General features: G+C 46.8%; 1 protein-coding gene across 2 annotated transcripts; it reads right to left on the reverse strand.

The window, feature by feature from the left end:
• Positions 1-21,615: 21,615 nt before the first annotated feature.
• IMPACT (impact RWD domain protein) lies at positions 21,616-46,239 on the reverse strand. Of its 2 annotated transcripts, XM_073676714.1 has the most exons (11): positions 46,158-46,239; positions 42,529-42,657; positions 42,377-42,429; positions 38,809-38,871; positions 31,532-31,617; positions 28,854-28,979; positions 28,423-28,520; positions 27,384-27,457; positions 26,321-26,411; positions 25,988-26,122; positions 21,618-21,909 (listed from the first exon to the last, which is right to left on the reverse strand). In XM_073676714.1, exons 1-11 carry the CDS (start codon positions 46,191-46,193, stop codon positions 21,838-21,840), a joined length of 963 nt encoding a protein of 320 aa, XP_073532815.1. In that variant the 5' UTR covers positions 46,194-46,239; the 3' UTR covers positions 21,618-21,837. The 2 variants fall into 2 exon arrangements, with proteins under 2 accessions (XP_073532816.1, XP_073532815.1); XM_073676715.1 differs by lacking the exon at positions 38,809-38,871 and having other exon boundaries at positions 21,616-21,909.
• Positions 46,240-72,089: the final 25,850 nt, after the last annotated feature.

The following is a 72,089-nucleotide window of genomic DNA, read 5'->3' on the forward strand; positions in this document are numbered from 1 at the left end:
TTCTACTGTGGCAGTAAAGAGCATCTGATTCAATCCTGCCCGGTGAGGCCGGGAAACTCCAGTGTCTAGGACCGCTCGGAGAGGTCGTCCTAGGCAAGAGTAAATCCTCTCCGTCCTTGACTCTATCTGTTTCTATTTCCAGTGGTGAGACCCGCTTCTTTGAGACTGCCCACCTGGATTCCGGAGCCGCTGGGAATCTCATTTCACAGTCTGTTGTGGAGCTGTATCAGATTCCTACCATAAGTCTGGCTGAACCGTTGGCGGTCGCTTCCGTGGATGGAAGACCATCCTGCTCATCACAGAGCCTGTTACCCTTCAGATGGGAATGCTGCACTCGGAGAGGATCTCCTTTCATGTGTTGTCCGGTCTCTCTCACTCCCTCTTGCTTGGTCTACCCTGATTACCCGTCCTGAATTGGAGATCTGGTCAAGTGCTCCGTTGGGGGCAGGAATGCCATGAGCCCTGCCTGGTTCTGGTTCGTCCAGCTCGACCTCCATCTACTCCGGCTAATCTACCTGGTCTGCCGGCACCCTACTGGTCCTATGCGGACGTCTTCGACAAAAAGGAGGCAGAGACACTTCCACCTCATAGGCCATATGATTGCCCAATCGACCTGGTACCTGGTGCTTCTCCTCCCCGCGGGTGTATCTACCCCTTGTCGCTGGCTGAGACCCGGGCCATGTCTGAGTACATAGAGGAGTATCTCACCAGGGGATTCATCCAGAAATCTACCTCCCCGGCTGGAGCAGGATTTTTCTTCGTTAAGAAGAAAGATGGCTCACTACATCCCTGTATCGATTACAGGGGTTTTAACCAGATTACCATTATGAATAAGTACCCCCTGCCTCTCATCTCGGAGCTGTTCGACCGCCTTAAAGGCGCGAAGATCTTCACCAAGCTCGATCTTCGTGAGGCGTACAATTTGGTCCGGATCCGCCAGGGAGACGAGTGGAAGATGGCATTCAACACCCGGGACGGTCACTATGAATATCGCGTGATGCCCTTTGGTCTCTGTAATTCTCCAGCCGTCTTCCAGGAGCTGGTTAACGACATCTTCCGTGATCTCCTGTATTCTTGCGTGGTGGTGTACCTGGACGATATCTTGGTCTTCTCTCCGGATCTACCCTTACACCGGAGGGATGTTCGTCAGGGTCTGCTAAGGCTCCGACAGAATCGCCTATACACAAAATTCGAGAAATGCCTCTTCGAGCAGACCTCCCTTCCGTTCCTGGGCTATATTATCTCCGAGACTGGTCTGCGGATGGATCCCGAGAAGGTTTCTGCCGTCTTAAAGTGGCCCCGACCAGAGGGGTTGAAGGCGATTCAGCGATTCCTGGGCTTCGCAAATTATTACCGCCTCTTCATTCCTCATTTCTCCTCCCGGACCGCTCCTATCTCCGCACTCACCCATAAGGGAGAAAATCCCTGGGAATGGACTTCCGAAGCAGAGGAGGCCTTCATCTCCCTAAAACAAGCTTTCTCCTCCGCCCCTGTGCTGCACTATCTGGATTGCAACAAGCAGTTCTTCCTGGAGGTTGATGCATCCTCCTTCAGAGCCCGAGCGGTGCTCACCCAGAAATCCCCATCCGGGAGAATGGTAACCTGGGGCTTCTTCTCCAAGCTCTTATCCTCGCTCGAGCGCAACTACTCCATAGGAGATCGTGAGCTGCTAGCCATCAAATTGGCGCTGGAGGAGTGGCGTTACCTGCTGGAGGGGGCTCTGCATCCGGTGGTCATCTACACTGACCACAAAAACCTCGCCTATTTACAAAACGCCCAAAGACTTAATCCGCGTCAGGCCAGGTGGTCTCTATTCTTTGCTCGATTCTGCTTCACTCTGCATTACCGCCCGGCGGACAAGAACATTAAGGCTGATGCTTTATCCCGCTCGTTTCTGTCCACTGACCAAGAGGAGGAGCCTCTACATATCATCGACCCCTCCAAAGTAATGACTGTGGCTCCGTTTGACCTGTCTCTTCTTCCACCCGTAAGACCTTTGTGGCGGTCCCAGATACGAGGGTCAGTCAATAAGTAATGCCTCCTATTTTTTTTCTCCTTAAATAAGGTAGTTATGTTAAATATTCAAATTTGGCACAATTCCTCAAACCTTCTTCTCCAATCCACAGCAATTGCAACTTCCTGCACCAACAGGTGGCAGGACTGTATCCGTTTGCAAAATGGCTGACATCGATGTTCGTATTAGACAACGTTCTGTGATTGAATTCTTGCATGCAGAAGGTGAAACGCCCATTCGAATTCATGAGAGACTGAAAAATGTGTACGGTGATGCAACAGTGGATGTCAGTACTGTTAGACGATGGGTTCGTCGCTGTAACACAGCTGAAGGACCATCACCGTTGGCTGACAAAATGCGGAGTGGCAGGCCAGTAACCGCAGTGACTCCAACCAACATTCAGCGAGTCGATGACATCATTCGTGGTGACCGCCAGGTGACTGCAGATGAATTGTGTGGCATTATCCGCCTCAGTAAAGGCAGTGTAATGAAAATTATTGGACAACTGGGATACAGAAAAGTTTGTGCACGGTGGGTCCCAAGAATGCTTTTTACCATGCTGGAATACATGCCCTTGTTAAACGGTGGACCAAGACTGTGGAAATGGATGGAGATTATATTGTAAAGTGACAAATTAATTGTTAATGTTGTGGTTTTCAACCTATGTAATTGCATTTGAATTTCTTGCCAATTAAAAGGAGAAAAAAAATAGGAGGCATTACTTATTCACTGACCCTCGTAGTAAGAAGGTTCTACTCTGGGCCATTCATCCAAACTAGCCGGTAATGCTGGTCAGAGGAAGACCTTTCTGCTCATCGCTCGACATTACTGGTGGCCTTCTCTGCGCAAGGATGTTGCGGACTTCGTCACGTCTTGTTCCTCCTGTGCCCGTAACAAAGTTCCTCGGCACCTTCCATCCAGCCGTCTCCTTCCTCTTCCCGTGCCTTCCGCTCCGTGGCAACACATAGCTATGGACTTCATCACGGATCTTTCTTGTGGATTGGAACCGGTTTGGCCCGGAGGAGAGGTCTTGGGAACCCAGGGAAAACATTCATGCCCCTCATCTTCTTAAAAAATTTCTCTCGGGCTTAAAGAAGAGGGGGCGTAAAGGGGGGGGGGGGTACTGTAGCATCAGCGTCTCTGCCTCCTGTTGGGCAGAGATGCCGTTCACCTCACCACCACGGCCCTGGTCCGGCGTCTTCCCGGCTCCCGTCCTGTAGCTACTGTGGCGCGCACTGCGCGCAGCTTCCCGGGCACTGTGCTTAGGGCGCGTGTGTGCGCTCTCCCTCCCTCTTAAAGGGGCCGCGCGCGCCGTCCTAAAAAGTCCCCGGCCAATGGCTGGAGGACTTCCCCAATTTAAAGCACCTCCTCCAATATGGAGGTGCCTGTGCAAGCTTGTTGTTCTGTGTGCTAACACTTGCTTCAGCCCTCAGGTCCCACTGCCTGTCAGTCCTGCCTGCCAGTCTGTCTACAGTCCTGCCCACCAGTCTGTCTGCAGTCCTACCCGTCAGTCTGTTTGCAGTCCAGCCCATCAGTCTGTCTATAGTTGTGCCCACCAGCCTGCTTACCTGGAAGCACCTGCCAGTTACCTGCCGTGTCCACCAGCCTGCTTACCTGGAAGCACCTGTCTGTTACCTGCTGTGCCCGCCAGCCTGCCTACCCAGAGCACCCGTCTGGCTATCTGCCGAACCAGTCTGCTTAACTACCCGGACCATCCGTCAGCCTTCCTGCCGTGCTCATCCGCTGTACCGGTCAGTTCCTGCCATCTGACCCGTGGGAGTCACCTGCTCTCACAAGGTTGGTCCCAGAGTGGCACCTGGTCCCCCTGCTCGGTCCCTCCCTGGTTCACGGTGTCGATTGAGCTGCCGTGCGACCTTGGTCAGGCCGAGTAGGCACTTAGTCGCCCCTCTGGTCCCTCCTGGCACCGAAGCACAGAGGTTCCACCACCCGGAGTCGTAACAACTGCGATGAAGATTTGGAGGCGGATGAGGTCCCTAGCTTCCGAAGGGTCATGGGAGCACTGGTCACGGTGCAGGGACAGATCGGAGAGACGTCGGAAGAACAAGTGCTAGGGCAGCCAAGAGATGACTGGGTCCGACTTCAACAGACTGACAAAGAAGTTGCCCAATTACGTCAATGGGTGGCTTTGAGACAGGTCCCCAGTTGAGAAGAGAGGAGTACCCTGTCCCCGGGGACGCTGAAAATTCTGGGACACTGGGAGAGACTTTTTTTGCGAGACGGGCTGCTGTACTGACAGATACAGCTACTGCGAGAGTTCGGGATCACCTGGCAAGTGGTGATCCCAGGGAAGTTGGTGGGAGTAGTGGCTAAGGAGGCTCATGAACGAGGGGCTTACTTCAGACAAGAGAAGATATTTCAGTGGTTACAGAGGCTGGTGTATCACCCCCGACTGCGAGCAACAATAGAAGACACTTGTCGAAGATGTCGGAGCTGTGAGCTGGTTAAGCCCCCGGAGCAGCGGGTCCCCATACAAACCATTGTGACTTCTGCCCCCTTGGAGGTGCTGATGATCGACTATTTGACTGTTGGACCGGCGCATCTCGGGTATGAACATTGCCTGGTGATGACAGACCACTTCACAAAGTTTGCGGTGGTGACCCTGACCAGAGACCAGACCGCCGAATTAGCTGCGCAGGCCATCTGCCGAGACTTCATTCGGGTGTACGGCTGCCCAAAGAGTATCCATTCCGATCAAAGCACCTGCTTCCAGGGCCGGGTGATGGAAGAGCTGCACCGGTTGTACAGGATTGAGAAGTCATGGACTACTTCTTACCACCCTCAAGGAAATGGGGCCTGTGAACGCTTTAATCGGACACTGATCAAAATGCTACGCACGTTGGAGGAAGATCGGAAGGTACGATGGACTGAGTTTGTGGCCGGGCTGGTGTGGGTCTACAACAACCGAGTGAATAGTACGACGGGGTTCACTCCTTATACTTTACTGTTCGGGCGAAAGGGGTGAGAGATTACCGAGTTAGAGCTGGACCCCGAGGAGGACTACCCACGGACGGGGATGTCTCCCTGGGTCCAGGAACACCGGCATCGACTGCAGACCTAACGACGGTTGGTACAACAAAAGTTTCGGGAGCTCAAACATCATGAGGCATTGCCCCTTCGAGGGACAGCTCTGAAGCCCGGGGAGCGGGTCTTGGTTCGAGACAGGCGGCCCCAGGGCAAATTGAGTAGGCGGTTGGAACGGACCCCGCACCGAGTGAAGTCCAGGGTTGGCGCTGAAGGACCTGTGTATGAAGTTCAACCCGAGGGGGCTGAAGGAGCCCCTACCAGAGTGGCTCATCGTAGTATGCTGTGGCCCTGTCTGTCTAAAGATGACAAAGATGAAGAAGGATCACCTGCTTCTAGAGAGGGTCTTGTCACAGTTGCCCCAAGCCACGATGTGGATGAAGAAGAATTGTTGATTCTACCTCCGAGCCCCAGCACTTGATTACCTGCAGTACCCAGTGCAGGCGGCGAGGGAACACCATCCGCTGAAGCCACCGGGCAGGCGGAGATTGGGAATCCAAGTGACCCTGCACCCCCCATCGGTCAAACTGAGTTACGCCGGTCAGAACGGACAACAGCAGGAGTGCCTCCTCACCGTTCCGAACAAGATCAGTTTATATGGCAACGTAGCGTCCAGGAATTCCAAGAATGTGAACGTTTGGTGAAGGAACTCTCGCCCGTGGAATGGTGAGTTAAAGGAGAGCGGGAGTGTAAGGGGGAAGACCGGGGTGTAAGTACTTTCAGAACAAGGGATCCGGAACTGCAGGGGCCGTGCCTCTGGTTGCAGGGGGAAGACAGGCTGCGAGCTCAGGGGTCAGGTGATCGGGGTGCTGGGGGCATGTCTAGGAAGAGGGAGAAAAAAGAGTTTTGCGCGGGAAAGCAGGCAGTTGACAGTTGGAGTCAAGTCCGACTAGAGGGAGAAGAGAAGCAAGGTCCGTGGAGCCGAGCAAGTGAGGTGCAGTGTTATGGACTAGGGGCTCAGCGGGTCAAACCAGAGACCGCCCGCTGCCGACAGAAGACGAAGCATTGTTAAGGAGGGGAAGTCAGAAGAAAACAACACCGGCATCAGCCGGCAACGGCCTTGTGGGGAACAAGAGTCAGCTAAGTATAAAACTGCCGATTACAACCGTTTCGACTCTGCTACATCTAGCCAAACTGTGGATTGTCGGTTATAGCCTGTTACCTGCTACTCCCCTTGTTGTCCCCATGTTTCTCCTGTTAGTCCCTGCGTGGAGATTGACCCAGTTACAATAACTCCCCCCCCCCAACACCTGTTTATTAACCCTGTACTGGCTGCTCTGTGTTTCTGTGTCACTGCATCTAAAGTACCTGTGTCACAGTTACATAGGTCGAAAAAAGACCTAGGCTCATCATGTTCAGCCTTTCTCCATCAATTCATCAATTAAACATTTTTGTCACTAAATTATCTATAACACACAATGTTATGTGTATTGAGGAAATCATGCAACCATTTTTTTAAAGCTGTTATAGTGTCTGCTATTTCTACCACTTATAGTAGGGCATTCCACAGTCTGACTGCTCTAACTGTAAAGAACCCTTTACTATTAAGCTGCTGGAATTGCCTTTCTTCCACCCTTAATGAGTGCCCCCTGGTTCTTAGTATGGTCTTTGGAAAGAATAGTACATATAAATGAGATCTCCTCTGAGACATCTTTTTTCTAAGCTAAACAAGCCCAACTTTTCCAACCTCTCATCGTATGAGAGACCTTTCATCCCTTGTAATATTCTAGTTGCCGGTCTTTGAACTACACACGTGGTCAAAATTGTTGGTACCCTTCGTTTAATGAAAGAAAAACCCACGATGGTCACAGAAATAACTTGAATCTGACAAAAGTAATAATAAATAAAAAATCTTTGAACATGAACAAATAAAAGTCAGACATTGCTTTTCAGCCCTGCTTCCACAGAATTAAAAAAAAAATTAAACTCAGGAAGTAGGCCTGGACAGAAATGATGGTACCCTTAACTTAATATTTTGTTGAACAACCTTTGTTCATCTTTATACTCCTGAAATGGTATTTCTGTATTCTCAACCTTCAAGATTTTGAATGCCCTTTGTTTTTGTCTTGTCTTATTTATCCATAATGGTTTGTTTTCTACATGATCTCACTAGTATACAGTGGTGTGAAAAAGTGTTTGCCCCCTTCCTGATTTCTTATTCTTTTGCATTTATCACGGGTGTGTCAAATTTAACAGACAGTCGATCTGCATCTGGCTGCAGAAGGTCACTGTGTCACAGACGCCTTCTTAATCCTTCTCACTTTTGGACCCAACCTCCCTCCTGCTCTGATTGACACACCCTGGTCTGGGTGTTTATAAACTCTCAGTCTGCTTCAGGGAGTCGCTGGTGATATTCACATTTTCCCTTGTGAAGGCTTGGAGCTATAGCTGCTGGCTAGCTTCCTCTCTGGTGCCCTTGGAGGACGTTTGGTGTTATCTCTCTGGTGTCTGCTCAAGCTAAGTTTCCCCCTTTGCTTGTCTCCCTTGTTGTCTTTAGTTTATAGTGGGGACTAACCAGTGCTCACCCCCTCTTCCTATCAAGGGCCTAGCTCTACGGATATACAAGGCCTAGGTTTCCTGCTCGGTGATTGGTGTGGAACCAATATAGGGATGGTAGGGTAGGCAGGGTATTATTAGATCTGCCTAGGGGTCTCCACTCCCCCTTTCCCTAGTGTCTGGGCTTCCTTCCCCTCATCCTTTCCTGTTGCACTTAGTATTTCTCACACTGTGCGTGACATTATCACCTGCCGTGCATATATAAATATATATATATATATATATATATATATACAGTACAGACCAAAAGTTTGGACACACCTTCTCATTTAAAGATTTTTCTGTATTTTCATGACTATGAAAATTGTACATTCACACTGAAGGCATCAAAACTATGAATTAACACATGTGGAATTATATACTTAACAAAAAAGTGTGAAACAACTGAAAATATGTCTTATATTCTAGGTTCTTCAAAGTAGCCACCTTTTGCTTTGATGACTGCTTTGCACACTCTTGGCATTCTCTTGATGAGCTTCAAGAGGTAGTCACCGGAAATGGTCTTCCAACAATCTTGAAGGAGTTCCCAGAGATGCTTAGCACTTGTTGGTTCTTTTGCCTTCACTCTGCGGTCCAGCTCAACCCAAACCATCTCGATTGGGTTCAGGTCTGGTGACTGTGGAGGCCAGGTCATCTGGCGTAGCACTCCATCACTCTCCTTCTTGGTCAAATAGCCCTTACACAGCCTGGAGGTGTGTTTGGGGTCATTCTCCTGTTGAAAAATAAATGATGGTCCAACTAAGCGCAAACCGGATGGAATAGCATGCCGCTGCAAGATGCTGTGGTGGCCATGCTGGTTCAGTATGGCTTCAATTTTGAATAAATCCCCAACAGTGTCACCAGCAAAGCACCCCCACACCATCACACCTCCTCCTCCATGCTTCACGGTGGGAACCAGGCATGTAGAGTCCATCCGTTCACCTTTTCTGAGTCACACAAAGACACGGTGGTTGGAACCAAAGATCTCAAATTTGGACTCATCAGACCAAAGCACAGATTTCCACTGGTCTAATGTCCATTCCTTGTGTTCTTTAGCCCAAACAAATCTCTTCTGCTTGTTGCCTGTCCTTAGCAGTGGTTTCCTAGCAGCTATTTTACCATGAAGGCCTGCTGCACAAAGTCTCCTCTTAACAGTTGTTGTAGAGATGTGTCTGCTGCTAGAACTCTGTGTGGCATTGACCTGGTCTCTAATCTGAGCTGCTGTTAACCTGCGATTTCTGAGGCTGGTGACTCGGATAAACTTATCCTCAGAAGCAGAGGTGACTCTTGGTCTTCCTTTCCTGGGGCAGTCCTCATGTGAGCCAGTTTCTTTGCAGAGCTTGATAGTTTTTGCAACTGCACTTGGGGACACTTTCAAAGTTTGCCCAATTTTTCGGACTGACTGACCTTCATTTCTTAAAGTAATGATGGCCACTCATTTTTCTTTACTTAGCTGCTTTTTTCTTGCCATAATACAAATTCTAACAGTCTATTCAGTAGGACTATCAGCTGTGTATCCACCTGACTTCTGCACAACACAACTGATGGTCCCAACCCCATTTATAAGGCAAGAAATCACACTTATTAAACCTGACAGGGCACACCTGTGAAGTGAAAACCATTTCCGGTGACTACCTCTTGAAGCTCATCAAGAGAATGCCAAGAGTGTGCAAAGCAGTCATCAAAGCAAAAGGTGGCTACTTTGATGAACCTAGAATATAAGACATATTTTCAGTTGTTTCACACTTTTTTGTTAAGTATATAATTCCACATGTGATAATTCATAGTTTTGATGCCTTCAGTGTGAATTTACAATTTTCAAAGTCATGAAAATACAGAAAAATATTTAAATAAGAAGGTGTGTCCAAACTTTTGGTCTGTACTGTACATATATATATATATATATATATATATATATATATATATATATAAAAACCTGTGCTTTTTTTTGTGTAGTTTTTTTTTTTCGTGTGTGGTTGGTTTTTTTTGGTTCATGGATTTCATTCCAGAGCTTGCAGAGCAGCTGCACAGGCTGTCTCTGGGGGTGACTGACCTCTGCAATGAGGTTCAGTTGCTCTGCAGGTAAGCCAGTCCAGCTTGAACCAAAGGTTGCCCTCCTGGACAGATTTTCAAGAGGTAGGGACAAGTTTTTTGTGTTCAAGGAAGCTTGCAAACTGTATTTTAAACTTCGTCCTTACACCTCCGAAGATGAGGAGCAACAAGTGGGAATTGTTATCTCACTACTGCAAGGAGATCCTCAACCCTGGGCTTTCTCTTTGCCGCAGGGTTCGGTTTGTCTTCAGTCTGTGGAGGGGTTTTTCGGGGTTCTAGCCCTTATTTCAGATGACCCTGACCGAATCTCCTTAGCTGAGTCCAGGTTGTGTCACCTTCATCAGAGGAATCAGTCAGTGGAGACGTACAGCACCGAATTCTGCAGATGTGCAACTGATACAAAATGGAATGACCAAGCTCTTAGAAGCCAATTTTGTCAAGGCCTTACTGAAAAGTTGAAAGATGTTTTGGAAGTGTATGAAACCCGAGAGTCCTTGGAGGCTGCCATGTCGTTGGCTATACATGTTGATAGACGCCTGCGGGATAGGTGGGTGAGACCATCTTCTCCGGAGCCTTATTTTCGGGTTAATGCCCTTTTGTCGGGGGGGGGGGAGGGGGCGGTCTGGCAGTGAACCTGTATGGGGGGAAGTGGAAAAACCCATGCAGCTAGGGGGTGCCTCTGCATTGTACATTTCCCCGGAGATCAGCAAAAACAAGGGCGTATGTTTTTTTTGTGGAAAAAAGGGACATTTTATTAAGGCCTGCCGTTCGATTCCTAAGCAAAAGGAAACTCTATTAACTCTATTAACACTTGGTAGTCTGGAGTTTGATAAGCATTTATCATCAACCTGCAGTTCCCGGTTTGTCCTGACAGCAGAGGTGGTGCTAGAGAGCAAAACCAAGAACATTTCTGTGTTTGTTGACAGTGGAGCTGGAGTCAGCATGGTTGATGCTGAATTTGTGAGAACTCATTGTCTTGCTTGCTGTACTTTAGCTAAACCCATTCTCAGCTTCGCCATCGACTAAGCGCCACTTGCACAGAGAGCTCTGACTCAGATTGTACATGGTGTAAAACTGAGGGTGGGGTCGGTTCATTGTGAGATAATTTCTTGCTATGTCCTGGGCGGTCTTCCCTCCCCAATTGTTTTGGGTCTACCCTGGTTGGTGAAACATAATCCGTTGGTTGATTGACAATCCAGGGAGATTATTGAGTGGGGAGATTACTGCAATGACAACTGTTTAAATATTTCCCTTTCTAACGTCATTAGAGACCTTACCTGCATTTTTGTCTGGTTTTGAGGACATTTTTTCTGAGAGGGGGGTGTCAGGATTTGCCTCCTCATCGTACATATGACTGTCCTATTAACCTGGCCCCCGAAGCTAAACTACCAAAGTCCAGACTGTATAATCTTTCTGGCTCTGAGAGACAAGCCATGAAGGGTTTCATTGTGGAAAGTCTGGAGAAGGGACATATCAGACCTTCATCTTTGCCCGTGGCGGCAGAGTTCTTCTTCGTGAAGAAAAAAGATGGCGGTCTACGTCCCTGTTTAGATTTCCGAGAATTAAATCAAATTACCATCTGGGATCCATATCGTCTTCCACTGATTCCAGATTTGTTCAGTCAGGTTGTGGGAGCTAAGGTCTTCTCCAAGTTGGATTTAAGGGGAGCCTACAATCTTGCTAGAATCAGAGAAGGGGATGAATGGAAAACAGCGTTCAACACCCCTGAAGGGCATTTAGAGAGTCTAGTTATGCCTTTTGGTCTGACCAATGCACCTGCGGTGTTCCACCATTTCAGAAATTATATTTTCCATTATTTGGTGGGCAGGTTTGTGGTGGTCTATCTGGGTGATATTTTGGTTTACTCACCTGATTTTGAGACACATTGGGGGCATGTAAACAGGTGCTTTAGATATTAAGGGATAACAAACTATATGCCACACTAGAAAAGTGTGTTTTAGCCGTCCAGGAGGTGCAGTTTTTAGGGTACCTGTTGCCATCTTTGGGTTTTCGGATGAATCCGGAGAAGATTTGTGCTGTCCTTGATTGGGACCGTCCCGAGAACCTGAAGGCTCTACAACGTTTTCTGAGCTTTACTCATTTTTACCGGAAATTCATCCAAAATTATTCAGCAATTGTGAAACCCCTCACTGACATAACAAGGAAGGGGTCTGATTTTTCCAAATGGTCGGATGCCGCCCTGCAGGCTTTTTCCTCCCTAAAGAGCTGTTTTGCCACAGCACCTATACTCAGTCAACCCGATGTTTCCCAATCCTTTATTGTGGAAGTTGATGTGTCGGAGGCGAGGGTTGGGGCTGTGTTGTCTCAGGGTCCGTTCCCTGGTAAATGGCGTCCATGCGCTTTCTTTTCTAAGAAATTATCTTCTGCTAAGAGAAATTATGACGTGGGTAATAGGGAGCTTTTGGCGATTAAATTGGCGTTCGAAGAATGGCGACATTGGTTGGAGGGGGCTGTCCATCCTATTTCTGTTGTCACTGACCATAAGAACCTGTCAAATCTTCTATTGGCTAAACATCTCAACCCTAGGCAAGCTAGATGGTCACTGTTTTTTACTAGGTTCAATTTTGTTGTCACTTTGCGTCCAGGGGTCAAAAACGTCAAGGCTGATGCTTTGTTGCGGAGCTTCCCTGGTAACATAGTAACATAGTTTTTAAGATTGAAGGAAGACTAAGTCCATCTAGTTCAACCCATAGCCTAACTTGTTGATCCAGAGGAAGGCAAAAAAAAACCCATGTGGCAAACACTAAGCTCCACATTGGGGAAAAAAATTCCTTCCCGACTCCATACGACAATCAGACTAGTTCCCTGGATCAACGCCCTATCAAGGAATCTAGTATTTATAACCTGTAATATTATACTTTTCAAGAAAGACATCTATGCCCTTCTTAAATTTTAATAGTGAATCACTCATTACAACATCATGTGGCAGAGAGTTCCATAGTCTCACTGCTCTTACAGTAAAGAATCCCCGTCTGTGATTATGATTAAACCTTCTTTCCTCCAGACGTAGAAGATGCCCTCTTGTCCCCGTCTCAGGCCTCAGAGTAAAAAGATCAGTAGAAAGGTCTTTGTACTGTCCCCTCATATACTTGTACATAGTAATAAGATCACCCCTAAGCCTTCTTTTTTCCACACTAAATAACCCCAAGTGTAATAACCTGTCTTGGTATTGCAGACCCCCCAGTCCCCTAATAACCTTGGTCGCTCTTCTCAGCACCCGCTCTAGTTCAGCTATGTCTTTCTTATACACCGGAGACCAGAACTGTACACAGTATTCTAAGTGTGGTCGCACTAGTGACTTGTATAGAGGTAAAATTATGTTCTCCTCATGAGCATCTATGCCTCTTTTAATGCATCCCATTATTTTATTTGCCTTTGCAGCAGCTGCCTGACACTGGTCACTAAACGTGAGCTTGTCGTCCACCAATACACCCAGGTCTTTTTCAGTTACAGTTTTGCCCAGTGTTTTACAATTAAGCATATAATTATACATTTTATTTCCTCTGCCCAAGTGCATTACCTTACATTTATCCCCATTAAAGCTCATTTGCCATTTATCAGCCCAAGCTTCTAGTTTACATAGATCCTCCTGTAATATGAAATTGTCCTCCTCTGTATTGATTACCCTGCAGAGTTTAGTGTCATCTGCAAATATTGAAATATTACTCTGTATGCCCCCTACAAGGTCATTAATAAATATGTTAAAAAGAAGGGGGCCCAATACTGACCCCTGTGGTACCCCACTGTTAACTGAGACCCAGTCTGAGTGTTTTCCATTAATAACCACCCGTTGTTTCCTATCACTGAGCCAATTCTTAACCCACATACATATATTTTCCCCTATCCCCATTGTTCTCATTTTATGTATCAACCTTTTGTGTGGAACCGTATCAAAAGCTTTTGAAAAGTCCATATACACAACATCCACTGCATTTCCTTGGTCCAGTCCAGAACTTGCCTCCTCATAAAAACTGATCAGATTAGTTTGACAGGAACGGTCCCTCGTAAACCCATGTTGATATTGGGTCATGAGGTTATTCTTCTTCAGATACTCTAGTATAGCATCTCTTAGGAAACCCTCCAGGATTTTACCCACAGTAGAGGTTAAGCTTACCGGCCTATAATTTCCAAGTTCAGTTTTTGTCCCCTTTTTGAATATTGGCACCACATTTGCTATACGCCAGTCCTGTGGTACAGACCCTGTTATTATGGAATCTTTAAAGATTAAAAATAATGGTCTATCTATGACGTTACTTAATTCCTGCAGTACTCGCGGGTGTATCCCATCCGGGCCCGGGGATTTGTCAACTTTAGTGATTTTTAGACGCCGCCGTACTTCCTGCTGGGTTAAGCAAGTGACATTTACTGGAGAATTTATGTTATCACTAATCATGTTTTCTGTCATGCGATTTTCTTGTGTAAATACGGTTGAAAAAAAATCATTTAGCATACTGGCTTTTTCCTCATCCTCATCCATCATTTCACCCAGACTATTTTTAAGGGGGCCAACACTATCATTTTTTAGTTTTTTACTATTTATGTAGTTAAAGAATATTTTGGGGTTATTTTTACTTTCTCTGGCAATGATTCTCTCTGCCTCAATCTTTGCTGCCTTGATTTGTTTTTTACATAATTTATTTAATTTTCTATATTTATTTAATGCCTCATCACTACCTACTTGCTTTAGTTCTCTAAATACTTTCTTTTTGTCACTTATTGCGCCCCTTACAGCTCTATTTAGCCATAGTGGTTTCCTCCTATTTCTAGCATGTTTATTCCCAAGGGGTATATATTGTGCACAAGTCCTATTCACGATGTTAATAAATGTCTCCCATTTGCTTTGTGTAGCTTTATGTCTCAGGATATCGTCCCAGTTTATTGCACTAAGATCATCTCTTAACCGTTGGAAATTTGCCTTCCTGAAGTTTAGTGTCCTTGTAACCCCTCTACTACACATCTTATTAAAGGTTACCTGAAAACGTATTATTTTGTGATCACTATTACCCAAGTGACCCCCAACTAGCATATTTGATATGCGGTATGGCCTATTGGTTAATATTAGGTCTAGCAGTGCCCCCCTTCTTGTTGGGTCCTGAACCAGTTGTGAAAGGTAATTGTCTCTCATAGTAGTCAAAAACCTATTTCCTTTGCTTGAACTACATGTTTCTGTCCCCCAATGTATTTCAGGGTAGTTGAAGTCTCCCATAATAATGACTTCTCCTTGAGTCGCTGCTTCATCTATTTGCTTTACGAGGATATTCTCCGCTACTTCCAATATTTTTGGAGACTTATAACAAACCCCTATCAGTAATTTATTATTTTTTCCCCTCCCCTTATCTCCACCCACGGGGACTCTACATTTTCATTAGATTCACATATATCCTCCCGCAAGACAGGTTTTAAGGATGATTTTACATATAAACACACCCCCCCCTCGCTTGTTTGTATGGTCATTTCTGAAAAGACTATAGCCCTGTAAATTAACTGCCCAGTCATGGGTCTCGTCCAGCCACGTCTCAGATATCCCTACCATGTCATAATTATTTTCCAACAAAATTAATTCTAATTCCTCCATTTTGTTGGTGAGGCTTCTGGCATTAGTGTACATGCATTTTATGCATCTCTCTGTACCTCTATTCCTTCTTACTTTATTGACTGTTCTAACCCTACCCCCAATTTCTTTATTTGTGCCCAGGTCACTATCTGCACTATCTTCCCCACCTATAAAATGAATACCCTCCCCCCCAATCCCTAGTTTAAACACTCCTCCAACCTTCTAGCCATTTTCTCCCCCAGCACAGCTGCACCCTCCCCATTAAGGTGCAGCCGGTCCCTAGCGTAGAGTCTGTAGCCAACTGAGAAGTCAGCCCAGTTCTCCAGAAACCCAAATCCCTCCTTCCTACACCAGTTCTTGAGCCACTTATTTATCTCCCTAATCTCCCGTTGCCTCTCTGGTGTGGCACGTGGTACCGGTAGTATTTCAGAGAATACAACCTTGGAGGTCCTTGCTTTCAGCTTGCAGCCTAATTCCCTGAAATCATCTTTAAGGACCTTCCACCTACCTCTAGCTTTGTCATTTGTGCCAATGTGCACCATGACCGCTGGGTCCTCACCAGCCCCTCCCAGTAATCTGTCAACCCGATCAGCGAAGTGCCAGACTCGAGCGCCAGGTAGGCAGCACACTGTTCGACGATCCCTGTCTTTGTGACAGATTGCCCTATCTGTTCCCCTAATAATTGAGTCCCCCACTACCAGCACCTGCCTTGCTTGCCCTGCTCTCCTATTTCCCTCTTTACTGGAGCTGACACTCCTCCGGCTTTCAGGGGACATGCCTTGCTGCAGTAGTGCTACCCCTGTACCGTCACTCCCCTCATCTGCCAACTTTGCAAACTTATTGGGGTGTGCCAGATCAGGACTAGCCTCCCTGGCACTCTTCCCTCTACCACCCCTTCTGTCACCCAACTAGCGACCTCACTGTACTGCAGCTCCCGACTACCACCCTCCCCCACATCTACCCCAGTGAGCTGCTGCTCAGTGAGCAGCAGACTCCTTTCCATGTTGTCAATGGATCTCAGTGTTGCCAGCTGCTCATTTAGATTCAGTATCTGGGCTTCCAAACGCACAACGTGCACACATCTCGCGCAGCAGTAAGCAACCTCGACCGGCTGTTCAAGGAATACATACATGTGGCAAGATGTACACTGGATAGCATTGTCAATAATGGAGCTCATTTCCTAATGGGGATTGCAATATACAGAATGTTAAGTAAAAAGTAAAGTAAAGAATTAATGAAATACAGTCAGCAATTCAGTCCAAAGTCCTCCCTTCCAAACTCCCTGAATCCAAAGTCACTGAAAAACAAGTCATACACTTACTTTCGTTCGCACTTACGCTCTGGACACACTCAGCTCATTCACACTCGCAAACTAAGAGATTTAAAGAGTTTTTTTTTTTCCCCTTTTCCAGCAATGCACCCTTCACCTCAATGCACTTCCAAAGGACTGGATGCCCAACCAGCTGCCCCTTATAAACCCTTAATTATGACCCCTTCCCCTTAATTAACCCCTTGTGAGTAAAGCTACACCTCAGGATTTTAGTGCAATGTAGTTAACCCTTAAATACACAGGTAGTAAACTAAGAAACTAAAACTGTAGTGACCATGGTGGTGGTGACCATGAGAACCCTGCCCCGATTTTACAGAAGGGGGTAGTCATTTCGGCATTGTACCCTGAACTGGAGGGTGAGATGTTGAAGGCTCAGGGGGAAGCCCCTGCCTCCTGCCCTTTAGGAAGGTTATTTGTACCATTTAATCTGCGCCGCAAAGTAATTAAGGAACATCACAACTCTGTGCTTGCTGGTCAACCAGGTGGTAAGGCAACTGCGGACCTCCTTTCTAGTCGTTTTTCGTGGTCGGGGTTGCATCGGGATGGGGTTGAACACGTATCTGCTTGTAGTATTTGCGCGCGTTCTAAAGTATCGCATACCCGTCTGTCTGGTACTCTTCTTCCGCTACCTATTCCAAGCAGACCATGGACACACTTGTCCATGGATTTTATTACTGACCTACCGGCATCTGCAGGCAAAACTGTGGTTTTGGTGCATACGGTTACCACCCACAGTTTGGTACTTTTAGTGGGGGAGGGGCTTCGGACGTTCCTGAGGAGGAATCTTTTGCTTCGTCGCTGGCGGGGGTTCTGAGTAATTTGAAGATCATGGGAGACACGTGCAAATGTATGGCTGACAGGAGACGCTTGCCATGTCCGGACTTGAATGCGAATGACTGTGTGGTTGTCTACCAGGAATAACAAGTTGAAGATTCCTTCTTGGAAGCTGGGACCTAGATTTATTGGTCCCTATAAAATAACCGCCATCATAAACCCAGCAGCGTTTCGTCTTGAGCTACCTCAGGCCCTTAAGATCCACAATGTCTTTCACAGGTCTCTGCTCAAGAAATATGTCAAACCTCGAGTCCTCACCCCTACCGCTGCCCCCAATAATGGTTGACGGTAATCTGGAGTTTCAGATTTTGAAGATTGTAGATTCTCGTCTCCAACGTCATTCCCTACAATACTTGGTGCACTGGAAGGGTTATGGTCCAGAGGAAAGGATGTGGATTTCAGCTTCAGAGGTGAATGTCCCCAGGTTGGTTCATTCATTCCACACCTCTTATCCTGGGGAACCTAGTCCTGAGGCCACTTGTAGAAGGGGGGATACTGTCAAGGGTGTGTCAGATACAATTGAGTCGCTCTGCATTTGGCTGCAGAAAGTCACTGCATTTGGCATTCCAGACGCCTTCGTAATTCTTCTCACTTTTGGACCCAGGGGCAACCTCCCTCCTGCTCTGATCGACATACCCTGGTCCGGGTGTTTATAAACTCTCAGTCTGCAACAGGGAGTCACCGGTGATATTCACATTTTCCCTTGTGAAGGCTTAGAGCTATAGTTGTCAGCTAGCTTACTCTCTGGTGCCCTTGGAGGACATTTGGTGTTATCTCTCTGGTGTCTGCTCAAGCTAACTTTTCCCCCTTTGTCTCCTTTGTTGTCTTTAGTTTATAGTGGGGACTGACGAGTGCTCACCCCCTTCCCTATCAAGGGCCTAGCTCTAGAGATATACAGTGCTTAGGTTTCCTGCTCGGCGATTGGTGTGGAATCAATATAGGGAAGGTAGGGTAGGAAGGGCGTTATTAGATCAGCCTAGGGGTCTCCACTCCCCCTTTCCCTAGTGTCTGGGCTTCCTTCCCATAATCCCTTCGTGTTGCACTTAGTCTTTCCCACAATGTGCATGACATTATGTTTGTCACACTTAAATGTTTCTGATCACAGAACAAATTTAAATATTAGACAAAGATAACACAAGTAAACACAAAATGCAATTTTTAAACAAAGGTCTTTATTATTAAGGGAGAAGAAATCCAAACCTACAGGGCCCTGTGTGAAATTGCATACAAACCTTGGGGTTCAAGGTGCTCACTACACATCTAGATAAGTTCCCTGAGGGGTCTAGTTTCCAAAATGATGTCACTTGTGGGGGGGTTTCCACTGTTTAGGCACAGCTGGTGCTCTCCAAACGCAACATGGCGTCTGCTAATTATTCAAGCAAATTTTACATTCAAAAAGTCAAATGGTGCTCCTTCCTTTCCGAACTCTGCCGTGTGCCCAAACAGTGGTTTTCCCCCACATATTGGGTATCGGCGTGCTTAGAAGAAATTGCACAACGAATTTTGGGGTCCATTTTTTCCTGTTACCCTTGCGAAAAAAAAAAAAAAAATGGGGTCTAAAGTAACATTTTTGTGAAAAAAAGTTAAATGTTAATTTTTTTCTTCCACATTCCAAAAATTCCTGTGAAGCACCTGAAGGGTTAATAAACTTCTTGAATATTTGAGCACATTGAGGGGTGTAGTTTTTAGAATGGTGTCACTTTTGGGTATTTTTTGACATAAAGGCCCCTCAAAGTCACTTCAAATGTGATGTGGTCCCTAAAAAAATGGTTTTGTAAATTTTGTTGGAAAAATGAGAAATCGCTGGTCAACTTTTGACCCTTATAACTTCCTAACAAAAAAAAAATTTGGTTCCAAAATTGTGCTGATGTAAAGTAGACATGTGGGAAATGTTATTTATTAACTATTTTGTGTGACATATCTCTCTGATTTAAGGGCATGAAAATTCAAAGTTTGAAAATTGTGACATTTTTTAAATTTCCGTTTTTTCACAAATAAACGCAAGTGATATTGAAGAAATGTTACCACTATCATGAAGTACAATATGTCACGAAAAAACAATCTCAGAATCAGGGGGATCCGTTGAAGTGTTCCAGAGTTATTACCTCATAAAGTGACAGTGGTCAGAATTGTAAAAATTGGCCTGGTCATTAACATGCAAACCACCCTCGGGGGTAAAGGGGTTAATCAGCAGAGATATCTGAATACAAAAGCAATGGACTTTTTTTTATTAATATTTCAGGGTTGATGTGATGCATGTTTTACAGTATTGCCTTGTAGATTGCCTGGTAAGGTGTCAGTAATATTTCTTAATTCTTATTTCTTGCTCTCTTTAGGTAACATGGCTTTCCACATTCATGTTGCATTGCATGACCATTTCTTGTGTCTCATGTACCCAGCCAGCTCTGTACTGTATGTGATTCACTGCTAACCTGTCCTATAAGACTATGCAGCCTTTTCTACACTGCTGCAGACATTCATTTCCGTTGATAAATGAACATTTTCTCCATCTTTATAATTAAACACAAAGATTTAACACTGAGTAATTCTTAGTAAATGTACTTGGTGCCCTCCTTTCACCTATTGTGCCACGGATACACACTGTGGATGGGTAGCCTCCCTGCCCTTGGACTAACCTGTAATGCTGTTGTTAGCAACACTGGCCAATCCATGAGCAAGTGAAATGTTCCAGGCTTCCAATGCTAAGGGTGCACCATTAGCCTGAGAAAAGCTGTGTCCATCTTAGGTAAAATAAGACAGACCCAGGCATTATTAGCACATAACTTTTTAAAGGGAGTCAAGAGGCACATTTGACTTTTTTATGTAAAACCTCACAGATGTTTTAAAAGCTATGGCCATCATTGCCCTTATTTTTACGTTCATTTGATTCCTAAATGCAAGCAATTTTCTAAATGGTTCTAAAAAATATCCCAGAACTTTGCTGCTGTACAATCTGCACAGCTCCTTCACGTACCTGGATCATTACTGCATTTCACTTGGATTCAGACATCACTCTATTCATAGATTCAGATTCTACCCTAGTCCTCTGCTCAGAGTACAGTCTTAGAGATACTAGCAAGATGGAGTTATATGAAGCAACGTAACCTGTAATAGAGGGGTTGTAGAGAGAAGAAACCCATCTGCAGATGTAGGGATCTCACATATTGGCAGAATCGGTACAGCCCTAATTTCCAGGGGTTGTAATACATGTATAGGGCAGACCACAGTGACCCATACATTGCAGCCAAGTACTGAAGTTTATCTCCCATTCTGTACCACACATGGCTTATATCCAGCCACTGCCAGTGTGAATTTCAGCTGATCATGGTGGTGTCGGACTCCCACTGATCTCATATTAATGTGGATAGGTCACCTATGTGTCATTCATGGACAACCCCTTTAATTATAGAACACAGAAATAAATGGAGGTGAAAATTAACAAGATATTATATAAAAAAAGTCTATAAAATGGTGTCAATAAATACAATATGGGAAATGTTATTATAATCAATGTTATGCAGCTGTTCTTCCCTACATCTAGAACAAGCAATATTCTCCTTTCAAAATTATGGTAAGCAATACTGAGGTAATAAGCAGTTTACAAGCTTGAACTGTACATAATATATTGAGGAGAGGGGTTGTTACATTAATAAGAGTCTGATGGAATCCAAATCAAACAGCCTTGTGAAGAATCAGTTTGGGGGTAGGAATTTTTTTTGTTCCAAACCTATGAATTATCAATGTAATTTTGGAGTTCACGCCTATTACTCTCTCTAAAACATTAAAGGAGTTGTCCACTTCTTAGACAACTCCTATGTTTTCTCCTAGTTAAATAATAACACCTATACTCCCCTCCGGTGCTGGAGCCTTTCCAGCAATGTCAGCACTGGCTCTCCCACAGATTGAGAGCTTCTGCTCTCTCATTTCCTGGGATCGCATGACATAAAGTCAAACAATCCCTGGGAGAGCCAGAGCCGACACCACTGGAAAGGCTCCGGCCCTGGAGGTGAGTATAGGTGTTATTATTTTACTGGGGGGGGATAGGGGACATAGGGATTGAGAAGGGGTTGTCCAAGAAGTGAACAACCCCATTAAAACAGAACAATTAGTAATAATAGATTATATGAATATTTAAAGCATAGCTTAATCTAAACATTTAACTAATATAGTTTTTAAAGTTAACCAATACAAAATATCTCACAACACAATATAAAAGGTAGCAGAATACATATACGGTAATGCTATAACCTTTCTCCAACCACATCCAAAACCATTTGTTTTTTAATTTTTTGTAATAATACAATTTGATATTTTTTCCTTTATATTCTTTAATGACTGATTTGAACGTCATAAATTTTATTTTAAGCAAAAAAACACCATAAAAGGGAGACATCTTCATCAAGATATAATCCAAATGTTGAAAATTTGAGCACAATATTTTTTCTTTATGAAAGATTAATGCTCTATTCTCTTCTTATTTTCTTTAGTGTGATTTTTGCTCTTTCCAGCATGCTTTCCAGATTCGTCCTAAGATGATAAGTAAAAGAGTGATATACTGTAATTAACATTAGCTGTAAAATAATAGCTATAGATTTCAGTCATCAAACAAGTCTTCACATTCTTTTTATAACTTTTCATAGCTCGATTACTTTTCATCAATTTTGTAGTAACTTTTCCAAAACTGCATATATTTGATATACAGTACATATACATTCCTCGGACACACATATATATATTATAAAGTACTTTTCGGACTATAAGATGCACTTTTTCCCTCCAAAATTTTGGAGGAAAGTGGGGGGGTGCATCTTATAGTCCGGATATACCTGCTGTGGCTGGGGTAGGGGGGAAGCGGCGGCGGAGGAGCAGATCACAGGAGGCAGGAGCCGCCTGCTGCGGCTAACACTGTGCCTGCTGTTAAAGAAAATGAATATTCACTGTTCCCCACTCCCATGGGTGTGGAGAGCAGTGAATATTTATTTTCTTTAACAGCGGGTACACGTTATCGCCGAGCCAGCTATTAAAGAAAATTAATATTCACTGCTCTCCATGCCCATAGTCCTGGCGTGGGGAGCAATGACTATTCCGGCAGCTGACCTCAATGTGTGAGGGCGAATGGCAGTGACGTCATGCGCTGCTTACACGGTGAGATCAGCGGCTGACAGTAGAACAGGACGCAAAGTTGGAGCCGAGGGAAGGAAGGTGAGTAGAATTGTTTATTTTTTTATGTGTGCAGCATGATGGGGAACGTGCAATCCAGGATGGGGATGAGGGGGCCATGCATACCAAGGTGGGGATGAGGGGACCATACAGACCAGGATCAAATTGAGGGGGCCAGGCATATCAGGATGGAAATGGGGGAGCCATGTATACCAGGATGGGAATGGTGGGGCCATGTATACCAGGATGAGAATGAAGGGACCATGCATACCAGGATTAGGATGGGGGCCATTTATACCTGGATTGGCGCCATATATACCAGGATGGGGAATATTAGTATAGAATTGGGGGACATTACCCCTATAACAGCGTCAGCAGCAGACCTCCCCCATGACAGTGCATTGTGACCACATTTTTTGCTTCAATTTTTTTTCTATTTTCCTCCTCTAAAACCTAGGTGCATCTTATGGTCCGAAAAATACGGTGTGTGTATATATACATATGTGTATATGTATGTATGTATATATATAGATATATGTATATAATTCCACATGTGTTAATTCATAGTTTTGATGCCTTCAGTGTGAATATATATATGGGCCACGGCGTTGGACCCGGAAATCAGCAGTTTATGGAGTTAATAAACTGCTGAGTTGAGAAATACCGGAAAATATGGCTGGTGTGTTTTAAATTGACGCAGCGAAGCGAGTATCCCCCAGGATAATGACAAGCGCTGCCTTACAATATACATATATATATATATATATATATATATATATATATATATATATATATATATATATATATATATATGTATGTATATATATATACAGTACAGACCAAAAGTTTGGACACACCTTCTCATTTAAAGATTTTTCTGTATTTTCATGACTATGAAAATTGTACATTCACACTGAAGGCATCAAAACTATGAATTAACACATGTGGAATTATATACTTAACAAAAAAGTGTGAAACAACTGAAAATATGTCTTATATTCTAGGTTCTTCAAAGTAGCCACCTTTTGCTTTGATGACTGCTTTGCACACTCTTGGCATTTTCTTGATGAGCTTCAAGAGGTGGTCACCAGAAATGGTCTTCCAACAATCTTGAAGGAGTTCCCAGAGATGCTTAGCACTTGTTGGCACTTTTGCCTTCACTCTGCGGTCCAGCTCACCCCAAACCATCTCGATTGGGTTCATGTCTGGTGACTGTGGAGGCCAGGTCATCTGGCGTAGCACCCCATCACTCTCCTTCTTGGTGAAATAGCTTTTACACAGCCTGGAGGTGTGTTTGGGGTCATTGTCCTGTTGAAAAATAAATGATGGTCCAACTAAACGCAAACCGGATGGAATAGCATGCCGCTGCAAGATGCTGTGGTAGCCATGCTGGTTCAGTATGCCTTCAATTTTGAATAAATCCCCAACAGTGTCACCAGCAAAGCACCCGCACACCATCACACCTCCTCCTCCATGCTTCACGGTGGGAACCAGGCATGTAGAGTCCATCCGTTCACCTTTTCGGCATCGTACAAAGACAGTGGTTGGAACCAAAGATCTCAAATTTGGACTCATCAGACCAAAGCACAGATTTCCACTGGTCTAATGTCCATTCCTTGTGTTCTTTAGCCCAAACAAGTCTCTTCTGCATGTTGTCTGTCCTTAGCGGTGGTTTCCTAGCAGCTATTTTACCATGAAGGCCAGCTGCACAAAGTCTCCTCTTAACAGTTGTTGTAGAGATGTGTCTGCTGCTAGAACTCTGTGTGGCATTGACCTGGTCTCTAATCTGAGCTGCTGTTAACCTGCGATTTATGAGGCTGGTGACTCGGATAAACTTATCCTCAGAAGCAGAGGTGACTCTTGGTCTTCCTTTCCTGGGGCGGTCCTCATGTGAGCCAGTTTCTTTGTAGCGCTTGATGGTTTTTGCAACTGCACTTGGGGACAGTTTCAAAGTTTGCCCAATTTTTCGCACTGACTGACCTTCATTTCTTAAAGCAATGATGGCCACTCGTTTTTCTTTACTTAGAATTTGTATTATGGCAAGAAAAAAGCAGCTAACAGTCTATTCAGTAGGACTATCAGCTGTGTATCCACCTGACTTCTGCACAACACAACTGACGGTCCCAACCCCATTTATAAGGAAAGAAATCCCACTTATTAAACCTGAAAGTGCACACCTGTGAAGTGAAAACCATTTCCGGTGACTACCTCTTGAAGCTCATCAAGAGAATGCCAAGAGTGTGCAAAGCAGTCATCAAAGCAAAAGGTGGCTACTTTGAAGAACCTAGAATATAAGACATATTTTCAGTTGTTTCACACTTTTTTGTTAAGTATATAACTCCACATGTGTTAATTCATAGTTTTGATGCCTTCAGTGTGAATGTACAATTTTCATAGTCATGAAAATACAGAAAAATCTTTAAATGAGAAGGTGTGTCCAAACTTTTGGTCTGTACTGTATATATATATATATATATATATATATATATATATATATATACACACACACACATCTCTCCTTGGGAATGCACAGAGAAGCCAGGTGCATGCTCATTGGCCAGGGAAACAGTCAGTCTATGCACCATTGGTGGTGGTATTTGGGGCAGGCTGTAAGATCGGCCCTACATTCTTGTGCCAGTGATTGGGAAGCTCCTCAGCCGGTGCTTCCTCTCCTGCATCACTGCTGCCTCCCTGGGCATGCACAGTGCCCCAATGCAGCCGGGGTGCGTACCTCTGGATTCACTGTGCATTCCCAAGGAGGTGTGGGATTTGCAAAGAGCTGTTAGGAGCACGTTAGAAAGTAGATATAGGGTACAATAAAGTTATAATGGTGGTTGAGGGTCTAGGACTGCTGACAGATTCCCTTTAACCTTTTAGATGCTGTTGTCAATCTCCGACAGTGGCATTTACAGTGCTCAACACAAGTGCACATCGGCCAGCCTTCAACACAATCGGAGGGTGCCTATCAGCAGCGATAGCAGTCAGAGGTCTGCTGAAGACTCCAGTGCCTGCTATTACAGTGCTCCTATAAAGACGAGCATGTGGTACTACGTTTGGTATAACTGTAATTGAAATAACCAAGAAAATCATAATGTCAGGTCATTTTTACCACACAATGAGCGTTGTAGAATCTAAATCCAACAAAACAATTGTGGAATTGTGTTTTTTTATTTTTAGCACAACATCAGTGCAATTTTTTCCATTTCCCAGGACTTGAATGGTAAAATTAATGGTATCATTCAAAACTAAAACTCATCCTGCAAAAAAAATCCCTCATAAAGCAATGTGGAAAAATAAAAACGTTATGGCTGTAGAAAGAAAGGGAGGAGAAAAAGAAAACACAAAAATGGAAAACTGTCCAGTCAGTAAGTAGAGAATCCCTGGAAGACATTAAGAAATTTAGGTCAAATTATTATTTTTTTCATTAACTTTGTTAAACACTTACCGCAGAGTTTGTGTAGTGATGCTCTATGAGTATGTTTCGTGCACAGTTGTTAATATGTTTGAAGCGATCAGGCCCAAGAAGAATACCTCCATACCATCGTGACACAACTACTAATACATTTCTGGCATCCAAAATCTAAAAATATAAAATAATAAATGCTGTTAAAAATGAGGAAAAAATGAAAAAAAAAGCACTTTATATAGAACGTAGGGGAAATAAAATAAAAACAAAAATGGTCCAATTCTGACCTGGTGACAAGTCCTCTTTAAGCTAAATATTTTTTTTTTTGCTAAGATGGTGACTTTGTATGTGGTGTAGTCACATTCTACATACCTGCATGAGATGAAGAAGTCTTTTACCAGCTGCTGTTTCCCCATCGTCCTCACAGTCTTGTACAAATGTATTTGTTTTTATAGAATATATTCTGTTGGAAGAAGTGAATAACTAGTCAGTCACACAACATATCTGACAATAACACTGGCCATACACATTAGAGAGAAAATGCTACAACTGCAGGACTGTTGCATACGCTTGGACTTCCTCTTCATGTTCGATTTATCGGCGGGGACAGTGACACCAGCGCTGATTGGGCACCGACCACCAAGTGCTTTTCCACCGCATCACAGCCCTGAAACCGTGAGTGCTGACACGGCTGGAACAGAGCCAGCACGGGAGGTGAGTATAGGTTTTTTTATTTTATTGGGGCCAAACATTTAGTTCAAGAACGGGATGCCTACTAGTGGACAACCTCTTTAATCTCATTATGGTGCTGGTGTCCTGGGTTCAAATCCCACCAAGGACAACATCTGCAAAGAGTTTGTATGTTCTCCCTATATTTGCGTGGGTTTCCTCCGGGTTCTCCGGTTTCCTCCCACACTCCAAAGACATACTGATAGGAAATTTAGATTGTGAGCCCTAATGGGGACAGTGATAGCAATGTCTGTAAAGTGCTGTGGAATATGATATCTCTGAATAAGTATAATAAATCACAGAGCTGAGAAAAATGCAGCTTAGTAACATAGGTGCTGGGGTAGGTTCCCAATGCAGAATACATTTCCCAGCTCTTCCAAATATTTTGCCCTTATTTTTATTCACATTTGAGACATACTGGAGAATCCATAAAGGTTTAAAGCTTCTGTTCCTGAGACCTTCATCCGACCAGGGAAATGTCCTATTTACACCAATAAGAAAGGGAAGATGCACTACTTTCTTCTGCTATATCCTAAGACGGAAGCATGAGGTTGCCTACTCCTTAAGTAAAACCAGAAGAAAGAAAAGCTATTTGGACACCTTAATCATGTATTATACCTAGTTATAGGTACTGACTTACATATGTTTTAGTTCACAAGTGGACGTTCACTTATAAGACAGCCTTGTTGTGTGAAAGACAACCCACCTGTATGCATAAATGTTATGAGTTGCACTTGCAATTTTCTTGTTCTCATACAATTTGTTTAGTACGTCTTTCACCTGAAATATTACAATACAATTTTAAAAAGATCAAACATGACAGAGGAGTATATAGTCAGAGATGCACATTTGATAAAACACTGGTTAAATCTGTGATATCAGACCACAGCTCATTTCAAGATTTAAAGGAATTCTGGCACCATGAGAGCAGCATGATACTGGGGCTGAAACCCTGATTCCAGCGATGTGGCACTTACTGAGCTGCTTGGATAAAGTCACTGTTTTATCTGCTGCAGCTCTACCAGCCTTTATGACACAGCGATTTGTTTCAATTTTCGAAACTATATTGGTAAAAACAGACAGATTCCGACAGCAATACAAATCACAAATGCATTTAAGACAAAGTGTCAATAATAGGTCACTTTATTCCCAGGACAGGATCAATTAACAGCATTGAGGCTTCTTTAACCGTTTAAAGGAATCCTGTCATGTAAAATAACGCTATTAACCTGCAGATATTGGGTTCATCTGCAGATTAATAGTGTTCTGATATTGTGCGGAGCCGGCACTGAGAGCCCTGCGGCCTGGAGGAAATGAAGTTTATTCCTCCCGGCAGCCTTGCTGTTTTGGTCATTGGGGTGATGCTGGCACGGTTTTAGTCACCCCTCAGTGTATAAAGAGCGATGGTTGTAATCGCGCCCCCGGCACTGACTGACAGCAGGCTCATCATTAGGACAGGCTTTCTGCCAGTGCCGGGGGCACGGTTACAGCCACAGCTCTTTATACACTGAGGGGTGACTAAAACCATGTTGGCGCCACCCCTATGTCTGAAAGAGTGAGGCTGCCAGGGGTAATAAAGTTCATTTCCTCCTGGCAGTGGGGCTCTCAGTGCAGCAGCTGCAAGGTATAAGAACGCTATTTAAGGTTTAGAACGCTATTACTCCCATATCTGCAGGTTAATAGCGTTATTTTACATGACAGGTTCCCTTTAAGTGATTTAAGTGACACACATTGATCATACTCACCTCGCCAGGACTGTTAACAGGAGCTAGATGTCCCTGAAATGTACTCCTTCTGTCACTAATTGGTTCGCCATGGAAGATTGAAGGTATTTCTTTACTACCTAAAAAAAACAATAACCAGTTCTCAATGGCTCCACCTTCAGCAACGGTGAAGTTTTAAGATGCCTAAAAATTTTAGGAAAGACTCAGAAACCAGTTTACTTTCCCATCTTTTACCCTTGTTAAAGTACTCATGTACCAACTATGAGCACACATCATTGATGTCTATAACCCCATCCTTCCCCTTCCTGTAAAAAGCACATAAGTGCCAAATGCTAAGTATACTCTAAATACTCTATATTCTTAACAGACCAGCTTAGCATAGCCATTTGATTGAATGAGAAATATGTACAGTATCATCAGTCTCTGCCTTTTGCTAACAATATAATAATTACCTTCCAAAATGTCAAACGCCCCATCAATAACGGAACATGTTAACAAGTCATTTAGTAATTCGGAGCTGGAGGCAATTTCATCATCGTCCCCCTCGGCTTCTTCTGTTGTGGTTTTTGTACTCGGGGCTGAAAGGACATCAAGAACATTTGTTTGGTTTTTTATCTCTCTAGACTTGTTTTTAGTGAATATTTTATATTTGGCCAAAAAATCTCCACCGCACTTTTTCTTGGAAAAAATGCAAAATTAAAACCAAGATAAGTGTTTCCATTTGCGACTAACTAAATACACAATTAATGTGCAAAATAGTTGTAGAATCCTCTCCATTTGTCATCTGATTTTTTTTGTAACAGTTGCTAATAATAATCAATGCAAGTGAAATACTATTCTATATAGTCTCTTACATTTTTTTTCAGATTACGATTTTTAATTAAAAAAAAAAAATCTTCCAATTTTCACACGGTCACTGGGGCTTTTATAGACTTCCTGTTCTTTAAGGAAGAGTTTTCAGCAGGATCCTTTTCAGCACAGGCAGGATTAAAACAACAGGTAACTCCTTCTTCATACAAAACTGATAACACAGGATTCACCACTCAAAGTAGATGATGCCTGAGCTGACCCTGCTTCCTCCTCCCTTCAAGATGACCTTTGCACAGGCTCATTAGATTCTTCAATACAAAACATAGGGTCTGGTCTAACCATTGAGGCTATGTACATGTGTTATTTCCTGAAACAATAGAAAGTTAGAGTATATAAAGCCCCAGTGGCCGGTGTGAAAATTTCAAGATTTCTATTTTTATTTTTAATACAGTCTCCTCCGTCTCCCGGCTGCCTGCTTGCCAGTGTGCGCCAGATTGATTGACATTTTAGACAAATGGCACGACCGCCTGATAAACTGTGGTAGCACTGAAGGTGGCTAGATCCAGTGATCCAGCCAACTTCAGAGATGCACTTACAATCTCAATAGGAAAGAACTTGTAAGTGCTACGCTCCTTGCTTAGGAAACCGGCCACTGGTGACTGTAGCATCGGTTGCTAGTAAACTGGGAAAACAAACTATGGAATTAAAAATCCATGGAACAGAGAGGATTTTTAAAAACAAATACATTGCAAAGTTGATTGTTTTTACAAATAATTTGCTATTTTATCACTTTAAGCTTATGAAAATAATCCTTTACTCGTGAGTTTGTTCAGAAAACTCGGTTACATTTGTTTTAGAACTGGAATTTAAAAAAAAAAAAAAGTCTGTCACCAAGAATATAATATAATATATATAATATATATATTTATATGTTTAAATTGCTTGACTGAAGTCAAGCCAATGAGCTGTCAGTCAAACAGATGAAGGTGATGCTGAGTGGGGAAAAGAGCCAGGGAGGCAGAGACTTGGAATGTACATTGACATGCCAAGAGCACTTAAGGGGGAGGGGGGGGGGGGACTCAAAACAAAAATTAATTTTAATCCTAAATGCCTAAATGTCATAATCTTTTTTTCTAATACACTCTAATTAAAATTTCCCTATCCTTCCCTCACTACACTATGTAACTGTTTCATTTAGAAAAAAATTCTTCTTCATCTTTGATGACGCTTTGTTTGAGAATCCCTGTGTATACTGTCTCTGTCCCCTACCTGTAATTAAGCGTCCTCAGTGACCTCCGTTGCAGGGTCTAGGCTAGTCTCCGCTCTACTGAGCATGCGTTGGTTGTAAATTCCGACATATGCTCAGTAGATTCTTGTCACTGTGCAATATGCAGAGTGACAATGCTCTCTCTTACTGGCTCTGAGAAGTGATGAGCTGGCAAGAGAGTGCACTGTCAGTGCACAATGTAAGAAGATTACCTCATGTGCAGGAAAAGCAAAGACCAGAGCCACCCCTGCAAATGACGTCAAGAAAAGAATGGCTCCAACAGAAGATGAAAGCTTTGGGGTGGCACAGTCAGAGCCCAGACCTGAATCCAATTGAAAATCTGAGGGCGCTGTGCACAGGAGATGCCCTCACAATAAGTTCAGTTTATTTTTCAGTTGAATTTTACAGATTATGGGTGACATTAAAGGTGGAAACAGTTCTGAAATTACTCTTCTGGGTATGATTTTTTTACATGACAAACACCTGTGATTTTAAGGTTATCTTCATGCTTTTGCAGCATTTTTTTTGCTGCTTTGCTTTTTTCTGCAGAAAAGAAGCTGTGTTTTACAATACTAGCAAAGCTATGACATATCAGAAATCTCATGCGTACATGATTTTTTTTCCTGACTGCATTTGAGAACTGTAGTGTTTTTGAAAATCTGCAGCATGTCAATTCTTTCAGCGATTTTGCATTTTGTTTTCACCCATACAAAGCAATGAGTAAGTGCAAAAAAACACAGCAATAAATGCAAAAAAACCTTTATACTGCATTTTTGGTGAATAAAAGTTTATTATCATGTAGTGTAGACAAATCACACATATAATCCACCTGAAAAATGCAGCAAAAACGCAACTATTTGCTTTATTTTATAAGTAGCATTGTAACTGCTAAGAGTAAAGGCTTTGGCTGCAGAAAAAGGGTGTATAGACTTTTTATATCCACTGTACTCTGTTTACTGTAGTGAAATTTGACAGACATGGTCAATATTTATTTAGAGATAAGGATATAAAAAGTCATTTGTAAGAATCTAAAAATGTATTTGTGTCACTAACCCTGAACTGATGTTTTAGATTTCTTCTCCAGAAATTCTCTGATCTTTTCCACCCATTGGTAAAGAAAGTTCTCTCCAAGATTCTGCCTATAATTGTAAAAAAAAAAAAAAATTATATATATACACACACACACACATACACCGCTCAAAAAATAAAGGGAACACTCAAATAACACATCCTAGATCTGAATGAATGAAATATTCTCATTGAATACTTTGTTCTGTACAAAGTTGAATGTGCTGACAACAAAATCACACAAAAATCATCAATGGAAATCAAATTTATTAACCAATGGAGCCTGGATATGGAGTCAGCCCCAAAATTAAAGTGGAAAAACACACTACAGGCTGATCCAACTTTGATGTAATGTCCTTAAAACAAGTCAAAATGAGGCTCAGTATTGTGTGTGGCCTCCACGTGACTGTATGACCTCCCTACAACCCCTGGGCATGCTCCTGATGAGGTTGTGGATGGTCTCCTGTGGGATCTCCTCCCAGACCTGGACTAAAGCATCCGCCAACTCCTGGACAGTCTGTGGTGAAACATGACATTGGTGGATGGAGCGAGACATGATGTCCCAGATGTGCTCAATCGGATTCAGGTCTGGGGAACGGGCGGGCCAGTCCATAGCTTCAATGCCTTCATCTCGCAGGAACTGCTGACACACTCCAGCCACATGAGGTCTGGCATTGTCCTGCATTAGGAGGAACCCAGGGCCAACAGCACCAGCATATGGTCTCACAAGGAGTCTGAGGATCTCTTCTCGGTACCTAATGGCAGTCAGGCTACCTCTGGCGAGCACATGGAGGGCTGTGCGGCCCTCCAAAGAAATGCCACCCCACATCATTACTGACCCACTCCTAAACCGGTCATGCTGAAGGATGTTGCAGGCAACAGATCGCTCTCCACGGAGTCTCCAGACTGTCACATGTGCTCAGTGTGAACCGGCTTTCATCTGTGAAGAGTACAGGGCGCCAGTGGCGACTTTGCCAATTCTGCTGTTCTGTGGCAAATGCCAAGCGTCCTGCACGGTGTTGGGCTGTGAGCACAACCCCCATCTGTGGATGTCTGGCCCTCATACCACCTTCATGGAGTCGGTTTATAACCGTTTGTGCAGACACATGCACATTTGTGGCCTGCAGGAGGTCATTTTGCAGGGCTCTGGCAGTGCTCCTCCTGTTCCTCCCTGCACAAAGGCGGAGGTAGCGGTCCCGCTGCTTGTTTATTGCCCTCCTACGGCCCCCTCCACGTCTCCTGGTGTACTGGCCTGTCTCCTGGTAGCTCCTCCAGCCTCTGGACACTACGCTGACAGACACAGCAAACCTTCTTGCCACAGCTCGCATTGATGTGCCATCCTGGATGAGCTGCACTACCTGAGCAACTTCTGTGGGTTGTAGAGTCCGTCTCATGATACCACGAGTGTGAAAGCACAACCAACATTCAAAAGTGACCAAAACATCAGCCAGAAAGCATTGGTACTGAGATGTGGTCTGTGGTCCCCACCTGGAGAACCACTCCTTTATTGAGGGTGTCTTGATAATTGCCAATAATTTCCATCTATTGTCTATTCCATTTGTACAACAGCATGTGAAATTGATTGTCAATCAGTGTTGCTTCCTAAGTGGACAGTTTCATTTCACAGAAGTTTGATTTACTTGGAGGTATATTCTGTTGTTTAAGTGTTCCCTTTGTTTTTTTGAGCAGTGTGTATATATATATTTATAAAATGTACATTTAAACACACATACATTATCTTTTCTTTTACAGTAGTCTAAATAGTATTTAGGATAATATATACACAATCTCTGTTTATTCTTCTGCGTCTAGTTTTCTAAAACTTCAGTAATGTTCCTAAAGCACGTGCTGGATTATCAGAGTTTTCTAGATTATCATATGTCAGATTAAAGAAAAGTCATTATTCGTTACTCCTTTAGGGGAATATTGAACATGGCCACTGAAAACTGGGACCACAGTCTCAAACATTATTGTTAGTAACACACTACGTCGTCAAGGATTAAAATCCTGCAGGGCACGCAAGTTCCCCTACTCACGCCAGAACATGTCCAGACCAGTTTGAAGTTCCCCAATGACCATCTGGATGATCCAGAGTAGGCATGGGAGGAGGTCATGTGGTCAGATGAGACCAAAATAGAACTTTTTGGTATCAACTCCACTTGTCGTGTTTTGAGGAAGAAGGAGGAGGAGTACAACCCCAAGAACACCATGCCAACTGTGAAGCATGGTAGGGGAAACATAGAATCATAGAATCATAGAATGGTAGAGTTGGAAGGGACCTCCTGGGTCATCTGGTCCAACCCCCTGCTCAAAGCAGGATTCACTAGATCATCTCAGACAGATGTCTGTCCAGCCTCTGTTTGAAGACGTCCATTGAAGGGGAACTCACCACCTCTCGTGGCAGCCTGTTCCACTCATTAATCACCCTAACTGTCAAAAAGTTTTTTCTAATATCTAATCTGTGTCTCCTCCCATTTAGTTTCATCCCATTGCTTCTAGTCTTTCCTTGTGCAAATGAGAATAAAGATGATCCTTCTACAATGTGACAGCCCTTGACATATTTGTAGACAGCTATTAAGTCTCCTCTCAGTCTTCTTTTTTGCAAGCTAAACATTCCCAAATCCTGCAACCGTTCCTCATAGGACATGGTTTGCAGACCAGTCACCATTCTGGTCGCTCTTCTCTGAACTTGCTCCAGTTTGTCTATGTCTTTTTTAAAATGTGGTGCCCAAAACTGTACACAGTATTCCAGATGAGGTCTGACCAAAGAGGAGTAAAGACCGATAATGACTTCACGTGATCTAGACTGTATGCTTCTGTTAATACATCCCAGAATTGTATTTGCCTTTTTTGCTGCTGCATCACACTGTTGACTCATGTTCAGTCTATGATCTATTAGTATACCTAAGTCTTTTTCACATGTACTGTTGCTTAGCTCTATTCCTCCCATTCTGTATATGCTTTTTTCATTTTTATTGCCCAGATGTAGTACTTTGCATTTTTCCCTGTTAAAAACCATTCTGTTGGTTGCTGCCCACTGCTCCAGTTTATTTAGGTCTTTTTGAATCCTCTCTCTCTCTTCTCTAGTATTAGCTATCCCTCCTAGCTTTGTGTCATCAGCAAATTTAATCAGTTTACCCTCAATTCCTTCATCTAAATCATTGATAAAGATGTTGAACAATACAGGTCCCAGGACGGAGCCCTGTGGTACCCCACTTGAGACATTCATCCAGCTGGATGTGAAGCCATTTACAACCACCCTTTGAGTCAGATCACTAAGCCAGTTATGAATCCACCTAACAGTTGCCTGGTCCATTGCATACTTGGTCATTTTTTCAATAAGGATGATGTGAGATACTTTGTCAAATGCTTTGCTGAAGTCAAGATATACTATATCTACAGCATTTCCCTGATCCACCCAGTCAGTGATTCTGTCATAGAAGGAAATTAAGTTAGTCTGACATGACTTGTTAGTTACAAACCCATGCTGACTCTGGTTAATCACTTCATTCTTATCCATGTACTTACATACATGTTGTTTAATAATTTGTTCAAAGATCTTTCCTGGTATAGAAGTCAGACTCACCGGCCTATAGTTCCCTGGGTCCACCTTCTTCCCCTTTTTGAAGATAGGAACAACATTTGCTCTTCTCCAGTCTTCTGGGACTTCTCCTGTTCTCCAAGAATTTTCAAAGATTATGGAGAGTGGTTCTAAAATTTCTTCTACAATCTCCTTCAGTACTCTGGGGTGTAATTCATCTGGACCTGGAGACTTGAACTCATTTATGTTAGCTAAATATTCCCTCACAATCTTTCTGTTTACTGATAACTTGGATTCCTCTATTCCTTTAAAAGGACAGTGAAGATCAGTTGATGTTACATTTTCTTTCTGAGAGAAAACAGATGCAAAATAGGAATTAAAAAGTTCGGCCTTCTCAACATCCTCTCTTACCATTTCTCCATTTTCATCCTGTAAAAATCCTATAGCATCTTTGACTTTTCTTTTACTTTTGACATACCCCCAAAATCCTTTTTTATTGCTTTTGACATATCTTGCAAGCCTTAATTCATTGTCAGCTTTAGCTAACCTGATACGTGCCCTGCAGGATCTGCAGACTGCATTATAATCTTCTTTAGATATGCCTCCCTCTTTCCATTTAATAAACATTTCTTTCTTTCTTTTTAGCATGTGTTTAAGTTCTGTGTTCATCCATCCTGGTTTCCTTAAATGCTTCCCATTCTTCCTACTTTTTGGGATTGTTAACGATTGTGCTTTGAGAATCTCATTTTTAAAAATTTCCCATCCTTCCTGGACATTTTTGTCCTTAAGGACATCCAGCCATTGGATCCCTCCTCTTCTCTTTCTGAGTCTCTTAAAATCTGCCTTTCTAAAATCTAACCTTGAAGTTTGAGTCTTCACGTCTTCCTCCTCTAGTTATCCAAAATTCTATAATAGCATGATCGCTGCCTCCTAGGGTCCCAGCCACCTTTACCTCCTCAACCATTTCCTCCCTGTTTATAAGGATTAGATCCAAAGTAGCAGATCCCCTTGTTTTCTCCCCTACCTTTTGGAAGATAAAGTTGTCAGCAAGAGAGGATAAGAATTTGCTTGACCTGTTAGTTTTACTTGAGAGAGATTCCCAACAAATGTCTGGATAGTTGAAATCTCCCTGACCACTACGTCATATTTTTTGGAGAACTTGGTCATTTGATACATAAAGAGTTCATCCATATCTTCAGCTTGCCCAGGTGGCCTGTAGTAAATGCCTACAATGGTGTCCTTTCCGTTGTTCTCTCCTTGTATTCTTACCCAAACAGTTTCCACAGAACTCCCAGTCTCTGAAGCTTCAATCTCTGTGCAGATATACGCTTTTCTAACATACAATGCAACACCTCCTCCTCGTTTATCAAGTCTGTTTCTTGCAAATAAGTTGTATCCTTTTAGCCTTTTATTCCAATCATGTGTATCGTCCCACCAAGTTTCAGTGATTCCAATGACATCATATTCCTTTTCCTGCATTAGTACTAGTTCCAATTCTCCTTGTTTGTTGCCCATGCTTTGTGCATTTGTATAAAAACATTTTAGTTTGTGATTGGTTTCTCTTCCTCCCATATTTTTATTATTTAGATTTTTTTGTCTTTGTTCTTCTTTTCCACTTCCAGTAGCAGAGCTCTCAATAGTATTTGTCAGCTGTATGGCTTTTTCTGGCCTTTTGCTTCCCTTCCCACATTGTTCTAGTTTAAAGCTCTTCTGATGAGTGTAGCAAGGCGACTTCCAAATACATGTTTTCCAGTCTTCGTAAGTTGCACCCCATCTCTAGCAAGTAGTCCATCGTATAGGTAATTCATTCCGTGATCCAGAAATCCAAATCCTTGTTGACGGCACCATCGACGTAGCCAGTTGTTCACCTGTAGAATCTTATTCCACCTCATTGTTCCATGGCCATCCACTGGGAGGATGGATGAGAAGACCACCTGCGCTCCCAATTCTTTCACTTTCTTGCCTAAGTCTTCAAAGTCACTGCAGATGGTTTCCAGGTCCTTTCTTGCGGTGTCATTTGTCCCCACATGTATTAGCAGGAATGGGTAGTGATCTGTAGGTCTGAAGAGTCTTGATATCCTGTCAGACACATCTTTAATTTTTGCTCCTGGAAGACAGCACATTTCTCTTGAGGTTATGTCTGGTCTGCAGATAGCGGCCTCTGTTCCTCTTAACAGGGAATCCCCCATGACCACCACTCTCCGTTTTTTCTTCACAACATTCTTCTTTCTCCATCCAGGAGGATTCTGAGGGCTTACAAGGTTATTCATTGCTGGCAAAGTCTTATCTTGCTGTATTTCTTCATGGTTCTCCTGTGTGAGAGCCTGGTACTGGTTCCTGAGCAGTATGGGTGCTGACTGCCTCTCGATCCTCCTGCTTCTGTGGGTCACATGCTTCCATTCCTCTGTTTCGTCAGGTGCAGTTCGAATTTCTTCTCTTTCTGAATCATGAAGAGATAATTCTGCTCTGTCTAAGAACTCTTCACCTTCCTTAATGATTTTCAAGGTAGTTAACCTCTCTTCTAGATTTCGCAACTTTTCCTCCAACAGGGACACAAGCTTGCATTTCTGGCATGTGAAGTCTGGCTTTTCCACTGGCAAGTCTGTGAACATGTAGCAGGATATGCAGCTCACCAAATGGCTCCTGGACTCTTCCATGTTCTTATTGTTAATGTTCTGAAAACAGTGAAAAAAGATTAAAAAAAAAGCTTCGGTTTACCGATGTCCTCTTTTCAGCTCCAACAGCCAAAATCCAGTGTTCTTTGAGCTCGCGGAGACTCTTCACTTACCCCAAAATGCAGTGGGAATATGCAAATTATCTCCTCAGGACTCCTCCCCTGTACCTTGGGGGTACTTTTCTGCAAAGGGGACAAGATAACTGCACTGAATAAAAGGGAGGATGGATTTTGTCATGTGTCGAGAGATTTTGGCCAACAACCTCCTTCCCTCAGTAAGAGCACTGAATATGGCTCGTGGCTGGGTCTTCCAGCATTACAATGATCCGAAACACACAGCCAGGGCTACTAAGGAGTGGCTCTGTAATAAGCATTTCAAGGTCCTGGCGTGGTCTAGCCAGTATCCAGACCTGAACCCAATAGAAAATCTTTAGTTAGGCGAAACTCAGTGTTGCCCAGTGACAGCCCTGAAACCTGAAAGATCTGGAGAAGATCTGTATGGAGGAGTGGGACAAAATCCCTGCTGCAGTGTGCAAACTTGGTCAAGAGCTATAGGACACGTCTGACCTCTGTAATTGCAAACAAAGGTTTCTGTACCAAATATTGAGTTCTGTTTTTCTATTATATCAAATGCTTATTTCATTCAATGCAAATTAATTATGTAAAAATCATACAGTGATTTTCTGAATTTTTATTTTGAGATTCTGTCTCTCACAGTTGAAGTGTACCTACAATAAAAATTACAGACCTCTCCATTCTTTGTAGATGGGAAAACTTGCAAAATTGGTAATGTATCAAATACTTATTTTCCACACTGTAGGTCCAAGAACCATCACTACACCAGCAATGACAGAAGTGGAAGTGCCAAGACGGCAAGACTTGGTCATTATAAAATAGATAGCAAAATTCTAGACTTTATTGAGGATTGCTCTAGTGGATTGTATGTAGAAGTCCAACAATCCAGCATCATATGGATGCTCAGTTAAATGCCGTATAATACAGCTGGGCAACTTCAAATTTCTATAAAAGAAAGTGATCATAACTTACAGGTAAATTTCCTCCAGATTATTTGATATTGTCAAACGATCTTCACCCCGAAGCCATGGAGCACTGTATAAGAACATGCACGAAACATAATATATTATATACTGACTAATATAAGGTATGTGAATGTCAATGTTTCCTTGTAATGTAATAATTCCTACATTATAGGGGTTGACTCATCTTCATTAATGGGTAAAATTGCAAAGTGCTTGTAAATACAAGCAATTTGTGAATTTACCTCTTATTAAAAATGTTTACTGTTCTCTGATACCAGATATTTTTAATTCTACCATGTATTACTCATTGTGTAGGTATTGGCCACCTCTGCAGTCATGGAGTGTGCGCCACTTGCAGTTACCTGGACAAGTAGAGCGCGCCGCTTACAATCTATGCGTTAGAACCTGCAAGTGCCTCTCTGAAGCTGCCCAGATGGCTGGATCCGACCACATTCAGTACCCTGTGCTCTTCAATGTTATAGAGGCAAAGCTGGCTCTGTTAGTAGCATGGGACAGAGCTTAGTTCTGACCAGCGGCGTGACCATGCAGATGGTCCCATATGTCAATCTTCAGGAGCACACTGTCTCCCTGCTCTAACACTGATCATCACCACACTCTTTATATATTGGACAAGTTAATCTTGGTCAATCATTACCAAAATGTGTAAAAAAAAACAGCTCATAATTGTGGAACCTGACACTAAATCATAATACACATTACATTCGGACATTGCTCTCATCATCTAATTTCAGGAGTGCACCTCTCCCGTGCCTCCTGCTTGAATGAAAGTTTCCACCAGTGGCATTGTCACACTGCTGGCCAAACTATGCTTTCTGTGCTGCAGCAAGCAGAGGCAGATATGTCTCAGCTGCAGCAGCAGCAGCAGCGGAGGAGCGCAGGCAAGCAGTAGGCAATGAAACAATAGGTAAAGAGCAAGTGAATAAAAAAAATCCTTCCATTCTTGAATACCTTGAGGATTTTCAATAACAAGTAAATTGGAAAGTTGCTACTTTTTCAGTTTTAACCAATTATGATGATGAAAATAACCTTTTAAGAATAAAGCTAGTTTTTTTTATCACCGCATATCAAAAGTTAGAAAGGTTTTATTTTTCCCTCAATATAGCAGTATGAAAGCTTATATTTTGAGGAATGCGTTGATGTACAGTGCCTACAAGTAGTATTCAACCCCCTGCAGATTTAGCTGGTTTGATAAGATGCAAATAAGTTAGAGCCTTCAAACTGCAAACGAGAGTAGGTTTTATGAACAGAAGCATAAATCTTACAAACCAAAAAGTTATGTTGCTCAGTTGAATTTTATTAAATTTTAAACATAAAAGTGTGGGTCAATTATTATACAACCCCTATGTTTAATATTTTGTGGAATAACCCTTGTTTGCAATTACAGCTAATAATCGTCTTTTATAAGACCTGATCAGGCCGGCACAGGTCTGTGGAGTTATCTTGGCCCACTCCTCCATGCAGATCTTCTCCAAGTTATCTAGGTGCTTTGGGTGTCTCATGTGGACTTTATTCTTGAGCTCCTTCCACAAGTTTTCAATTGGGTTAAGGTCAGGAGACTGACTAGGCCACTCCAACACCTTGACTTTTTCCCTATTGAACCAGGCCTTGGTTTTCTTGGCTGTGTGCTTTGGGTCGTTGTCTTGTTGGAAGATGAAATTACGACCCATCTTAAAATCCTTGATGGAGGAGCGGAGGTTCTTGGCCAAAATCTCCAGGTAGGCCGTGCTATCCATCTTCCCATGGATGCAGACCAGATGGCCAGGCCCCTTGGCAGAGAACCAGCCCCACAGCATGATGCTGCCACCACCATGCTTGACTGTAGGGATGGTATTCTTGGGGTCGTATGCAGTGCCATCCAGTCTCCAAACGTCACGTGTGTGGTTGGCACCAAAGATCTCGATCTTGGTCTCATCAGACCATAGAACCTTGAACCAGTCTGTCTCAGAGTCCTCCAAGTGATCATGAGCAAACTGTAGACGAGCCTTGACATGATGCTTTGAAAGTAAAGGTACCTTACGGGCTCGTCTGGAACGGAGACCATTGCGGTGGAGTACGTTACTTATGGTATTGACTGAAACCAATGTCCCCACTGCCATGAGATCTTCCCGGAGCTCCTTCCTTGTTGTCCTTGGGTTAGCCTGGACTCTTCGGACAAGCCTGGCCTCGGCACGAGAGGACACTTTCAAAGGCTGTCCTGGCCGTGGAAGGCTAACAGTAGTTCCATAAGCCTTCCACTTACGGATGATGCTCCCAACAGTGGAGACAGGTAGGCCCAACTCCTTGGAAAGGGTTTTGTACCCCTTGCCAGCCTTGTGACCCTCCACGATCTTGTCTCTGATGGCCTTGGAATGCTCCTTTGTCTTTCCCATGTTGACCATGTCTGAGTGCTGTTCACAAGTTTGGGGAGGGTCTTAAATAGTCAGAAAAGGCTGGCAAAAGAGATCTTTAATCCACACATGTGAAGCTCATTATTCTTGGTGCCTGAACTACTTCTTAATACTTTAGGGGGACCAAACAGAATTCTTGTGGTTTGAGGGGTTGAATAATAAATGACACTCTGAATTAACTTTTTACGTTTAAAAAAAAAAAAAAAAAAAAATTGCTGCAGTGCATTTCCCACTTCCAGGCTGATCTACAGTACAAATGTCACAATGCCAAGTTAATTCCGCATGTGTCAACCAGCTAAATCTGCAGGGGGTTGAATACTACTTGTAGGCACTGTATATTTAATATATTGAAAAAAGATTTACTATTTTTTTAAGGCGCAGGAAAGAAGCAATAAAAAAAAATTACAATTCCACTATTGTTTTATAGGAGCCCTTTAACACTGCGCTTTGACCCACATTCAGTGGTCCTATCGGGGCTTACGTCCAAACCAGCCCCCCTAAAAAAACAGGATTCGGGTATATGCGCTGGTGTCATTGATTATAATGGTATCGACAGATGCAACGTGCGCTCTGTCGTGCATCATTTTCGGGCCTGTACGCCAACTAGAGGCGGACACACAGACGTAGCAGACTGCGTTTGAGTGTGCACCTCCAGTAGGCATATATGCCGAAAATGATGAACGACAGAGCGCACGTTGACTCTGTTGGCACCATTATAGTCAATAGCTCCATTGGTGCATACACCAGAATCCAGTTTTGAGAGGGGATTCGGACGTAAGCTCCAACGGGACCACACAAAGTGCGACAAAGTGCGGTGTGAAAGCACCCTAAAACTTGTTTTTACAGAGTTAAAACGCTGTGGCGTTTCAGAGAACAACATAGTTTCATAGGACAAAGTTGCCTGGGAAACTAGTGGGGCAGGTGGGTCCCCAGCAGCTTCTCCCCACCTTCTGCCAGTGACTGACAGGTCTCTCCCTGCATGAATAGATAGGAAGAGACCTGTCATTCCAGGGCAGCGAGCAGGGAGAGGCGCAGGGGACCCGCCTATCTTACTAGTTTCCTATGCAGCTCAGTCCTCGTTGGCTATCAAAATATGTTTTTCTCTGAAACAATGCAGCGTTTCAGAGTTAAACATATATGGTTACGTATATATGTAACAAACCTTACTTTAGCTGGTAGAGGGGAGGTGCTGCAGATGGGTATTCTGGAGGTAGTATCACCTGGCACAAAAGAATGATATAACATTCAGGGGACATGTAACTGAAGTTGACAATATTTGGCCAAGGAAGCAAAATAGCAACAAATCCTCATCTGACTACCTGCAAACAAAGTGTCCACTCAGGATGATCCAAAGAGTCGGAGATTTTGATACAAAATATTCTTGCAGCTTCATCTATTACACACCAGTCATCCCCATAGATGGATGAGAGGGCTTCAATTTCATCAATCTAAAAAAAAAAAAGTAATAAAATAGAATTAACAACATGCACACAGCCCATCTATTTATTTATTTTACTCACGTATATAGCACCATTAATTCCACAACGCTTTACAGACATTATCATCTCTGTCCCCATTGGGGCTCACAAACTAGCCCATCAGTATGTCTTTGGAGTGTGGGAGGAAACCGGAGAACCTGGAGAAAACCCACGCAAACACGGAGAGAACATACAAACTCCTTGCAGATGTTGTCCTTGGTCGGATTTGAACCCACTGAGCCACCGTGCTGTCCTATCTACTTGTAAAATAGTGGATTATTAAGTCAAGTTTGAAGATACACTGTACTTACTGTACATAAGATGCACAAGATGATGAATATTTTTAAATTGTGTAAAAATGGTTGAGAATTGGGCATATGGAAAAGTATATGTAGCAGATCAACCTCACCTTAGACACATACCACCTGATAGCAGGCATATATACACCCCAGACATTTGTATCGAAAAATGCATATGATTTCTTCAAGGCTAGGTTCACACTTCACAGTGCTGTACGTCAAGCACAAAGCCAGGCTTAACGCAGTCACAGCCCCTTATAATATGTACAGTTGAAACCAGAAGTTTACATACACAAGCCAGACTTGTGCAAGTCCACAATTCTCTTCCTGATATCTTGGCTGATTTCTTTAGACTTTCCCATGATGCTACACAAAGAAGCAGTGTGTTTCAGGTGTGCATTAAAATACATCCACAGGTGTGTCTCTAATTAACTCTGATGTTGCCAAAAAATCAGAAGCTTCCAAACACATGGCATCATCATATGGGCAGCCCAGAATTGTTTAAAAGCATAGTAATCTTAGTGCATGTAAACTTTTGACTTTGCAGTAAGTAATAAAAATGCCTTAAAACACTCTCTCTCATTATTCTGGCATTTGGCAAATATTAAAAATGATGGTAATCCTAATTCACCTAAAACGGGAAAGGTTTATTCTGATTTCATGTTAGATATTGAGAAAAACATGCATATGTGTCTTTTTATATAGTGTATGTAAACTTCTGGTTTCAACTATATATACTGCAGTCACAGCCCCTTATATGATGTATATGTTTCAGTCGCAGTCTCCTATATGAATATACCGCAGTCAAAGCCCTTATATGATGTATATATAGCAGTCTACTATCTATATATAACGCTGTCTCAGCTTCCTATGTAATGTACACTGCTCAAAAAAATAAAGGGAACACTTAAACAACAGAATATAACTCCAAGTAAATCAAACTTCTGTGAAATCAAACTGTCCACTTAGGAAGCAACACTGATTGACAATCAATTTCACATGCTGTTGTGCAAATGGAACAAAAGATGGAAATTATTGGCAATTATCAAGACACCCTCAATAAAGGAGTGGTTCTGCAGGTGGGGACCACAGACCACATCTCAGTACCAATACTTTCTGGCTGATGTTTTGGTCACTTTTGAATGTTGGTTGTGCTTTCACACTTGTGGTAGCATGAGACGGACTCTAAAACCCACAGAAGTTGCTCAGGTAGTGTAGCTCATCCAGGATGGAACATTAATGCGAGTTGTGGAAAGAAGGTTTGCTGTGTCTGTCAGCGTAGTGTCCAGAGGCTGGAGGCGCCACCAGAAAACAGGCCAGTACACCAGGAGACGTGGAGGGGGCCGTAGGAGGGCAACAACCCAGCAGCAGGACCGCTACCTCCGCTTTTGTGCAAGGAGGAACAGGAGGAGCACTGCCAGAGTCCTGCAAAATGACCTCCAGTAGGCCACAAATGTGCATGTGTCTGCACAAACGGTTAGGAAGCGACTCCATGAGGGTGGTATGAGGGCCCGACGTCCACAGATGGGGGTTGTGCTCACAGCCCAACACCGTGCAGGATGCTTGGCATTTGCCACAGAACACCAGGATTGGCAAAGTCGCCACTGGCGCCCTGTGCTCTTCACAAATGAAAGCAGGTTCACACTAAGCACATGTGACAGACGTGACAGAGTCTGGAGACGCCGTGGAGAGCGATCTGCTGCCTGCAACATCCTTCAGCATGACCGGTTTGGCAGTGGGTCAGTAATGGTGTGGGGTGGCATTTATTTAGAGGGCCGCACAGCCCTCCATGTGCTCGCCAGAGGTAGCCTGACTGCCATTAGGTACCGAGAAGAGATCCTCAGACTCCTTGTGAGACCATATGCTGGTGCAGTTGGCCCTGGGTTCCTCCTAATGCAGGACAATGCCAGACCTCATGTGGCTGGAGTGTGTCAGCAGTTCCTGCAAGATGAAGGCATTGAAGCTATGGACTGGCCCGCCCGTTCCCCAGACCTGAATCTGATTGAGCACATCTGGGATATCATGTCCTGCTCCATCCACCAATGTCACGTTGCACCACAGACTGTCCAGGAGTTGGCAGATGCTTTAGTCCAGGTCTGGGAGGAGATCCCACAGGAGACCAACTGCAACCTCATCAGGAGCATGCCCAGGCATTGTAGGGAGGTCATACAGGCACGTGGAGGCCACACACAATACTGAGCCTCATTTTGACTTGTTTTAAGGACATTACATCAAAGTTGGATCAGCCTGTATTGTGTTTTTCCACTTTAATTTTGGGGGTGACTCCAAATCCAGGCCTCCATTGGTTAATAAATTTCATTTTCATTGATGATTTTTGTGTGATTTTGTTGTCAGCACATTCAACTTTGTACAGAACAAAGTATTCAATGAGAATATTTCATTCATTCAGATCTAGGATGTGTTATTTGAGTGTTCCCTTTATTTTTTTGAGCAGTGTATGTCGCAGTCTCCTACAGGATGTATATACTGCAGCCTTAGCTTCATATGTGATATATATACTGTAGTCTATGTATATACTGCAGTCAGTCTCATATATGATGTATATACCGCAGTCACTGTCTCCTATGTATACACCGCAGTCTCAGCCTCCTATGTGATGTATATACCGCAGTCGCCTATGTATATACTGCAGTATCAGCTTCCTATGTGATGTATATACAGCAGTCAGTGTTTCCTATGTGATGTGTGTATATATAGCAGCCTCAGTCTCCTACATGATGTGTATAACGCAGTCTTGTATCCTATGTGACATATACAGCATAATAAAGTACATAGTATGGTGCTGTGATTATATAGTATATAATGTAGAGTAGTGTATATATAGTGTTGAGATATTTATATCTTCTGTACTATACTAATCTGCAGACACCTGTGTGTACTGGATCAGCACTTCTGTACTTTACTAATCTGCAGACACCTGTGGCTCAGGTAATTCCCTTTTTCCCATAGTTATCACGCTGATTTGATTTAGGTAGTGGTAAAAACTGCATTGTGTGACCACAACCTCATAACCTGCACGTTCTCATACTGACTGAACAAGCTTAGGGTTTCCATGGATGATTACAACAAGCTAGCACATTATATCTATACATATGCAGGTGATAACAGGTATGGGTCACACACCGCCCGCCTGCCACGCTGCTCACTCACTTGGCTTTGTAAGTTTTCCTCTTCCGTGTCAGCCATGGAGCCTGCATGTGTTTCCTGTGTAAATGCTGCGGCAGTGCAAGACTTCACCACTAGATGTCGCTAGTCGTCTATGAAGGTTTTCACTTTGTGCCGAGCAGCCCGTGCTGTACAAGCTTGTGGCGCCTGTGTGACTGTGTGTGACTTGTGTGTGACTGTGTGTGACTTGTGTGTGACTGTGTGTGACTTGTGTGTGACTGGTGGCTTGTAGCTGTATCTGAGCGGCCTAATGCCAACCTCATCGTCCTAGTGGCTATGGACTGTTAGAGTTGGTACTGTACATAGGTATTTCAAGTAATTCAAATGTCTATGTACAGTAGTAACTGGAACAGTATAAAATACCCCCGAGTCTCCTGTGCCTAGATATTGCTATTACAAATGTTGTTTCCCCCTCGTGTCCTTTTGATACTCTCAATCTCAGAGCTCTACTTAAACCCAGTGCCAGCACCAGCATCAGCATCAGCAGGGCCGGCTCCAGGTTTTCATGGGCCCTTGGCGAAAGAATCTCAGTGGGCCCCTTTAACACATACCACAATTCACAGATACGGCGGAGAAATATAGGAATACAACACAGGGCCCAGCCTGCCTCCTCATCCGTCACATATGCAGACATGCACACACACAGCACGCAGACACGCACACAGTACTCAGACACGCACACAGTACTCAGACACGCACACACAGTACTCAGACACGCACAGTACTCAGACACACAGTACTCAGACACGCACACACAGTATGCAGACACGCACAGTACTCAGACACACAGTACTCAGACACACACACAGTATGCAGACACGTACGCAGACACGCACACACAGTACGCAGACACACACAGTACTCAGACACACACAGTACGCAGACACACACAGTACGCAGACACGCACACAGTACGCAGACACGCACACACAGTACGCAGACACGCACACAGTATGCTGACACGCACACAGTATGCTGACACATACACAGTACGCAGACACACACACAGTACGCAGACACACACACACAGTACGCAGACACGCACACAGTATGCTGACACGCACACAGTATGCTGACACATACACAGTACGCAGACACACACACAGTACGCAGACACACACACACAGTACGCACACACACAGTACTCAGACACACACAATACGCAGACACACACAGTACGCAGACACGCACACAGTACGCAGACACGCACACACAGTACGCAGACACGCACACAGTATGCTGACACATACACAGTACGCAGACACACACACAGTACGCAGACACACACACACAGTACGCAGACACACACACAGTACTCAGACACGCACACACAGTACTCAGACACGCACAGTACTCAGACACACAGTACTCAGACACGCACACACAGTATGCAGACACGCGCACACAGTACGCAGACACACACACAGTATGCAGACACGTACGCAGACACGCACACACAGTACGCAGACACACACAGTACTCAGACACACACAGTACGCAGACACACACAGTACGCAGACACGCACACAGTACGCAGACACGCACACACAGTACGCAGACACGCACACAGTATGCTGACACATACACAGTACGCAGACACACACACAGTACGCAGACACACACACACAGTACGCAGACACACACACAGTATGCAGACACGCACACAGTATGCAGACACGCACACACAGTACGCAAACACACACACAGTATGCAGACACGTACACAGTATGCAGACACGCGCACACAGTACGCAGACACACACACAGTATGCAGACACGTACGCAGACACGCACACACAGTACGCAGACACACACAGTACTCAGACACACACAGTACGCAGACACACACAGTACGCAGACACGCACACAGTACGCAGACACACAGTATGCTGACACATACACAGTACGCAGACACACACACAGTACGCAGACACACACACAGTACGCAGACACACACACAGTATGCAGACACGCACACAGTATGCAGACACACACACACAGTATGCTGACACACACACAGTACGCACACACACAGTACGCAGACACACACACACAGTACGTAGACACACACACAGTATGCTGACACACACACAGTACGCAAACACGCACAGTACTCAGGCACACGCAGTACGCAGACACGCACACACAGTACACAGACACCCACACACAGTACGCAGACACACACAGTACGCAGACACACAGTGCTCAGATACGCACACACACAGTACGCAGACACACACAGTACTCAGACACGCACACACAGTACGCAGACACACACACACACAGTACGCAGACACGCACAGTACTCAGGCACACACAGCACGCAGACACGCACACAGTACTCAGACACGCACACACAGTACTCAGACACGCACAGTACTCAGACACACAGTACTCAGACACGCACACACAGTATGCAGACACGCGCACACAGTACGCAGACACACACACAGTATGCAGACACGTACGCAGACACGCACACACAGTACGCAGACACACACAGTACTCAGACACACACAGTACGCAGACACACACAGTACGCAGACACGCACACAGTACGCAGACACGCACACACAGTACGCAGACACGCACACAGTATGCTGACACGCACACAGTATGCTGACACATACACAGTACGCAGACACACACACAGTACGCAGACACACACACACAGTACGCAGACACACACACAGTACTCAGACACGCACACACAGTACTCAGACACGCACAGTACTCAGACACACAGTACTCAGACACGCACACACAGTATGCAGACACGCGCACACAGTACGCAGACACACACACAGTATGCAGACACGTACGCAGACACGCACACACAGTACGCAGACACACACAGTACTCAGACACACACAGCACGCAGACACGCACACAGTACTCAGACACGCACACAGTACTCAGACACGCACACACAGTACTCAGACACGCACAGTACTCAGACACACAGTACTCAGACACGCACACACAGTATGCAGACACGCACAGTACTCAGACACACAGTACTCAGACACACACACAGTATGCAGACACGTACGCAGACACGCACACACAGTACGCAGACACACACAGTACTCAGACACACACAGTACGCAGACACACACAGTACGCAGACACGCACACAGTACGCAGACACGCACACACAGTACGCAGACACGCACACAGTATGCTGACACGCACACAGTATGCTGACACATACACAGTACGCAGACACACACACAGTACGCAGACACACACACACAGTACGCAGACACGCACACAGTATGCTGACACGCACACAGTATGCTGACACATACACAGTACGCAGACACACACACAGTACGCAGACACACACACACAGTACGCACACACACAGTACTCAGACACACACAGTACGCAGACACACACAGTACGCAGACACGCACACAGTACGCAGACACGCACACACAGTACGCAGACACGCACACAGTATGCTGACACATACACAGTACGCAGACACACACACAGTACGCAGACACACACACAGTACGCAGACACACACACAGTATGCAGACACGCACACAGTATGCAGACACGCACACACAGTACGCAAACACACACACAGTATGCAGACACGTACACAGTATGCAGACACGCGCACACAGTACGCAGACACACACACAGTATGCAGACACGTACGCAGACACGCACACACAGTACGCAGACACACACAGTACTCAGACACACACAGTACGCAGACACACACAGTACGCAGACACGCACACAGTACGCAGACACGCACACACAGTACGCAGACACACAGTATGCTGACACATACACAGTACGCAGACACACACACAGTACGCAGACACACACACAGTACGCAGACACACACACAGTATGCAGACACGCACACAGTATGCAGACACACACACACAGTATGCTGACACACACACAGTACGCACACACACAGTACGCAGACACACACACACAGTACGCAGACACACACACAGTATGCTGACACACACACAGTACGCAGACACGCACAGTACTCAGGCACACACAGTACGCAGACACGCACACACAGTACACAGACACCCACACACAGTACGCAGACACACACAGTACGCAGACACACAGTGCTCAGATACGCACACACACAGTACGCAGACACACACAGTACTCAGACACGCACACACAGTACGCAGACACACACACACACAGTACGCAGACACGCACAGTACTCAGGCACACACAGCACGCAGACACGCACACAGTACTCAGACACGCACACACAGTACTCAGACACGCACAGTACTCAGACACACAGTACTCAGACACGCACACACAGTATGCAGACACGCGCACACAGTACGCAGACACACACACAGTATGCAGACACGTACGCAGACACGCACACACAGTACGCAGACACACACAGTACTCAGACACACACAGTACGCAGACACACACAGTACGCAGACACGCACACAGTACGCAGACACGCACACACAGTACGCAGACACGCACACAGTATGCTGACACGCACACAGTATGCTGACACATACACAGTACGCAGACACACACACAGTACGCAGACACACACACACAGTACGCAGACACACACACAGTACTCAGACACGCACACACAGTACTCAGACACGCACAGTACTCAGACACACAGTACTCAGACACGCACACACAGTATGCAGATACGCGCACACAGTACGCAGACACACACACAGTATGCAGACACGTACGCAGACACGCACACACAGTACGCAGACACACACAGTACTCAGACACACACAGTACGCAGACACACACAGTACGCAGACACGCACACAGTACGCAGACACGCACACACAGTACGCAGACACGCACACAGTATGCTGACACATACACAGTACGCAGACACACACACAGTACGCAGACACACACACAGTACGCAGACGCACATACAGTACTCAGACACGCACAGTACTCAGACACACAGTACTCAGACACGCACACACAGTATGCAGACACGCGCACACAGTACGCAGACACACACACAGTATGCAGACACGTACGCAGACACGCACACACAGTACGCACACACACACAGTACTCAGACACACACAGTACGCAGACACACACAGTACGCAGACACGCACACAGTACGCAGACACGCACACACAGTACGCAGACACGCACACAGTATGCTGACACGCACACAGTATGCTGACACATACACAGTACGCAGACACACACACAGTACGCAGACACACACACACAGTACGCAGACACGCACACAGTATGCTGACACGCACACAGTATGCTGACACATACACAGTACGCAGACACACACACAGTACGCAGACACACACACACAGTACGCACACACACAGTACTCAGACACACACAGTACGCAGACACACACAGTACGCAGACACGCACACAGTACGCAGACACGCACACACAGTACGCAGACACGCACACAGTATGCTGACACATACACAGTACGCAGACACACACACAGTACGCAGACACACACACACAGTACGCAGACACACACACAGTACTCAGACACGCACACACAGTACTCAGACACGCACAGTACTCAGACACACAGTACTCAGACACGCACACACAGTATGCAGACACGCGCACACAGTACGCAGACACACACACAGTATGCAGACACGTACGCAGACACGCACACACAGTACGCAGACACACACAGTACTCAGACACACACAGTACGCAGACACACACAGTACGCAGACACGCACACAGTACGCAGACACGCACACACAGTACGCAGACACGCACACAGTATGCTGACACATACACAGTACGCAGACACACACACAGTACGCAGACACACACACACAGTACGCAGACACACACACAGTATGCAGACACGCACACAGTATGCAGACACGCACACACAGTACGCAAACACACACACAGTATGCAGACACGTACACAGTATGCAGACACGCGCACACAGTACGCAGACACACACACAGTATGCAGACACGTACGCAGACACGCACACACAGTACGCAGACACACACAGTACTCAGACACACACAGTACGCAGACACACACAGTACGCAGACACGCACACAGTACGCAGACACGCACACACAGTACGCAGACACACAGTACGCAGACACACACACAGTACGCAGACACACACACAGTACGCAGACACACACACAGTATGCAGACACGCACACAGTATGCAGACACGCACACAGTATGCAGACACACACACACAGTATGCTGACACACACACAGTACGCACACACACAGTACGCAGACACACACACACAGTACGCAGACACACACACAGTATGCTGACACACACACAGTACGCAGACACGCACAGTACTCAGGCACACACAGTACGCAGACACGCACACACAGTACACAGACACCCACACACAGTACGCAGACACACACAGTACGCAGACACACAGTGCTCAGATACGCACACACACAGTACGCAGACACACACAGTACTCAGACACGCACACACAGTACGCAGACACACACACACACAGTACGCAGACACGCACAGTACTCAGGCACACACAGCACGCAGACACGCACACAGTACTCAGACACGCACACACAGTACTCAGACACGCACAGTACTCAGACACACAGTACTCAGACACGCACACACAGTATGCAGACACGCGCACACAGTACGCAGACACACACACAGTATGCAGACACGTACGCAGACACGCACACACAGTACGCAGACACACACAGTACTCAGACACACACAGTACGCAGACACACACAGTACGCAGACACGCACACAGTACGCAGACACGCACACACAGTACGCAGACACGCACACAGTATGCTGACACGCACACAGTATGCTGACACATACACAGTACGCAGACACACACACAGTACGCAGACACACACACAGTACGCAGACACACACACAGTACTCAGACACGCACACACAGTACTCAGACACGCACAGTACTCAGACACACAGTACTCAGACACGCACACACAGTATGCAGACACGCGCACACAGTACGCAGACACACACACAGTATGCAGACACGTACGCAGACACGCACACACAGTACGCAGACACACACAGTACTCAGACACACACAGTACGCAGACACACACAGTACGCAGACACGCACACAGTACGCAGACACGCACACACAGTACGCAGACACGCACACAGTATGCTGACACATACACAGTACGCAGACACACACACAGTACGCAGACACACACACACAGTACGCAGACGCACATACAGTACTCAGACACGCACAGTACTCAGACACACAGTACTCAGACACGCACACACAGTATGCAGACACGCGCACACAGTACGCAGACACACACACAGTATGCAGACACGTACGCAGACACGCACACACAGTACGCACACACACACAGTACTCAGACACACACAGTACGCAGACACACACAGTACGCAGACACGCACACAGTACGCAGACACGCACACACAGTACGCAGACACGCACACAGTATGCTGACACATACACAGTACGCAGACACACACACAGTACGCAGACACACACAGTACGCAGACACACACACAGTACTCAGACACGCACACACAGTACTCAGACACGCACAGTACTCAGACACACAGTACTCAGACACGCACACACAGTATGCAGACACGCGCACACAGTACGCAGACACACACACAGTATGCAGACACGTACGCAGACACGCACACACAGTACGCAGACACACACAGTACTCAGACACACACAGTACGCAGACACACACAGTACGCAGACACGCACACAGTACGCAGACACGCACACACAGTACGCAGACACGCACACAGTATGCTGACACATACACAGTACGCAGACACACACACAGTACGCAGACACACACACACAGTACGCAGACACACACACAGTATGCAGACACGCACACAGTATGCAGACACGCACACACAGTACGCAGACACACACACAGTATGCAGACACGTACACAGTATGCAGACACGCGCACACAGTACGCAGACACACACACAGTATGCAGACACGTACGCAGACACGCACACACAGTACGCAGACACACACAGTACTCAGACACACACAGTACGCAGACACACACAGTACGCAGACACGCACACAGTACGCAGACACGCACACACAGTACGCAGACACACACAGTATGCTGACACATACACAGTACGCAGACACACAAACAGTACGCAGACACACACACAGTACGCAGACACACACACAGTATGCAGACACGCACACAGTATGCAGACACACACACACAGTATGCTGACACACACACAGTACGCAGACACACACACAGTACGCAGACACACACACAGTACGCAGACACACACACACAGTACGCAGACACACACACAGTATGCTGACACACACAGTACGCAGACACGCACAGTACTCAGGCACACACAGTACGCAGACACGCACACACAGTACACAGACACCCACACACAGTACGCAGACACACACAGTACGCAGACACACAGTGCTCAGACACGCACACACACAGTACGCAGACACACACAGTACTCAGACACGCACACACAGTACGCAGACACACACACACACAGTACGCAGACACGCACAGTACTCAGGCACACACAGCACGCAGACACGCACACAGTACTCAGACACGCACACACAGTACTCAGACACGCACAGTGCTCAGACACACAGTACTCAGACACGCACACACAGTATGCAGACACGCGCACACAGTACGCAGACACACACACAGTATGCAGACACGTACGCAGACACGCACACACAGTACGCAGACACACACAGTACTCAGACACACACAGTACGCAGACACACACAGTACGCAGACACGCACACAGTACGCAGACACGCACACACAGTACGCAGACACGCACACAGTATGCTGACACATACACAGTACGCAGACACACACACAGTACGCAGACACACACACAGTACGCAGACACACACACAGTATGCAGACACGTACGCAGACACGCACACACAGTACGCAGACACACAGAGTACTCAGACACACACAGTACGCAGACACACACAGTACGCAGACACGCACACAGTACGCAGACACGCACACACAGTACGCAGACACGCACACAGTATGCTGACACGCCCACAGTATGCTGACACATACACAGTACGCAGACACACACACAGTACGCAGACACACACACACAGTACGCAGACACACACACAGTACTCAGACACGCACACACAGTACTCAGACACGCACAGTACTCAGACACACAGTACTCAGACACGCACACACAGTATGCAGACACGGGCACACAGTACGCAGACACACACACAGTATGCAGACACACACAGTACTCAGACACACACAGTACGCAGACACACACAGTACGCAGACACGCACACAGTACGCAGACACGCACACACAGTACGCAGACACGCACACAGTATGCTGACACATACACAGTACGCAGACACACACACAGTACGCAGACACACACACACAGTACGCAGACGCACACACAGTACTCAGACACGCACAGTACTCAGACACACAGTACTCAGACACGCACACACAGTATGCAGACACGCGCACACAGTACGCAGACACACACACAGTATGCAGACACGTACGCAGACACGCACACACAGTACGCACACACACACAGTACTCAGACACACACAGTACGCAGACACACACAGTACGCAGACACGCACACAGTACGCAGACACGCACACACAGTACGCAGACACGCACACAGTATGCTGACACATACACAGTACGCAGACACACACACAGTACGCAGACACACACAGTACGCAGACACACACACAGTACTCAGACACGCACACACAGTACTCAGACACGCACAGTACTCAGACACACAGTACTCAGACACGCACACACAGTATGCAGACACGCGCACACAGTACGCAGACACACACACAGTATGCAGACACGTACGCAGACACGCACACACAGTACGCAGACACACACAGTACTCAGACACACACAGTACGCAGACACACACAGTACGCAGACACGCACACAGTACGCAGACACGCACACACAGTACGCAGACACGCACACAGTATGCTGACACATACACAGTACGCAGACACACACACAGTACGCAGACACACACACACAGTACGCAGACACACACAGTATGCAGACACGCACACAGTATGCAGACACGCACACACAGTACGCAGACACACACACAGTATGCAGACACGTACACAGTATGCAGACACGCGCACACAGTACGCAGACACACACACAGTATGCAGACACGTACGCAGACACGCACACACAGTACGCAGACACACACAGTACTCAGACACACACAGTACGCAGACACACACAGTACGCAGACACGCACGCAGTACGCAGACATGCACACACAGTACGCAGACACACACAGTATGCTGACACATACACAGTACGCAGACACACACACAGTACGCAGACACACACACAGTACGCAGACACACACACAGTATGCAGACACGCTCACAGTATGCAGACACACACACACAGTATGCTGACACACACACAGTACGCAGACACACACACAGTACGAAGACACACACACAGTACGCAGACACACACACACAGTACGCAGACACACACACAGTATGCTGACACACACACAGTACGCAGACACGCACAGTACTCAGGCACACACAGTACGCAGACACGCACACACAGTACACAGACACCCACACACAGTACGCAGACACACACAGTACGCAGACACACAGTGCTCAGACACGCACACACACAGTACGCAGACACACACAGTACTCAGACACGCACACACAGTACGCAGACACACACACACACAGTACGCAGACACGCACAGTACTCAGGCACACACAGCACGCAGACACGCACACAGTACTCAGACACGCACACACAGTACTCAGACACGCACAGTACTCAGACACACAGTACTCAGACACGCACACACAGTATGCAGACACGCGCACACAGTACGCAGACACACACACAGTATGCAGACACGTACGCAGACACGCACACACAGTACGCAGACACACACAGTACTCAGACACACACAGTACGCAGACACACACAGTACGCAGACACGCACACAGTACGCAGACACGCACACACAGTACGCAGACACGCACACAGTATGCTGACACATACACAGTACGCAGACACACACACAGTACGCAGACACACACACAGTACGCAGACACACACACAGTACTCAGACACGCACACACAGTACTCAGACACGCACAGTACTCAGACACACAGTACTCAGACACGCACACACAGTATGCAGACACGCGCAAACAGTACGCAGACACACACACAGTATGCATACACGTACGCAGACACGCACACACAGTACGCAGACACACACAGTACTCAGACACACACAGTACGCAGACACACACAGTACGCAGACACGCACACAGTACGGAGACACGCACACACAGTACACAGACACGCACACAGTATGCTGACACATACACAGTACGCAGACACACACACAGTACGCAGACACACACACACAGTACGCAGACACACACACAGTATGCAGACACGCACACAGTATGCAGACACGCACACACAGTACGCAGACACACACACAGTATGCAGACACGTACACTGTATGCAGACACGCGCACACAGTACGCAGACACACACACAGTATGCAGACACGTACGCAGACACGCACACACAGTACGCAGACACACACAGTACTCAGACACACACAGTACGCAGACACACACAGTACGCAGACACGCACACAGTACGCAGACACGCACACACAGTACGCAGACACACACACAGTATGCTGACACATACACAGTACGCAGACACACACACAGTACGCAGACACACACACACAGTACGCAGACACGCACACAGTATGCTGACACATACACAGTACGCAGACACACACACAGTACGCAGACACACACACACAGTACGCAGACACACACACAGTACTCAGACACGCACACACAGTACTCAGACACGCACAGTACTCAGACACACAGTACTCAGACACGCACACACAGTATGCAGACACGCGCACACAGTACGCAGACACACACACAGTATGCAGACACGTACGCAGACACGCACACACAGTACGCAGACACACACAGTACTCAGACACACACAGTACGCAGACACACACAGTACGCAGACACGCACACAGTACGCAGACACGCACACACAGTACGCAGACACGCACACAGTATGCTGACACATACACAGTACGCAGACACACACACAGTACGCAGACACACACACACAGTATGCAGACACACACACAGTATGCAGACACGTACACAGTATGCAGACACGCACACACAGTACGCAGACACACACACAGTATGCAGACACGTACACAGTATGCAGACACGCGCACACAGTACGCAGACACACACACAGTATGCAGACACGTACGCAGACACGCACACACAGTACGCAGACACAAACAGTACTCAGACACACACAGTACGCAGACACACACAGTACGCAGACACGCACACAGTACGCAGACACGCACACACAGTACGCAGACACACACAGTATGCTGACATATACACAGTACGCAGACACACACACAGTACGCAGACACACACACAGTACGCAGACACACACACAGTATGCAGACACGCACACAGTATGCAGACACACACACACAGTATGCTGACACACACACACAGTACGCAGACACACACACAGTACGCAGACACACACACAGTACGCAGACACACACACAGTATGCTGACACACACACAGTACGCAGACACGCACAGTACTCAGGCACACACAGTACGCAGACACGCACACACAGTACACAGACACCCACACACAGTACGCAGACACACACAGTACGCAGACACACAGTGCTCAGAAACGCACACACACAGTACGCAGACACACACAGTACTCAGACACGCACACACAGTACGCAGACACACACACACACAGTACGCAGACACGCACAGTACTCAGGCACACACAGCACGCAGACACGCACACAGTACTCAGACACGCACACACAGTACTCAGACACGCACAGTACTCAGACACACAGTACTCAGACACGCACTCACAGTATGCAGACACGCGCACACAGTACGCAGACACACACACAGTATGCAGACACGTACGCAGACACGCACACACAGTACGCAGACACACACAGTACTCAGACACACACAGTACGCAGACACACACAGTACGCAGACACGCACACAGTACGCAGACACGCACACACAGTACGCAGACACGCACACAGTATGCTGACACATACACAGTACGCAGACACACACACAGTACGCAGACACACACACACAGTACGCAGACACACACACAGTACTCAGACACGCACACACAGTACTCAGACACGCACAGTACTCAGACACACAGTACTCAGACACGCACACACAGTATGCAGACACGCGCACACAGTACGCAGACACACACACAGTATGCAGACACGTACGCAGACACGCACACACAGTACGCAGACACACACAGTACTCAGACACACACAGTACGCAGACACACACAGTACGCAGACACGCACACAGTACGGAGACACGCACACACAGTACGCAGACACGCACACAGTATGCTGACACATACACAGTACGCAGACACACAAACAGTACACAGACACACACACACAGTACGCAGACACACACACAGTATGCAGACACGCACACAGTATGCAGACACGCACACACAGTACGCAGACACACACACAGTATGCAGACACGTACACAGTATGCAGACACGCGCACACAGTACGCAGACACACACACAGTATGCAGACACGTACGCAGACACGCACACACAGTACGCAGACACACACAGTACTCAGACACACACAGTACGCAGACACACACAGTACGCAGACACGCACACAGTACGCAGACACGCACACACAGTACGCAGACACACACACAGTATGCTGACACATACACAGTACGCAGACACACACACAGTACGCAGACACACACACACAGTACGCAGACATACACACAGTATGCAGACACGCACACAGTATGCAGACACGCACACATAGTACGCAGACACACACACAGTATGCTGACACACACACAGTACGCAGACACACACACAGTACGCAGACACACACACAGTACGCAGACACACACACAGTACGCAGACACACACACAGTATGCTGACACACACACAGTACGCAGACACGCACAGTACTCAGGCACACACAGTACGCAGACACGCACACACAGTACACAGACACCCACACACAGTACGCAGACACACACAGTACGCAGACACACAGTGCTCAGACACGCACACACACAGTACGCAGACACACACAGTACTCAGACACGCACACACAGTACGCAGACACACACACACAGTACGCAGACACGCACAGTACTCAGGCACACACAGTACGCAGACACGCACACACAGTACGCAGACACGCACACACAGTACGCAGACACACACAGTATGCAGACACACAGTGCTCAGACACGCACACAGTACGCAGACACACACAGTACTCAGACACGCACACACAGTATGCAGACACGCACACAGTATGCAGACACGCACACACAGTACGCAGACACGCACACAGTATGCTGACACATACACAGTACGCAGACACACACAGTACGCAGACACACACACACAGTACGCAGACACACACACAGTACTCAGACACGCACAGTACTCAGACACACAGTACTCAGACACGCACACACAGTATGCAGACACGCGCACACAGTACGCAGACACACACACAGTATGCAGACACGTACGCAGACATGCACACACAGTACGCAGACACACACAGTACTCAGACACACACAGTACGCAGACACACACAGTACGCAGACACGCACACAGTACGGAGACACGCACACACAGTACGCAGACACGCACACAGTATCCTGACACATACACAGTACGCAGACACACACACAGTACGCAGACACACACACACAGTACGCAGACACACACACAGTATGCAGACACGCACACAGTATGCAGACACGCACACACAGTACGCAGACACACACACAGTATGCAGACACGTACACAGTATGCAGACACGCGCACACAGTACGCAGACACACACACAGTATGCAGACACGTACGCAGACACGCACACACAGTACGCAGACACACACAGTACGCAGACACACACAGTACGCAGACACACACAGTACGCAGACACGCACACAGTACGCAGACACGCACACACAGTACGCAGACACACACACAGTATGCTGACACATACACAGTACGCAGACACACACACAGTACGCAGACACACACACACAGTACGCAGACACACACACAGTATGCAGACACGCACACAGTATGCAGACACACACACAGTATGCTGACACACACACAGTACGCAGACACACACACAGTACGCAGACACACACACAGTACGCAGACACACACACACAGTACGCAGACACACACACAGTATGCTGACACACACACAGTACGCAGACACGCACAGTACTCAGGCACACACAGTACGCAGACACGCACACACAGTATACAGACACCCACACACAGTACGCAGACACACACAGAACGCAGAAACACAGTGCTCAGACACGCACACACACAGTACGCAGACACACACAGTACTCAGACACGCACACACAGTACGCAGACACACACACACACAGTACGCAGACACGCACAGTACTCAGGCACACACAGTACGCAGACACGCACACACAGTACGCAGACACGCACTCACAGTACGCAGACACACACAGTACGCAGACACACAGTGCTCAGACACGCACACACACAGTACGCAGACACACACAGTACTCAGACACGCACACACAGTATGCAGACACGCACACAGTATGCAGACACGCACACACAGTACGCAGACACACACACACAGTACGCAGACACGCACACAGTACGCAGACACGCACACACAGTACGCAGACACGCACACACACAGTGCGCAGACACACACACAGTACTCAGACACGCATACACAGTATGCAGACACGCGCACACAGTACGCAGACACACACACAGTATGCAGACACGCACACAGTACGCAGACACGCACACACAGTACGCAGACACGTACGCAGACACGCACAGTACTCAGACACACACAGTACGCAGACACGCACACACAGTACGCAGACACGCACACACAGTACGCAGACACACACAGTACGCAGAAACGCACACACAGTACGCAGACACACACACAGTATGCAGACACGTACGCAGACACGCACACACAGTACGCAGACACACACAGTACTCAGACACACACAGTACGCAGACACACACAGTACGCAGACACGCACACAGTACGCAGACACGCACACACAGTACGCAGACACACACACAGTATGCTGACACATACACAGTACGCAGACACACACACAGTACGCAGACACACACACACAGTACGCAGACACACACACAGTATGCAGACACGCACACAGTATGCTGACACACACACAGTACGCAGACACACACACAGTACGCAGACACACACACAGTACGCAGACACACACACACAGTACGCAGACACACACACAGTATGCTGACACACACACAGTACGCAGACACGCACAGTACTCAGGCACACACAGTACGCAGACACGCACACACAGTATACAGACACCCACACACAGTACGCAGACACACACAGTACGCAGACACACAGTGCTCAGACACGCACACACACAGTACGCAGACACACACAGTACTCAGACACGCACACACAGTACGCAGACACACACACAGTACGCAGACACGCACAGTACTCAGGCACACACAGTACGCAGACACGCACACACAGTACGCAGACACGCACACACAGTACGCAGACACACACAGTACGCAGACACACAGTGCTCAGACACGCACACACACACAGTGCTCAGACACGCACACACAGTATGCAGACACGCACACAGTATGCAGACACGCACACACAGTACGCAGACACACACACACAGTACGCAGACACGCACACAGTACGCAGACACGCACACACAGTACGCAGACACGCACACACACAGTGCGCAGACACACAGTACTCAGACACGCATACACAGTATGCAGACACGCGCACACAGTACGCAGACACACACACAGTATGCAGACACGCACACACTACGCAGACACGCACACACAGTACGCAGACACGTACGCAGACACGCACAGTACTCAGACACACACAGTACGCAGACACGCACACACAGTACGCAGACACGCACACACAGTACGCAGACACACACAGTACGCAGACACGCACACACAGTACGCAGACACGCACACACAGTACTCAGACACGCACAGTACTCAGACACACAGTACTCAGACACGCACACACAGTATGCAGACATGCGCACACAGTACGCAGACACGCACACACAGTACGCAGACACACACAGTACGCAGACACGCACACACAGTACTCAGACACGCACACACAGTACTCAGACACGCACAGTACTCAGACACACAGTACTCAGACACGCACACACAGTATGCAGACACGCGCACACAGTACGCAGACACACACACAGTATGCAGACACGTACGCAGACACGCATACACAGTACGCAGACACACACAGTACTCAGACACACACAGTACGCAGACACACACAGTACGCAGACACGCACACAGTACGCAGACACGCACACACAGTACGCAGACACACACACACAGTACGCAGACACACACAGTACGCAGACACACAGTGCTCAGACACGCACACACACAGTACGCAGACACACACAGTACTCAGACACGCACACACAGTATGCAGACACGCACACAGTATGCAGACACGCACACACAGTACGCAGACATGCACACAGTATGCTGACACATACACAGTACGCAGACACACACACAGTACGCAGACACACACACACAGTACGCAGACACACACACAGTACTCAGACACGCACACACAGTACTCAGACACGCACAGTACTCAGACACACAGTACTCAGACACGCACACACAGTATGCAGACACGCGCACACAGTACGCAGACACACACACAGTATGCAGACACGTACGCAGACATGCACACACAGTACGCAGACACACACAGTACTCAGACACACACAGTACGCAGACACACACAGTACGCAGACACGCACACAGTACGGAGACACGCACACACAGTACGCAGACACGCACACAGTATGCTGACACATACACAGTACGCAGACACACACACAGTACGCAGACACACACACACAGTACGCAGACACACACACAGTATGCAGACACGCACACAGTATGCAGACACGCACACACAGTACGCAGACACACACAGTATGCAAACACGTACACAGTATGCAGACACGCGCACACAGTACGCAGACACACACACAGTACGCAGACACACACACACAGTACGCAGACACACACACAGTATGCTGACACACACACAGTACGCAGACACGCACAGTACTCAGGCACACACAGTACGCAGACACGCACACACAGTACGCAGACACGCACACACAGTACGCAGACACACACAGTACGCAGACACACAGTGCTCAGACACGCACACACACAGTACGCAGACACACACAGTACTCAGACACGCACACACAGTATGCAGACACGCACACAGTATGCCGACACGCACACACAGTACGCAGACACACACACACACAGTACGCAGACACGCACACAGTACGCAGACACGCACACACAGTACGCAGACACGCACACACACAGTTCGCAGACACACACAGTACTCAGACACGCATACACAGTATGCAGACACGCGCACACAGTACGCAGACACACACAGTATGCAGACACGCACACAGTACGCAGACACGCACACACAGTACGCAGACACGTACGCAGACACGCACAGTACTCAGATACACACAGTACGCAGACACGCACACACAGTACGCAGACACGCACACACAGTACGCAGACACACACAGTACGCAGACACGCACACACAGTACGCAGACACGCACACACAGTACTCAGACACGCACAGTACTCAGACACACAGTACTCAGACACGCACACACAGTATGCAGACATGCGCACACAGTACGCAGACACGCACACACAGTACGCAGACACACACAGTACGCAGACACGCACACACAGTACTCAGACACGCACACACAGTACTCAGACACGCACAGTACTCAGACACACAGTACTCAGACACGCACACACAGTATGCAGACACGCGCACACAGTACGCAGACACACACACAGTATGCAGACACGTACGCAGACACGCATACACAGTATGCAGACACACACAGTACTCAGACACACACAGTACGCAGACACACACAGTACGCAGACACGCACACAGTACGCAGACACGCACACACAGTACGCAGACACACACACACAGTACGCAGACACACACAGTACGCAGACACACAGTGCTCAGACACGCACACACACAGTACGCAGACACACACAGTACTCAGACACGCACACACAGTATGCAGACACGCACACAGTATGCAGACACGCACACACAGTACGCAGACACGCACACAGTATGCTGACACATACACAGTACGCAGACACACACACAGTACGCAGACACACACACACAGTACGCAGACACACACACACAGTACTCAGACACGCACACACAGTACTCAGACACGCACAGTACTCAGACACACAGTACTCAGACACGCACACACAGTATGCAGACACGCGCACACAGTACGCAGACACACACACAGTATGCAGACACGTACGCAGACATGCACACACAGTACGCAGACACACACAGTACTCAGACACACACAGTACGCAGACACACACAGTACGCAGACATGCACACAGTACGGAGACACGCACACACAGTACGCAGACACGCACACAGTATGCTGACACATACACAGTACGCAGACACACACACAGTACGCAGACACACACACACAGTACGCAGACACACACACAGTATGCAGACACGCACACAGTATGCAGACACGCACACACAGTACGCAGACACACACACAGTATGCAGACACGTACACAGTATGCAGACACGCGCACACAGTACGCAGACACACACACAGTATGCAGACACGTACGCAGACACGCACACAGAGTACGCAGACACACACAGTACTCAGACACACACAGTACGCAGACACACACAGTACGCAGACACGCACACAGTACGCAGACACGCACACACAGTACGCAGACACACACACAGTATGCTGACACATACACAGTACGCAGACACACACACAGTACGCAGACACACACACAGTACGCAGACACACACACAGTATGCAGACACGCACACAGTATGCAGACACGCACACACAGTACGCAGACACACACACACAGTATGCTGACACACACACAGTACGCAGACACACACACAGTACGCAGACACACACACAGTACGCAGACACACACACAGTATGCTGACACACACACAGTACGCAGACACGCACAGTACTCAGGCACACACAGTACGCAGACACGCACACACAGTACACAGACACCCACACACAGTACGCAGACACACACAGTACGCAGACACACAGTGCTCAGACACGCACACACACAGTACGCAGACACACACAGTACTCAGACACGCACACACAGTACGCAGACACACACACACACAGTACGCAGACACGCACAGTACTCAGGCACACACAGTACGCAGACACGCACACACAGTACGCAGACACGCACACACAGTACGCAGACACACACAGTACGCAGACACACAGTGCTCAGACACGCACACACACAGTACGCAGACACACACAGTACTCAGACACGCACACACAGTATGCAGACACGCACACAGTATGCAGACACGCACACACAGTACGCAGACACACACACAGTACGCAGACACGCACACAGTACGCAGACACGCACACACAGTACGCAGACACGCACACACACAGTGCGCAGACACACACACAGTACTCAGACACGCATACACAGTATGCAGACACGCGCACACAGTACGCAGACACACACACAGTATGCAGACACGCACACAGTACGCAGACACGCACACACAGTACGCAGACACGTACGCAGACACGCACAGTACTCAGACACACACAGTACGCAGACACGCACACACAGTACGCAGACACGCACACACAGTACGCAGACACACACAGTATGCAGACACGCACACACAGTACGCAGACACGCACACACAGTACTCAGACACGCACAGTACTCAGACACACAGTACTCAGACACGCACACACAGTATGCAGACACGCGCACACAGTACGCAGACACGCACACACAGTACGCAGACACACACAGTACGCAGACACGCACACACAGTACTCAGACACGCACACACAGTACTCAGACACGCACAGTACTCAGACACACAGTACTCAGACACGCACACACAGTATGCAGACACGCGCACACAGTACGCAGACACACACACAGTATGCAGACACGTACGCAGACACGCACACACAGTACGCAGACACACACAGTACTCAGACACACACAGTACGCAGACACACACAGTACGCAGACACGCACACAGTACGCAGACACGCACACACAGTACGCAGACACACACACAGTATGCTGACACATACACAGTACGCAGACACACACACAGTACGCAGACACACACACACAGTACGCAGACACACACACAGTATGCAGACACGCACACAGTATGCAGACACGCACACACAGTACGCAGACACACACACAGTATGTTGACACACACACAGTACGCAGACACACACACACAGTACGCAGACACACACACGCAGACACACACACACAGTACGCAGACACACACACAGTATGCTGACACACACACAGTACGCAGACACGCACAGTACTCAGGCACACACAGTACGCAGACACGCACACACAGTACACAGACACCCACACACAGTACGCAGACACACACAGTACGCAGACACACAGTGCTCAGACACGCACACACACAGTACGCAGACACACACAGTACTCAGACACGCACACACAGTACGCAGACACACACACACACAGTACGCAGACACGCACAGTACTCAGGCACACACAGTACGCAGACATGCACACACAGTACGCAGACACGCACACACAGTACGCAGACACACACAGTACGCAGACACACAGTGCTCAGACACGCACACACACAGTACGCAGACACACACAGTACTCAGACACGCACACACAGTATGCAGACACGCACACAGTATGCAGACACGCACACACAGTACGCAGACACACACACACACAGTACACAGACACGCACACACAGTACGCAGACACGCACACACACAGTGCGCAGACACACACACAGTACTCAGACACACATACACAGTATGCAGACACGCGCACACAGTACGCAGACACACACACAGTATGCAGACACGCACACAGTACGCAGACACGCACACACAGTACGCAGACACGTACGCAGACACGCACAGTACTCAGACACACACAGTACGCAGACACGCACACACAGTACGCAGACACGCACACAGTACGCAGACACGCACACACACAGTACGCAGACACACACAGTACGCAGACACACACACAGTACTCAGACACGCACACACACAGTACGCAGACACACACACAGTACTCAGACACGCACACACAGTACGCAGACACACACACACACAGTACACAGACACACACACAGTACTCAGACACGCACACACAGTATGCAGACACGCACACAGTATGCAGACACGCACACACAGTACGCAGACACACACACAGTACGCTGACACACACACAGTACGCAGACACGCACAGTACTCAGACACACAGTACGCAGACACGCACACACAGTACGCAGACACACACAGTACGCAGAAACACACACAGTACTCAGACACGCACACACACAGCACGCAGACACACACAGTACTCAGACACGCACACACAGTATGCAGACACGCACACAGTATGCAGACACGTACACACAGTACGCAGACACACACACACAGTACGCAGACACGCACACAGTACGCAGACACGCACACACAGTACGCAGACACGCACACACACAGTGCGCAGACACACACACAGTACTCAGACACGCACACACAGTATGCAGACACGCACACACAGTACGCAGACACACACACAGTATGCAGACACGCACACAGTACGCAGACACGCACACACAGTACGCAGACATGTACGCAGACACACACAGTACTCAGACACACACAGTACGCAGACACGCACACACGGTACGCAGACATGCACACACAGTACGCAGACACGCACACACAGTACGCAGACACACACACAGTACTCAGACACGCACACACACAGTACGCAGACACACACAGTACTCAGACACGCACACACAGTATGCAGACACGCACACACTATGCAGACACGCACACACAGTACGCAGACACACACACACAGTACGCAGACACACACACAGTACTCAGACACGCACACACAGTACGCAGACACGCACACAGTATGCAGACACACACACAGTACGCAGACACGTACGCAGACACGCACACACAGTATGCAGACACGCACACACAGTACGCAGACACACACAGTATGCAGACACGCACACAGTACGCAGACACGCACACACAGTACGCAGACACGTACGCAGACACGCACAGTACTCAGACACACACAGTACGCAGACACGCACACACAGTACGCAGACACGCACACAGTATGCAGACACGCACACACAGTACGCAGACACACACAGTACGCAGACACACACACAGTACTCAGACATGCACACACACAGTACACAGACACACACACAGTACTCAGACACGCACACACAGTACGCAGACACAAACACACAGTACACAGACACACACACAGTACTCAGACACGCACACACAGTATGCAGACACGCACACAGTATGCAGACACGCACACACAGTACGCAGACATGCACACAGTATGCTGACACATACACAGTACGCAGACACACACACAGTACGCAGACACACACACACAGTACGCAGACACACACACAGTACTCAGACACGCACACACAGTACTCAGACACGCACAGTACTCAGACACACAGTACTCAGACACGCACACACAGTATGCAGACACGCGCACACAGTACGCAGACACACACACAGTATGCAGACACGTACGCAGACATGCACACACAGTACGCAGACACACACAGTACTCAGACACACACAGTACGCAGACACACACAGTACGCAGACACGCACACAGTACGGAGACACGCACACACAGTACGCAGACACGCACACAGTATGCTGACACATACACAGTACGCAGACACACACACAGTACGCAGACACACACACACAGTACGCAGACACACACACAGTATGCAGACACGCACACAGTATGCAGACACGCACACACAGTACGCAGACACACACAGTATGCAAACACGTACACAGTATGCAGACACGCGCACACAGTACGCAGACACACACACAGTACGCAGACACACACACACAGTACGCAGACACACACACAGTATGCTGACACACACACAGTACGCAGACACGCACAGTACTCAGGCACACACAGTACGCAGACACGCACACACAGTACGCAGACACGCACACACAGTACGCAGACACACACAGTACGCAGACACACAGTGCTCAGACACGCACACACACAGTACGCAGACACACACAGTACTCAGACACGCACACACAGTATGCAGACACGCACACAGTATGCCGACACGCACACACAGTACGCAGACACACACACACACAGTACGCAGACACGCACACAGTACGCAGACACGCACACACAGTACGCAGACACGCACACACACAGTTCGCAGACACACACAGTACTCAGACACGCATACACAGTATGCAGACACGCGCACACAGTACGCAGACACACACAGTATGCAGACACGCACACAGTACGCAGACACGCACACACAGTACGCAGACACGTACGCAGACACGCACAGTACTCAGATACACACAGTACGCAGACACGCACACACAGTACGCAGACACGCACACACAGTACGCAGACACACACAGTACGCAGACACGCACACACAGTACGCAGACACGCACACACAGTACTCAGACACGCACAGTACTCAGACACACAGTACTCAGACACGCACACACAGTATGCAGACATGCGCACACAGTACGCAGACACGCACACACAGTACGCAGACACACACAGTACGCAGACACGCACACACAGTACTCAGACACGCACACACAGTACTCAGACACGCACAGTACTCAGACACACAGTACTCAGACACGCACACACAGTATGCAGACACGCGCACACAGTACGCAGACACACACACAGTATGCAGACACGTACGCAGACACGCATACACAGTATGCAGACACACACAGTACTCAGACACACACAGTACGCAGACACACACAGTACGCAGACACGCACACAGTACGCAGACACGCACACACAGTACGCAGACACACACACACAGTACGCAGACACACACAGTACGCAGACACACAGTGCTCAGACACGCACACACACAGTACGCAGACACACACAGTACTCAGACACGCACACACAGTATGCAGACACGCACACAGTATGCAGACACGCACACACAGTACGCAGACACGCACACAGTATGCTGACACATACACAGTACGCAGACACACACACAGTACGCAGACACACACACACAGTACGCAGACACACACACACAGTACTCAGACACGCACACACAGTACTCAGACACGCACAGTACTCAGACACACAGTACTCAGACACGCACACACAGTATGCAGACACGCGCACACAGTACGCAGACACACACACAGTATGCAGACACGTACGCAGACATGCACACACAGTACGCAGACACACACAGTACTC

This window comes from Phyllobates terribilis, unplaced genomic scaffold, assembly GCF_046119375.1.
Source record: "Phyllobates terribilis strain yellow unplaced genomic scaffold, ASM4611937v1 Scaffold_4__5_contigs__length_816908805, whole genome shotgun sequence".
Classification (NCBI taxonomy): domain Eukaryota; kingdom Metazoa; phylum Chordata; class Amphibia; order Anura; family Dendrobatidae; genus Phyllobates; species Phyllobates terribilis.

Coding starts and splice junctions, on each gene's coding strand:
- IMPACT (XM_073676714.1), bottom strand. CDS start 46,193: ATGGCTGACACGGAAGAGGAAAACTTACAAAGCCAA. Junction 42,658..46,157: donor AGGAAAACTTACAAAGCCAA/GTGAGTGAGCAG, acceptor TTTTTTTTTTAG/ATTGATGAAATTGAAGCCCT. Junction 28,980..31,531: donor ATCTAAAACATCAGTTCAGG/GTTAGTGACACA, acceptor ATGTCCTTTCAG/CCCCGAGTACAAAAACCACA.